This window comes from Triticum dicoccoides, chromosome 7A, assembly GCF_002162155.2.
Source record: "Triticum dicoccoides isolate Atlit2015 ecotype Zavitan chromosome 7A, WEW_v2.0, whole genome shotgun sequence".
NCBI lineage: Eukaryota > Viridiplantae > Streptophyta > Magnoliopsida > Poales > Poaceae > Triticum > Triticum dicoccoides.
In genome coordinates this window covers 308,899,917-308,972,005 of record NC_041392.1, presented here as the reverse complement: position 1 = coordinate 308,972,005, position 72,089 = coordinate 308,899,917, and the positions used below count along the sequence as shown (strand labels likewise).

The 72,089-nt window shown below is 43.2% G+C and overlaps 2 long non-coding RNA genes across 4 annotated transcripts; one reads left to right on the top strand and one right to left on the bottom strand.

Annotated features, from left to right (window-relative positions):
* Positions 1-21,483: 21,483 nt before the first annotated feature.
* Positions 21,484-24,235, top strand: LOC119334675. Of its 3 annotated transcripts, none has more exons than XR_005161483.1 (3): positions 21,484-21,896; positions 22,011-22,074; positions 22,153-24,235. It is a non-coding gene; the product is annotated as an uncharacterized LOC119334675 (long non-coding RNA). The 3 variants fall into 3 exon arrangements; XR_005161484.1 differs by having other exon boundaries at positions 22,011-22,365; positions 22,444-24,235; XR_005161485.1 differs by having other exon boundaries at positions 22,011-22,688; positions 22,773-24,235.
* Positions 24,236-34,383: 10,148 nt separating this feature from the next.
* LOC119333977 lies at positions 34,384-40,976 on the bottom strand. Its single transcript, XR_005161238.1, has 3 exons — positions 40,406-40,976; positions 38,119-40,293; positions 34,384-35,256 (listed from the first exon to the last, which is right to left on the bottom strand). It is a non-coding gene; the product is annotated as an uncharacterized LOC119333977 (long non-coding RNA).
* Between the last annotated feature and the right edge of the window lie 31,113 nt (positions 40,977-72,089).

Here is a 72,089-nt window from a genome sequence, read left to right as displayed (position 1 = left end):
CAACACTAATATTCTGTGCAACCACACAACACATTTTTGTGCAACTAACTGGTTGTTGTGTGCAGTTAAGTTGGAAAAAACACCTGTAGTAGCACGACCCGTCATGGTACTTGGATTGTGTAAGTGCATCTAGTGCCACCCCTAGTTGGTTTTCGAGTATTAACGACAAATCTAGTTGAGGGACTAATGTGTTTGTGAGAATTGCAGGATAACACAGGTAGAAGTCCCTCATTGATTCGGTTTTACTACCAGAGATGATCCCTAAAAATGTATGAAGACATTGAAGTCAAAGGTGGTATATGAAGATATTCACATTGAAGACTATGATAAAAGAAGACACGTTATGAAGCCTATGGAGCTCGAAGACTTAGATCTTTCGTAGTTCTTTTTCTTTTTGTGTTGAGTCATAGGAACCACCGTACTGTTAAGTGGGGTCCAGGAGAACCAGTCAGAATGACTGAAGTGATGCCTAAACCAAAACCCTATGTCTTCGAGTGAAGACAATGAGAGCGAATCTTGTCCAGAGCCGGTCAAGTCAGCTTTGCTTGTAGCCCAAGTAAAGTTGCCATGAGAGTTTGAAATCTGACCGTTGAGACACGTGTCAGTTCCTTAGTGACCCAGGGTCATTTCGGACAAATCAGGTCGGGTTGCGAAGTGGCTATAAATAGCCCACCCCCTACAACCATAAACGGTTGGCTGCTCAGATTTCAGTGCACGACTTTTGTCGTTTGAGAGCAACCCACCTCGAAGCCTTTGAGAGAAAATTCCTAGCGAGGAGAAAGCCCTAACCACTCAGAGCCAGAGTAAATTGGGCATCACTTAAGTCTTCTTGTCTGTGTGATTTGAAGACTTATTACACTTGAGGACTATGCATCCTCCAGACGGTTAGGCGTCGCGTTCTGAGCATCCAAGAGACATTGTGGATTGCCAGTGAACGAAGTCTGTGAAGGTTTGGGAGTCTACCTTGAAGACTTACCTGAGTGATTGGGCGAGGACTATGTGACCTTAGCTCAAGGAGAATACGGTGAGGACTTGGTGTCCTGAGCTGCGTGTTCAGGACTGGGTGTCCGGGACTGAGTGTCCTAAGGTTTAAATACCTAGCCGCTCCAACCAGACGTACAGTTGTCACAGCAACTGGAACTGGTCCAACACATCATTGTCTTCAACGAGTCACTGGTTTCATCTTCACTTTTTTTTACTTACTGTTACTCATTGTGAAGCCATTGCATGCTTGCTATATCTTTTGTCTTCACAACGTAACTGTATAATTTGTTTGGCTTCATAGTATCTTCCTACCTGATCCTAATTACACTATAGCTATTTGTCACTGTGCTTTCACTCCGTTGATACTTGACCATGGCTTGCCTAGTGTAGTCTAACTTCCGCTGCATAGTAATAGGCATATCTCTACTGTTTGTCTTCATAACTTCCACATTTTGAAGACTTTCATAAAAATCGCCTATTCACCCCCCCTCTAGTCGATATAACGCACTTTTAATTGGTATCAGAGCAAGGTGCTCCCTTATTCTGTGTGATTCGGTTTAACCACCTGGAGTTTTAGCTATGTCGACTGCAGGGATAATTAAAGTCTCCGCTGCGTGCCCCGTCTTCGATGGAACTGAATATCCCTACTAGAAGAATAAGATGCGTATGCATCTTGAAGCCATTGACGTCGACCTATGGTATGTCGTCGAGAACGGCGTTCCCAAGGCTGGAGAAGGTGTCACTGCTGCTGATGTCAAGAAATTCGTTCAACTGGACTCTACTGCCAAGAATATCATCTGTGGACATCTGACCAAAGGACAGTATGGCCGTGTGAGTGCTTTGAAGACATCCAAGCTGGTCTGGGACTGGCTCTCCAAGGTCAATGAAGGCATCTCAACGCAGAGAGATCAGAGAATCAGTGTCCTTCGCAACCTCTTCAACCGCTTCAAGCGAAATGACAATGAGAATGTCCAGCACACATTTGATCGACTCACTGACATCACAAATGAGCTTCAAGCCCTCGGCGCTACTGAGATCACCAAACATGAAGTCGTCAAGACGCTGCTGAGATCACTTGATAGTTCATTTGACATCCTAGCCCTGATGATTCAAGAACGCCCTGATTTCAAGACACTCGATCCATTTGACATACTTGAGAGGCTCAACACACATGAGTTTCAACTTTCTGAGAAAAGAGATATCTACGGTCCAAACTATGGGCGAACTCGTGCCTTGAAGGCAAAAGCTGTTTCCTCATCTGAAGAAGAATCTGACGGCAGTTCTGATGATCCTGAAGACATTGGAAGGGAACTTGCAATGCTAGTGAAGAAGTTCCAAAAATTCACCAAGAAGAAAGGCTTCAGAAAGTCTTCACGATCAAGCTCAAGAAATGATGAAGCTTCTGCTCATGACTACAAGAAGAAAACATGCCACAAGTGCAAGAAAACTGGACACTTCATCTCTGAGTGTCCACAGTGGGACAATGAGAACAGAAAGAAGAAGAAGAGCAAGGAATATGACTCTGACGACAAGAAGAAGAAGAAATACACAAAGTCTTCTTCCAAGTCTTCCTCAAAGTCTTCATCACACAAAAAGAGCTCATCTGGCAAGGCACGTGCGTTTGTTGGCAAGGAAATGGATTCAGAGGAGGAGTCCGCTTCTGAGGAGGCAGAGGCGGAGTCTGAGGAGGAGTCTGATTCTGGCATTGCAAGTCTGGCTACAGCATACGTCGCCAAGTCCATCTTCAACACTGAAGACAATGACTTCATCACCGACACCGATGCAAATGACAAGGACTACTCCATTCCTACCTACTGCTTCATGGCACGCAGTGCCAAGGTAAACAAACACACTACTCACTATCAAACATCTAGTGACGATGACTCTGATTGTGATTCAAAACCCAGTTACAAAACACTTGCTAAAATTGTAACTGAACAACAGAAAGCCATGGAACATATTCAAAAACTGTTAGACAGAAGCGATGATCTGTTGGGTGCTGAAATGACTCGATCTGAATCCTTAATTGAAGACACAAGAAATCTTCATGTTAAGTATCAGGAACTTGAAGATCGTGATGATACTCTCTCAACAACTCATGAAAAGCTTTCCTGTGATTATCTTCAAAGGAAGCAAGAACTTGAGAAATTGAGAGCGGCTCATGAAGATCTTCAAAAGGAAAACGAGTCACTTCGCGTCGAACAGATCAGTTCCGCTCAGAAAGGATTTGAACCACCATGTCTTAAATGCATTGAGCGTGATAATGCTACTTCTGTTGCTGAATGTTCCACTGCTACTGCTGTTGCAATATCTTCAACTGTTGATGTGGTAACTAACCCCTCTGCTGAGGATACCACTGCTATTGCTGATGAGAATGCTAGGTTGAAGACATTACTTGAAACAGGGATGTACAAAAGTCTTAAAGGACATCAGACATTATGTGATGTCCTCAAGAAGCAGATTCTGAACCGAAACCCTAGGAAAGAGGGTGTTGGGTTCGTAAGGAAAATAAATGCAGATGGCTCTTACTGGAAACCTGAGCAGTACCCCAAAACCAAGTGGGTTGCTGCAAAGGAACCTTCAGCAGATTCATTCAATTTATCTGGCTTCACTTGTGCTAACCCCATTATTATTGATGAATCCTTTGATGCAAACTACATACTGTTTAAGAATCAGAATGGTGAAGTGTTTGCCAGGTACATTGGTACTAACTGCAGGAATGGACCGCCTATGAAGAAGATCTGGGTTCCGAAAAAGTGTCTGGAAAATCTTTCTGTGAATGTCTTCATGACACCTTACTTGAAGAAGAAAAACCTCAGACCAAAGGCTTCATACGATCCAAAGGCTTCATACAAACAAAGGACTCACCTGAGTCACACTAACGCAAATGTTTTGCAGGGAAACCATACTCAGGCATATGAATATGAGAGTGGTTCATCAAACCGTCATGTTCATATGACCAAAAATTATTCTGCTTATTCTTATGAGTACTATTGTCCACCTGCAAGACTGTTTGCTAAGGCTTCAAAGCCAAAATTCTCAGATACCGCACATAGACTTATTGCTTCTAAGCCACCCTTGAAGATGTGAGTGGTTAAGAAGGCTTAACTCTCTTTTGCAGGGAAAGGTCTCCAGCAGAAAACCAAAATCTTCTGACGCTATTGCTGGGGACCTTAAAAAACTTGTAGGGCGCAAGATAAAATGCCCGAATGGCATCATTATGTACTTCGTTCCTGAATCGCATGCTACTCTCCCTATTAGTCCTAATCTGGATCTAAGTTTTCATAACCCAATGGTTCTTCAAATGTTTTTGCTTCACAATTCTCTTTGTGAAGCCTATCCCCCTAACTGCACTGTAGGGTACGACACCAGCGTCTTCAAAGTCTTCAGAATGGATTATTGACAGTGGGTGTACAAATCACATGACTGGCAAAAGAAGCCTTCTTATGGACTCAACCTTACGTCCATCCGACAAGAGCCACATCACATTTGCTGACACTGGCAAAAGTAAGGTATTGGGTTTAGGTAGAGTTGCAATCTCAAAGGATCAACACATGGATAAAGTCATGCTTGTTGAATCCTTGGTTTCAACTTAATGTCTGTCTCAATGCTTTGCGATTTGAACATGGTCGTAATAATTGGAAAATATCGTTGCCTTGTACTAATGGAATCTGACAAGTCTCTAGTGTTTGAAGGGTATCGGAAAGATGATTTGTATGTGGTAGATTTCTCAGCAGGGCCACAACTTGCAGTATGTCTTCTTGCAAATGCTTCAGAATGCTGGCTTTGGCATCGGAGGCTTGGGCATGCTGGCATGAGGAATCTCCACACCCTTGCGAAGAAGAAGCATGTCATAGGCATCGAGGGCGTCAAGTTCAAGAAAGATCACTTATGCGGTGTCTGTGAAGCAGGGAAGATGACGAGGGCAAAGCATCCCTCGAAGACAATCATGACCACTACTCGACCCTTCGAACTGCTTCACATGGATCTTTTCGGTCCCACTCACTACTCAACTTTTACTACTACTGCTTGCCTCTATGGCTTTGTCATTGTTGATGATTACTCTAGATATACTTGGGTGCATATAATTCTTTACAAGACTGAAGTGCAGGATGTCTTCAGACGCTTCGCCAATCGAGCTATGAACAATTTTGGCACCAAGATAAAGCACATCAGAAGTGACAATGGCACTGAATTCAAGAGCACTGGCCTTGATACATATCTTGATACCTTGGGCATCACACATGAATTCTCAGCTCCGTACACGCCACAGCAGAATGGCGTCGTCGAACGCAAGAACAGAACACTCATTGAGATGGCCAGAACGATGCTAGATGAATACAAGACTCCAAGAAAATTCTGGACTGAAGCCATTGACACTGCATGCCATACAATCAATCGTGTTTGTCTTCACAAGCTTCTGAACAAAACATCTTATGAGCTCCTTACTGGCAAAAAGCCAAATGTTAGTTACTTCAGAGTATTTGGCGCAAGGTGCTGGATCAAGGACCCACATCACACCTCAAAATTTGCACCAAAAGCACATGAGGATTTTATACTTGGATATGGAAAGGATTCGCACTCCTACAGAGTCTTCAATCTCTTTTATTACAAAGTGGTTGAAACAATGGATGTGCGGTTCGATGAGACCAACGGATCACAAAGAGAGCAGCTGCCAAGTGTGCTAGATGAAGTTCCATCCAGTGAATCAATCAAGCTAATGGGAACTGGAGAGATTATACCTTCTGAAGCTCATCCTGAAGAAGAACTTATCATTTCAGCACCTGATCAACATGAAGACAATGCTCAGCCTGAAGATATTCCTCCCAGCAACAACACAGATCAGCAAGAGCAAAGTCTTCGCCCTGTACATCCTCGTGTTGCCAATGAAGTGCAGATTGATAGAATAATTGACAGCATCAATACACCTGGTCCACTCACTCGTTCAAGGGCAACTCAGCTAGCAAATTTTTGTGGGCACTTCACATTCGTCTCAATATTAGAACCCAAGAAAGTTGAAGAAGCCTTCTTGAAACCTGAATGGATTCAAGCTATGCAAGAAGAGCTTCAACAGTTTGAGCTAAATAATGTATGGGAACTGGTTAAGCGTCCTGATCCATGGAAGCACAACATAATAGGCACCAAATGGATATACCGCAACAAGCAAGATGAGCATGGTCAAGTTGTCAGAAACAAAGCTCGTCTCGTTGCTCAAGGATATACTCAAGTGGAAGGCATTGACTTTGATGAAACATTTGCTCCCGTGGCTAGGCTTGAAGCCATCCGCATACTGCTGGCCTATGCAAATCATCATAACATACTTCTATATCAAATGGATGTGAAGAGTGCCTTTCTCAATGGCAAGATTAAAGAAGAAGTGTATGTTGCACAACCGCCTGGCTTTGAAAATCCAAAACATCCTGACATGATATACAAGCTCAACAAGGCACTGTATGGCCTCAAACAAGCCCCTAGGGCCTGGTATGACACACTCAAATACTTTCTGAAGAGCAAAGGCTTCATACCTGGTTTCCTAGATCCCACTCTTTTCACGAAGACATATGACGGTGAACTATTTGTGTGCCAAATATATGTGGATGATATTATCTTCGGCTGCACCAATCAGAAGTACAGTGAAGAGTTTGGCTATATGATGCAAGAGCAATATCAGATGTCTATGATGGGGGAGCTGAAGTTCTTCCTTGGTCTTCAAATACGACAACAACGCAATGGCATCTTCATATCTCAAGAGAAGTATCTCAAAGATTGCCTGAAGAAGTTCGGTATGCAGGACTGCAAAGGCTTCACAACACCAATGCCAGCCAAACATCATCTGGGTCCTGACGACAATGGTAAAGAGTTCAATCAAAAGGTATACCGCTCCATGATTGATTCTTTACTTTATTTATGTGCATCTAGGCCAGATATTATGCTTAGTGTTTGCATGTGTGCTCGATTTCAAGCGGCACCAAAGGAATCGCATCACTTAGCTGTGAAGCGAATTCTTTGATATTTGGCTCACACCCCAACTCTAGGATTATGATATCCAAAGGGCTCAGAGTTTGATTTGGTTGGATTTTCGTATGCTGATTATGCTGGTGACAAAGTTGATCGCAAGTCTACATCAGGCACATGTCACTTTCTGGGACGATCACTTGTATGTTGGTTTTCAAAGAAGCAGAACTGTGTATCTCTCTCCACTGCTAAATCTGAATACATTGCTGCTAGATCTTGCTGCGCTCAGCTTCTGTGGATGAAGCAAACACTCAAGGACTATGGCATACATCTGAAGCAAGTGCCACTTTACTGCGACAACGAAAGCACCATCAAGATTGCCAACAACCCAGTTCAGCACTCGAAGACAAAGCACATTGAAATTCATCATCACTTTCTCAGAGATCATGTTGTGAAGGAAGACATTGATATCATACACGTCAACACTGAAGAGCAATTGGCAGATATCTTCACCAAGCCCTTGGATGAGAAGAGGTTTTGCAAGTTACGGTGTGAGCTAAATATCTTAGAATCCTCAAATGTCCTGTGATCAGGCACACATCCTAACTCTTATGCATATTGATGACTTAGATGTACAACACACGAAGTAAAGTGTATCTTCAATCAATGAAGATATACATTCTAAGTGTGAATACATTGATGTGGAATTTGACTTCGGAGCGCCACTATAATTGTGCGCCGTGTCTGGGTCTAATACTTCCTATACGGTGGGTAACGCCACCATCAAACGTTCTATTTTGAAGTGTTTCACTCATGGCGTTACCTTGCAATGTCTTCACATTTGGTTTGGCTTCAATCTCAACATGTCTTCATGATTATCTTCACTATGTTGATTATATATATATATATATATATATATATATATATATATATATACTGGTGTTCTGTCCTCTACAGCATTCACTTATAGTTATGTCTTCTTGTTGAATCTTTTGAACTAAGTGAATGTGATCGGACTCTAACCTCTCTATGCTCTCTATCTCAAAATTCTATCTCTCCAAGTCATATGCATTCTATTGAAACTGTCAAATGTCTTCTCTGCGTCCTTGTCAGCAGAAGACACAGAGACAACATTTAAGTCTGTTTTCAATGCTCATTTATCCACATGAAATCCGGAGAAGTAGGAATGACCACCCGACAATCCAGGCGTGCGTGGGACGTGGAACTGCCCCCAAAATACCGCATGATGGCCACGTATTACTCTAATGCGAATCGCCAGGGGCACCTGTGTAATAGCACAGTGCCGCCCCTGTGCCTATAAATACACACTTACAGCGGTAACTATCTCTTCTTCCACCCTCGCACGAACCCTAGCGCCACCGCTAGCTCTCGACGATGCCGGCGACGAAGCGCTTCGCTGCCGCAACCTCTCCGACACCGTCTTCACGCCGACCGCGGACATCGTCCTCTCCGCCGTCGCCGTAGGTCTCCTCCGTCGCCAAGTTAGGGCACGGACGAGTGAACTGCTCGGCCTCATCTCTCGCTCCGTCTAGCAGTTCTCAGTGTGGTAAATAAAACTGCCTTTTTACAGCAACGTTGATCCTATTGATCTGTCACTTTCTACCACAAGCAGTTTCTGCTCACACAAACTAGATCTCTCTCAAACTGCATCTCATAACATGCCTGGAATATTCACTTGTGCTCCAAAAGTAGTTAGATTCCTCACTTGTACTGATCAGTGGATTCATACAAATTTGGAACCAACTTCTTATCTATGAGTGAATGTCTTCGCACGATGAGGTCAATGTCTTCTAAACTGATTTATCTTCAAAATCTTCTGAGAATGCATATGACCTCTTCCCCTTCCCTCGCACCTTAATGTTGTCACAGGTACATGTACGTGGGAGAATCCTTTGGTTCTCATAGTCTGCATTCATTTGCAGAATTCCTAAAGCATCACATAAATTCTCCTGAAGCCAGTTCCTATTGGTTCAGCAAGAAAAAGCCTTTGAAGCCTTTGAACGTCTTGAAGCCTTTCAAGTTAAAGTTTATGGCTTCAGAAACAGCAGCAAGGAAGGGGGGCAGACAGCGACGTGGAGGAACATCCAAAGATCTGCCTGATGAACTGGCAGAAATGTATAAAACAGATCCTGAAGAGAATAATGGGCAGCGCAAGACCCGAATCCAATGGATTCAACGCTATTGGGCAGAACAATGGTTCAAATACCGCTTCACAACCCAAGAATATGCTGAGAAAAGTGCCATCAAAAGACCGTGGGGAGACATCTTATACAAGAACCTTGTACCCAGGTCTAGATATGAAGCTATTGCCCAAAGCTTCTATCCATGCATGGTTCGTGGGCCACAGCCTGATGATGCACATCCGTCGTCACTACTCTGGTGTCGTGACGACAATCTGTTCAAGCGCAACTTCCAGTTTGCCCAACAATCAGCGAAGCAGAACAAGAAGAAGTTGGGGTTAGACTTCAACCCTGGTCCCTCCGCACCAAGGGCAGATGGCACACGCGACACAGAACCCAATATCATCGGTCCGTATGCCAACCTTGAGGACCTCATCACCCGCATCTTAGTCCAAGGGACTGCCGTGAATGACCCTCCAGCTGACTCTGAGTCTAATGAAGCTCCTGCTGTGCCGAAGCCAAAGCAGTCGAAGAAGCCAAAATCTTCAAAGCCGGCCCCTTCACCAAAAATCTCAAGGGCGAAGCCATTGGCAACTGCACCTCCTGAAGACAGTGTGCAGTCTGAAGACGTATCCCGCGTCTCCAAGCCCCAGAAGGCCAAGATGCCTCTGTCTCACACTGGCAAAGAGCTCACAGCTGCTGCCATCCTGCGCAGCGAAGCCATTAATCTGTCGAGTGATGAAGATCTTGGAGATGACACTCTTGATCAACTCATCAAGAGCAAAGAGGAAGCAGAAATCTTCAACAATCTGCCTCTCTTTGATGTCGCCATCATCCACAACTTCATTGACGATTGGTTTGCCACACCAAACATCAGCTTTGACGATCTACAGTTGCCCGTTGGCCTCAGCGTCGCCTTCCAAGGCGCTATTGCTTCAGAACTTGCCATTGCCCAGCGCATAGTTGAGCTGAAGCAGAAAATTGATCATGAAAAGGCTCAGTTCAAGAAGCATATGGCCAAGCTCAGCGTGCAAGAAGTAAAGAGCTTCAAGATCATGTTGCATGAGCTTAAGGAAAACTTTCTGAAGAAGCGTGCAGAAGCTCAGGGTTCACGTGAGCGGATGAAGTCTCTGGCTGACAGATGTGTGCAAGCCTACAATGAGGCTGAGAAGCGCAAGGCACTTGGGCGTCCTGGCATCGACCCCAAGATGGCCGCAAAGAAAAAGAAGAAGACTGTTCCAGCTGAACCAGAGGCACCAAGGCAGGACGCAGTTCCGCTTGTCTTCCCAACTGCAACGACTGGCTCAAAGCCAAAGAGCCGGTTAACAGCTTCAGAGCTCAAGAAGACAAGAATTGCCGAGGCTGAAGCCAGGAAGAGAAAAAGCTCTGAAGCCTCTCCTACTGCCCCCAGCAAGAAAAAGAGAAAGACCAAGAAATCTCGGGCTGCTCCCACAGAGCCCTTGATAGTTGAACCTATTTCTATGATTCACCCTGACGCAGAACGTCAACTGACGGTGCATGAGCCTGCTTCCATAGAGGCTCCTGTTCCTGAAGACATTCTAGCAGCTGATCCCATCGCTGCTGAAGACATTGGTCATCGTGACAATGTAGAAGATGATGCAGCCCTTCCTCAATTAGAACACAGCGAACTCATCAGCATTGGTCGTCCACTGACGCCAATTGCACAGGATGCTTCATGGGCGGATCACCCTCAAGAGGAAGAAGACAATGAGGCCCAGCCCACTCCAACCCCACAGGCGTCGTCTGCATTCCGCAGGCTTCGCAAAGGTCCAAGGCCTCAAGTCTATGCTGAAGACATTCCGGCTGCATCAGCCGCAGAAGAAGCACCACAAGAGCCCACTCCTATGCTCCACCAAGAAGCAGTTCTCCAGGAGAACGTGCGTGTGACCGACCCTCCAGCTAGTCAAGCGGAGGCTGAAAATATTGAGGCTGCCACAACCAACACTGAAGCCAATGTGGAGCCCTCCCCACCAAAAGCTTCAGAAGACAGCGAAGCTACTGATCAAGACACTTCTGTTCCTGAGTTTGCTGCAGGTCCTCAATTTGATTACCATGTTGAGCACAGGCCTCATGTCCAGAAGCCAGTCCCAAGGCTGCCGAGGTTCCCAGGTCCTGCATCAGCACCTGGCTCCTTTAACATCAATAGCTTCAAGGCAGATAATACGTTCTTCAACAACTCCAAGAACCCCTATTCAAGGGAAAGGATTTCATTAGATCGGTTCTGGAGCTATCCTCAGCGCAGCTACTATTCATGCATCCTATACAACCAAGGTCGCATCTTCCCGCACAAGCGCCTTGATGTTGAAGCCATTGCTGGTCTACCCTGTTTAGAGGAAGCGTTGGATAGCTTCAAGCAAGTGGGTCTGCTGCAGTTTGTAACTGATGAAGAGCACTGGAATGAAGAGTTTCTGCTGCAATTCTATGCCACCCTCCACATCAAAGGATACAACAGAGATTCGAAGACTTGGGCCCTGCAGTGGATGACCGGCAATGTCCATCACGAAGCCAATGCATTTGATATCATTGAGCTCACCGGCCTGCCCACTCCTGGCGAATTCTTTGAGGAAGGATGTCCACTACACACTGAAGCTCTTGAGAGCATATTCCAGAGGCCTGAACCAAATATGAGTCAGATGCTCTCCATGATGAAGCCATTGCCCCACGATGCTCCTTATCCAACAGAGTTCTTCATTGAAGACTTTGAGTACCTGCCCAGAACCATCTATCACATTATCCGGCGGACTCTCTGGCCTATCAAAGGGCACTCTCCAAATGCCAAGATCGAGGGTGCAATGAAGACTCTGATATTTTGTATACTTCATGGCAAATGCTTCAACGCACAGGACTTCTTCATACACCAACTTGCTGCATCAGGCTCAGATTTACTTGGTTTGAAATTCTATGCTCCTTGGGTAATGAGACTGATCAAGCTTCACTCTGCGATCTCATATTAGCCCTCAGCCCGCAACCATCAGACTTCTTGCCAGATGTGGATACCTCTGCTGAAGCTATATATCCTGAGCCTGCCAAGCAACCTTTGAGTCTTCAGAATGCAGAACACCAGAGCTTCACTCAAAACGTTGAAGGTGTTGAAGCCATCTCCAGGGTGTATCCTTTGGCTGGCACTACACGTGCACCACACCCTGCTTCAACTGAAACCACTGACAGTGCAACTGCTTCCAGACCCAAGAAGCGCACTCGTGTTCTCAACGACCGAGAGCTTCTTGTGGCCCTTCATCAAAAGCAGGATAGGCATCATGACTGGTTGAAGAGACAGATGAAAAACCTCTTGGTGGATGTAAATCGCATCCGAAATCTTGCCACCAAGAACGCTTTCATTGCCCATGAAACCTGTCGCCGCACATGGAAAGGGCTAACGATGATGCTTTCTGAAGCTGATCTTCAAGAGGATGGCTTCACTGAGAGATTCAAATTTGACTCCACACCTCCTCGAAGAGCTGTGCTGATGGGGACTCCATCTCTTGAAGACTCTGAGTTTTCTTCCTCTGCTGCCACAGTCACTGCCAGAATTATTGAGGAAGAAGACGATGCTACTTCACCACCACCTGCTTCAGCACCTCCAAGCTCTTCTGCACCGCCAAACAATGCCAACAACCATGCTACTTCACCTACTCCTCATGGGAACGAGTAGAGACTCTATGTCTTCAACCCTTTTTGGTCATTACTGACAAAAGGGGGAGAAGCATATGAGATATTGATAGTCTTCAAGCGGGTTCATATGGGCGGGTGCCTTATATTTTGCTTCGTGCTTACAACTCTCTCTTTTTGCTACATTTGGTTCTTATGAGTTGTAACACTTAAACCAGATGGTCGTCTGCTACTTGTTTGCCACCCTGTTATGCGAAGATAAATTCCGCACTTAGCTCATTCTGCAGACGTTCATTTTCCATTATGCATGTCATTATCTTCATATACTTTCACATGCATAGTGGATTGTCATCATAAGCTGAAGTGGATCTCCACAAGTACAACCTGCCATATGCATTTGCATTCCAAAAGCAAACTAACTTATATGCACATCTTCAGGGGGAACCCTTACAACTTATGAAGACAATTCCTTATTCTTTACAATTCCACAGACTATATTCCCCGTTGAAAACTTCAACTAGTTTGTCATCAATCACCAAAAAGGGGGAGATTATAAGTGCATCTAGTGCCACCCCTAGTTGGTTTTGGAGTATTGACGACAAACCTAGTTGAGGGACTAATGTGTTTGTGAGAATTGCAGGATAACACAGGTAGAAGTCCCTCATTGATTCGGTTTTACTACCAGAGGTGACCTCTAAAAATGTATGAAGACATTGAAGTCAAAGGTGGTATATGAAGATATTCACATTGAAGACTATGATAAAAGAAGACACGTTATGAAGCCTATGGAGCTCGAAGACTTAGATCTTTCGTAGTTCTTCTTCTTTTTGTGTTGAGTCATAGGAACCACCGTACTGTTAAGTGGGGTCCAGGAGAACCAGTCAGAATGACTGAAGTGATGCCTAAACCAAAAACCTATGTCTTCGAGTGAAGACAATGAGAGCGCTTTGTCCAGAGCCGGACAAGTCAGCTTTGCTTGTAGCCCAAGTACAGTTGCCATGAGAGTTTGAAATCTGACCGTTGAGACACGTGTCAGTTCCTTAGTGACCCAGGGTCATTTCGGACAAATCAGGTCGGGTTGCCAAGTAGCTATAAATAGCCCACCCCCTACAACCATAAACGGTTGGCTGCTCAGATTTCAGTGCACGACTTTTGTCGTTTGAGAGCAACCCACCTCGAAGCCTTTGAGAGAAAATTCCTAGCGAGGAGAAATCCCTAACCACCTAGAGCCAGAGTAAATTGGGCATCACTTAAGTCTTCTTGTCTGTGTGATCTGAAGACTTATTACACTTGAGGACTGTGCATCATCCAGACGGTTAGGCGTCGCATTCTGAGCATCCAAGATACATTGTGGATTGCTAGTGAACGAAGTCTGTGAAGGTTTGGGAGTCTACCTTGAAGACTTACCTGAGTGATTGGGCGAGGACTATGTGACCTTAGCTCAAGGAGAATACGGTGAGGACTTGGTGTCCTGAGCTGCGTGTTCAGGACTGGGTGTCCGGGACTGTGTGTCCTAAGGTTTAAATACCTAGCCGCTCCAACCAGACGTACAGTTGTCACAGCAAATGGAACTGGTCCAACACATCATTGTCTTCAATGAGTCACTGGTTTCATCTTCACTTCCTTTTACTTACTGTTACTCATTGTGAAGCCATTGCATGCTTGCTATATCTTTTGTCTTCACAACGTAACTGTATGATTTGTTTGGCTTCATAGTATCTTCCTACCTGATCCTAATTACACTACAACTATTTGTCACTGTGCTTTCACTTTGTTGATACTTGACCATGGCTTGCCTAGTGTAGTCTAACTTCCGCTGCATAGTAATAGGCATATCTCTACTGTTTGTCTTCATAACTTCCACGTTTTGAAGACTTTCATAAAAATCGCCTATTCACCCCCCTCTAGTCGATATAATGCACTTTCAGATTGTAATCGCCTATGGGCAAAACATGAAAAACAAGTTAGTTTTTTAGCTTGATCCTCAAACTAAAACAGCGCACGCAACTAGGCAGCATGTTTTGTTCAACTGGGCACTATGATATGTGCAACTAAAGTCACACACCCTAGTTTTTGTTTGGAGTCGGTGAAGGTACTTACCTGGGTGATGAGCCCCCTGAGTCCTGCCTGTAGGTCCATTGGGAGTAGCACGCAGGGCACTGCTAGTTGGGCCTGGCGGGAGAGGAGGTCTTTGAGGGTTGGCATCACCTATAGGCAGAATAGGACAAACAAGTTAGTTGTGTTTATCTTTTGATGCTCGAACTAACACAGCGTGCACAACTAGGTAGCCTGTTTGGTGCAACTGAGCACCATGAGGGGTGCAACTGGAGTTACAGAACTAGTTTGATGGGGAGTTGGGGGCAGGTAATTACCTGGACGATGAGCCCCCTGAGTGCTGCCTGTAGGGCCATTGGGAGGAGCACGCGGGGGAGGAGGTGGTGGAGGATGCCGTGTACAGCCAGGAGGGGGGGGAGGTCTTTGAGGGTTGACATAACCTATATCCAGAACAGGAAAATAAGTTAGTTGTGTTATCTTGATGCTTGAACTAACACAATGTGCGCAACTAGGCAGCCTGTTCTGTCCAACTGGCTACCATGGTGTGTGCAACTGGGCACGATGATGTGTGCAACTGAAGTTACACACCTAGTTAGATCAGGAGTTGGAGCAGGCAATTACCTGGATGATGAGCCCCCTGATTGCTGCCTGGAGGTGGAGGAGGTCCTCGAGGGTTGCCATCATCTGATGGCCCCGTGGCAGCAGTCGGTTTTTTCTTTTTCTTGGACTTGTTCAGGTGGCCGATCTCGGTACGTGCTGCACGCATATGCTTGTATACAATAGCTTGTGCTGGATTAGAACCACTCGTAAACTTTGCTAGTTTCCGAAAATCGTATATCATGTTCCTCTCCCTTATCTGCTTCTTTGATTGAGGAGGCATTTCATCTAGTTGCTCATAACCAGTCCCTGGCGCACTAGGTACAGCAGTAGGTGTCCACCGTTTTAGCAGGTACCTTTCTGGTATGACATCAACTCCAATATGGGTGAACACCTTGAGGATGTGGCACCAGAGGACGCCATCCTTGTCCATTTTACAGCACTCACACAAATAGGAACCCTCCTCCACCCTTGCCTGCACCAAGTAGTTTCGAGAACCATATTTGGCAACAAATTCCTGGTTCGGTCTGAGCTCAAATATATCAGCACCAACTTGGAATGCATTATAACGTCCAATCAGCTCAAACTCTTCTTTGAACTTGCGGTAAAGGTCCCTAGTATAGGTTTTGTAAGCTTGCTTCTCTATTGGGAAGTTGGACTACAACTCAATCTCAAGGTGTTCTGTCCTGTAATCATTGCAGCCTTCCTTGGCAAGGATGTGGTTCTGGTTTTTTTCATATTGCTTGATGAAGTTCAGCATTGAGTTGTGTGTGTTCACATATCTTTTCAGGACGGTGTTGAACCCCTCACTACGCTGTGTAGACTGGAGGAAGGGGAATAACCTGTGTTTGAAGTAGCACGGCACCCAAGTGGACCTGTATTCGTACAACTTCTCAAAGTGTATGTGTGTGTGTGTGTGTCATAGCCTCGTACTTCATCATTAACCCAGCCCAATTCTGCTCAAACTCGTCTATAGTGAAGCTGAAGTCAACACACTTGTTGAAATCATCAGAGAGTCTTGGATTCCGGCACAGCAGCCAACCAACTTTTTCCTGAGCCTTTTTCATGATGTGCCATCGACAACAGCGGTGCACGGTGGTTGGAAAGATGCTCTGTATTAACTGCCTCATCGCACCATCCTGATCGGTGATGAAGTTGTCAGGAGGTTTGCCATCCATAGCCTCTAGGAATGCTCTAAAGACCCAATCAAAGCTCGATGCCAACTCCTGCCTCACAAAAGCGCAACCCAGCATGAAAGATTGGCCATGTCGGTTTATTCCTATAAAGGGCGCGAATGACATATTGTACATGTTGGTCATGTAGGTGGTGTCAAATGATATGCAATCGTGGTACGCCTCCGCATAAGCTTTTCGAGCTAAGCCATCCACCCAAAATATGTTGACAACTCTGTCTCCTTCATCATATTTCACCTTATAGAAGAAGTCTGGATCGGTTTTTTGTATATCCTTGAAGTGCGCAATTATCTCAATCAGATCACCCTCCTTTGTGTCATCTCTACGGAAACTTGCACAAAGATTTGTTATTGCCTTTGGTCCGAATGGCACCATCATCTCAGATCCATAGAACTCTGCCATTACATGCATCATTCGTCCTGCATAATACAAAAACAAACAGTATATCCTTTTTTAGTTGCACGAATGTGCACATTCAGCTGCACAGTAATAGGACATGTGTTGTCACAGAAGATAATCGCAGGAAATGGACACCTAGCTGCACCTTTTTAAAAACACTTTGCAGTTTTTGCATACAGGACATTGTGTAGTTGCACAGTAAAGACAATGTAGTTGCACAACAAGCACCAAAAGTGATATACAAACAACATGGGAAGTTGGATAGCAGTTGCAAAGTTAAGCCATTTTAGTTGCACAGTAGTACCATAACAGTTGCACACTGAACTACCTAGAGGGAAACTTAATTCTTTAAGGGATATAGAAAAACACCACACCTGTAGTCAAGTTGTAGTTATACAAGATGCGCAGAAACTCCTTTTCATCAGGTGAGATGCCTTGGTGGGATCTCAAATATTTGTACAATGAATTTTTGTTCATGAGCGGATGACTGTGGTCACGAACAAAGTGTGTCACCTCCCATCGCTTATCTATTAGCTTCACCAACATTTTCGCCTTGCATTCAGTCTGCTTTATTGTCTCGCGTTTGCGCTTCTTCTTCTTCTTCTTACTAGTACCAGCCTCCTCTTCAGCAAATATTGGAGGTTCTTCTTCCATCTCCTCATCACTGTCAACAGATTTTGGATCTGGAATAGGGTCCAGGACAGGAGGAGCCTCAGCTCCTCCATCATCATCTTTGGACTTCTTGAACTTGTTGCAGCAAAACTCTTGTTTTATCAATTCATTGGTGCGGGGTGCCCGTCTAGAGGTGTTCATCTTGATAGAGAAACCCATCTGTAGTGCATAGCTGTTGTAGTGATCCTTAGCAATTTGAAGGCTGTCAAACCTCATGCCAACATAAGGTTCCATAGATTGAGAACTAGCCTCATCCTCTCCTTCTTCTCCTTGCACAACTCCGTCAACAGCCCCAGCTCCTAGCTCAGTCCTTGTTGGACCAGGAACATTTGCCTCGGTTCCCGTGTCATCAAGAGTATGGCTCTCTGACTGCAAAGACACCACTATAGGGGCACCACGGGCTAATGACTGGCCTGCCACATTGTCATGGCTCGTAGGGTTACCATCACGACTTGCCTGCGTGTAGCAAACAGATCGACCATTTTCTGTCCAATTTCCTTGTTGTATGCTGGGTTGCTGCTGATCCATATCATGAGGAAGCTCATTGAGATCAGGGGGCAACTCATTGAGATCAAGCATTTTTTTTTCCTTTTTTTGGATGCTGCCACACACTCCCTGCACATATATAAAAGAAGAAATTGATGTCATCAGTTGGTAACCACAGAAAAGAGTATTTCAAACAACCTAAAAACTTAGTAAATAGGCAGCTGCACACCATTTTGTGATATTCTTAGTTCCAAAAGCAACATGACTGTAGCATAATCTTTATTATAACAATTATGAATTTTTTTGTTTGCACAGAGTTGTTATATTAGTTGCACGGTTTGCAGTAAATAACTAGCAAGAGCATGACTTTTTTTTACTACAGAGTTTTCTGACTTTTTCCCTTTTGTTTTGTTGCAATGATCTGCAGGTTTCCGTTTCGCAAGGAGCTCTTTTTAGATTTTTCTGCACATAATTGGATGTTACATTTGAGAAGGAAAATCCAGGTGAAAGAAGAAAGAAGAATTGGAGGACAGATTATAGTTATATGTTTTTCATCGCCGTTTATGTTTCTAGTTCTGGTATATTTGAACACATTAATATGGTTTGCAATAGGTGTGGGACCAGAATATATGTGTGGGACAAGATTATATGTGTGAATATGTTAATATGGTTTGTGGCTTCATTAGCCATGGACAAAAGTTCTTGTGTTTTTACTGTTGCACTACAGATTTTTGGTTTTCGCTAGAATAGACGTCTCAATTGCCAGGATGCATTTTTCCACTTGGCCAGCATACATATTCAGTTGGACATTCAATGTTTTTAGTTAGCTAGAATAGATGTCTCAGCTGGCCAGATTGCATTTATTTCAGTTTTTGGCCAACATGCATGTTCAGTTGGACAGTTAATGCATTTAATTGGCTAGAATAGATGTCTCAATTGGCCAGGATACATTTTCTCAGTTTTTGGCCAATATGCATGTTTAGTTGGCAAGAAAACATGTTTTTTATTTGCACATATACTACAGTTTTTCTAAAGTGTTCACTCACAAACATCTATTGCCAAATATACTGGCCAATTTGCAGAGAAGCCCCTGTATTTTAGACAACTAGTAAGTATGCATGTGCAACGCACGTATCATAGAGTTATGAAATAGAGAGAAAATTGAATCACGGGAAGGGGAGTGGTGGCATAAGTGTCGAGGGAGGAGGATTGATTATTGTGGCGGCCATGCCTATAGGTTCCCTTGGTATTTCTAGGTTAATTTTAGTGACTCCTTTGATTATGTTGGACTATTGTAGAAAAGATTATTGGGAACTTTTTTGTGTGTAAAATAGGTAATCAATAATTGGAAAGCATGTCCGTGCTGGATGGAAGAGGTAAAAGAAATTTCCAAGGTAAGACCTGAAGCTTCCTTGAACTAAATGTTGGTTATACAAGCAGTCGATGTTAGTATCTAGCGTGTCAGTTATGCACTCTGAAGAATGTAAATCTTTGAACTTGTCTATCAAGTCAAGGATACATGATTCAACTATCGACATACTTTATAAAATCTGTCAGGACACTATCTATAGTAAATATAGCGAAAGCAAGCACATGTAAGCACAATGTCTGAAAATGTCAAACTGTGTATAAGTCAATTTTACACTAAAAGTAGAAATAGATTTTATGACAGAATCTACCAACAAAGCTTAAAGGCATTGACTGGCAATATATATTTGTGAACCGAACATGACATAAACTAGCAATATAACCTCACGCCAAAGTTTGGATATAAATATGATGGTACATGACATTAACATTAAAAGTAATGTTAAAGAAATTTCAAGCCATCTGACAAAAATAGAATATCACATTAACCAACAGTCTACCCTGTTTTTCACTCTAATTCAAGGGAAATAAAACATATTTTTTACATGATAGGGAAGACAAATGACACATGCTCCTTTTCAGTGGCAAAATAATTTCACTTCTTAAGATAAGTGTTGGAAACATGCACATCTTATTTGACACCTGAACAAGCGATTGGATTGCTTCCAGTATTACAAGGACCAAAGGTCATGAAACATCAGTGTGAATCCCATATCACATCAATTTGGATTTTTCCTTTCATATCTGCATTGTGTAAAGTTGGATCAAATTGTAATATTTATATGTGATTTAGCAAAAGTTTTACCAAGCCATTAACTATAGAATCCATATTTAGGTGTGAAAGACATATGCTAAGTATGGGGCGCTGCTCGTACCACAGTACCACGTACGAACCAGCTGCACCGAGCTTAATTACTATTGTTCCGCTTGCTGCGAAGGGATTCCCATCTTAACTGGATGGAGATTACGTGTGTGGCATACGAATTCGCTGGCCCGGATTAATCGGGTGGATCCGCTACTTAGTGGGAGGTACGTCCAATCTCCCCACAACGAGCATGCAATTAAATGGAGCTGCGATGAGATCAGGCTTTAATTATTTGCCTGGCGCTGATCAGGAATTTTGTTCCTCAAAAATGGATTTGATCCAGGATGAATTAATGGTCGATCTCTGAACCCCAGTTTCAGACAAGTTTGAGTAATTAATAGTACATGTGAAGGCATAGGAGACGTGCTCGTACCTGTCCTAGCCACGTAGTGCTGCATGCCCACGTCACTATCGTTCCTCGGGACGAGAAGACCGGGAAGTCAAACCAAGAGCCGAGCCGTCGAAGACGACGAACACTCAAACTGGTGAACAAAAAAAGAAGTGACGGAAGTCAAGAACGATCAAAATCAAGGCCAGGGTCTGATCGATCCTCTGATCCAAACAAACAGAGAAACGAGTGCTTTGGTTTGCCCGTTATTCTCTGCCTACATGCGAACATGGGCCAGACCTTTTTCTTTTTTCCTTCTATGTACGCAGTACACAAGGCTGAGTTTCAAAAAAAACATGATAGACGTAGATCATGGTAATTATTGCTAATTGATATTATTTTTCTTCTATGTACGCAGCATACAATGCCGAGTTTCAAAAAAAATATGATGGCGTAGATCATGGCAATTCTTGCTAATTGATATGATTAAAATAGGCCTAGGTTGGAGCGAAATCGTGGTAATTATTGCGTAATTATGATGGCGTAAATCATGATAATTATTGCTAATTGATTATGATAAATGATGTGATACAATATTAAGGCAATCTGATCCATTGAGAGATGATAAAAATATGGCTGAGATGTAATGTTTCTGTCACAACTCGATTGTTTAATAGTAATATAGATCGAACCCGCAGTCGTCGTGTAAGTCAACCGAACCGGTACAGAGGAGAGAAAAGAAAACCCACCCACGACCCTGCCTTCCCATCTCCGCCTCCATCGCGCCACCACCTCCCGCCCACGCCCCACCGTGCGCCGCCGGCCCCTGGCCCCCATCGCCGCGCGGTGCCCCCCGTCGCCCCCCGTCGCCGGCCCTCCGCCCCTCGGCGTCGCCCATCACCCAATCTTTCTCGTGACCCCTCAGGATTCTAACTCCGCATCTCTCATCGCCTGTCTAACTCCTCCCATAAATTGGCTCGGGAGAGAGGATGTGAGGGGCAGATCCTATAGAGACGGAGGAGCACCAAACGTCTAGAATCTTTCTTGCTTGTGGCGCACCCATGAGGTCCAATTCCTGCAGGACGCACAACGAAGGAATCCGGCGAGGCGAGGGGGAGGGAACGATGTGGGAGTGGGAGAACGACGACAAGCCACGCGGCTGAGTGAAGAGGTTGTCGTCGATTTCGACACGGATATCCTTTGTCTTCGGCTCCAAGACCAAGGTGAAGTCGACATCCATGCCTTTGCCTCTTCTATTCATCCACCGTGAGTACTGTAGCCTGTGGCTTGGTAGATTAATTGTGAGTAAGTTTCTCATGGGAAATCTGCGTGTGTAGGATTACTATGAGTTACCGCAAGTTGATTGGAAAAATCGGGATGAGTTTCATCCGTCTTCCACTGGTCAGTGTTTGCTCCAGACCTCCAGTACAGTAATCGACATGTTTCCTAAAGTTTGTAATCTGAATCCTACAATGGAAGTTGCTTATATGAAATTGTATACACGCTGCTGTCCAACTGCGGCGCGGCACGACACCATTGCTGGAGCTACGACTGCTTGCGCCTCTTGCCACGCTGGTCATGATGGTGTACATGCTGATCAACATGATGGCCACCAGCCATCCAGATCTTCCGCAGTTAGCTCGGCAACTTCCAGCTCCCCGCCGCAGCAGTGACAACAGTCACAACACCCAGGTGCTCATCTACCCTGACTGGATACACTTCCATCGTGTATAATGTTACATCTACATACAACACGTACGTGACCTCCAGGCAAGCACGGATTGGATGTTCGTCTCTTTGTCGTCGTTGCGGTGTTTGGGTCATTCTACCAGTTTTGTCAGATGCTGGGGCGCTCCCCTCCTGGTGTAGCGCACGAGGGAAGGAGGAGGTAAGCACGGATTGTACGTTCGTCTTCGTCTCTTTGTCGTTGTTGCGGTGTTTGGGTCATTCTACCAGTTTTGTCCACGGTCATCACCAAGCTCGCGCCAATTGATCCACAAGCAGGGCATCAAGAGGTGATCAGGTTATATGGTTTTCTTTGTTTTGATTTTGGGATATTCAGGTTCCACGGTCATGATGGTTGTTTTACCCTAATAAAGTTCTCCCTGGCGTGTTCATGACATCTCCGCCCGGCCATCTTCAAGGTCAACACGGAACTACAAGACTTCCACAGGCCTGATACTCCTCGATCACTAGCAATGCATGCCACGAACCGGATTTAATATCCAATTTCACGCTACTGTGGTTAGTCGTTCTCAACCTCCCCTTAATCTGAGAACCTACAACACAGTCCTTTGCAGTTTTCCGATCCCAGAAGCAAAAGTATGATTGGAGCAGGGTAATACAATCTTTTGTATGAAAAGGCAAATATGATCTTCCTCTTCTCACCGCATTCAAGATCTTCAATGCTTTTTGTATGGTTTAGGGAGAGCATGCGGAAGAATGGTATTATTATACATATTGGCTATGAGGACGAGGCCTTCAGTTTGAAATACGCGTGGATGTATCACATTTCTATTCTGGGCAGATAAGTTTTTTATAGATACCTTGCCTGCAGCTAATTTGGTTTGTTCAAGTATGTGATATGTTCATTCTATTTTTTTCCTCATTCCCTGCTGCAGAATAGCATCAATTACTCATGAAATCATCTCCTGAATTAATTTGCTTCTAGCATTCTTAGTTTTCTGATCTAAGAAAATTTCTTTATTTTTTGGTATCACATAATTTGGTACTTAAAAAAGTTCCAAAAATTAAAAAAGAGAATTTTTAAATAAAATTCTCAATAAATCATAAAATGTTTGTGAATTCAAAATCAGTTCATATTCTTTTAAAGATGTTCGCATATTCAAAAAATATTCGCGTTTTTTAAAACAAATGTTTGGGAAATAAAAAAATCATCATTTTAAAAAAAAGTTGGTGTATAGAAAAATGTTAAGAAAATTGAACAAAATGTTCGCCAAAATGTTATTGGTGGTGCAGCAAAATGTTTTCATGGACTTTGAAGATTATGTTTTTTTCTTCCGTTGCAATGCGCGGGTCCTTTTCACTCTCGATGACACCGACGTGCAGACTGTAAGTTCCCCCTCTCAGTCCCGATATATGATGCAAGACACGCTGCATTTAAACGATATTGCTAGGAACGCATGCAAATTGCATAATTTGTAATACATGTTGTTCATTGGACCTCAAGAATAGATTTGACACCTTACCATAGGTAGCTCTTGATTCCTTGAGTAAACTTGTAACTTTGATTAGTCTGTGGTAGATAACTGAGTGTGTTTAACTTATGATTTTGTACAAACAGCTTGTAGTATGGCTCTTGGTATCCTTTTTGCTAGCTTCGTTCATGCCAAGATTTGCATCTTTGATTTTTTTTCCAGGTCCTTAAGATGAGTGATGAACATCCGTCGAGCCGTCCAATGTCGCATGTGGTGGCTACATGGAAGCACAAGTGCTCCCTGGGTGGTTTTGGTAATTAATATCAACATATTTCTTGTTGGACTAATACTTTTATCTAATATGTTTCAGATAAGTTCAACAATGGAGTGGCATGGACTGGACGATGTGGAACCCTTTCAAGATGCTAAGGACAAATGATTGGCTCAAGTTTCAAGATCAAGACTATATTTTCTATTTTAGTGATCCAAGATCACATTGAGTCTATAGGAAAAGCCAATACTATCAAGAGGGGATGAGGTGTTGCTTAATGGCTTGCTTACTCAAAGTGCTTAGTGATATGCTCCAAAACCCTCAACTACCTTTCCACATCCACATATGACCTAAATCAAAAGTCAAACTCGGCCCCACCGATTCTATTTATCCGGCGCCACCGAGTTTCAGATGTCATAGCCACTGCCACAAACCCTAGCAAATCGGTTTCACCGATAGGAATCTCGGTCTCACCGAGATGGGATTGTAATCTCTCTGTGTATGTCCATTACCAAAATCGGTCTCACCGAGTTTGAGCAATCGGTACTATCGAGATTACAATGCAAACCCTCTAGTTAGCTTATTACCAAAATCGGTCCCACCGAGTTTGAGCAATCGGTACTATCGAGATTACAATGCAAACCCTCTAGTTAGCTTATTACCAAAATCGGTCCCACCGAGTTTGTGTAATCGGTCTCACCGAATTTGCTTGACCAACTTTCTGGTTAGCTTATTACCAAAACCGGTCCCACCGAGTTTGTGTAATCGGTCACACCAAGATTACGTTATGCCCTAACCCTAATCATATCGGTCCTACCGAGTTGCATCTCAGTCCCACCGAAAATCCTAACGGTCACTAAGTTTACTGAATCGGTCCGACCGAGTTTAACCATTCGGTCCCATCGAGTTTGGCAAATTGTGTGTAACGGTTAGATTTTGTGTGGAGGCTATATATACCCCTCCACTCACTCTTCATTCGTGGAGAGAGCCATCAGAACATATCTACACTTTCAATACACATTTTCTGATAGAGAACCACCTACACTTATGTTGAGGTCAAGATATTCCATTCCAACCATATGAATCTTGATCTCTAGCCTTTTCCAAGTTGCTTTCCACTCAAATATTCTTTCCACCAAATCCAAATCCTGTGAGAGAGAGTTGAGTGTTAGGGAGACAATCATTTGAAGCACAAGAGCAAGGGGTTCATCATCAAGACACCATTTGTTACTTCTTGGAGAGTGGTGTCTCCTAGATTGACTAGGTGTCACTTGGGAGTCTCCAACAAGATTGTGGATTTGAACCAAGGAGTTTGTAAGGGCAAGGAGATCGCCTACTTCGTGAAGATCTACCGCTAGTGAGGCAAGTCCTTCGTGGGTGACAGCCGTGATGGAATAGACAAGGTTGCTTCTTCATGGACCCTTCGTGGGTGGAGCCCTCCGTGGACTCGCACAACCGTTACCCTCCATGGATTGAAGTCTCCATCAACGTGGATGTACGATAGCACCACCTATCGGAACCACGACAAAAAATCCGTGTCTCCAATTGCGTTTGAATACTCCAAACCCTTCTCTTTACATTCTTGGAAGTTGCATGCTTTACTTTCCGCTGCTCATATACTCATTGCATGCTTGCTTGATATGTATTGTGTTTGTTAAACTTGTGCTTAAACTCCATTTAAATTTAAGAATATTAAAAACTGCAACTTTTGGCACTTAGTGTCTAATCACCCCCCTCTAGACACCTCTTCTCGATCCTTCCAATTGGTATCAGAGCTTTGGTCTCCATTGCCTTGGTTTAAACACCATTGAAGGAAGATGGATGTGTCTATTTTGGGGAGTCTTAGACATAGAGTGCCTATTCTTGATGGAGAGTATTTTCATGAGTAGAAAAATGAAATGCTTGAGATTTTTAATGAATATCATTTGAACAAGTACATTACTAGCCCTTGTGCATCTCATGTTGATCTTTTGCACCCTACCCTAGATGAAGATATTGACATGATTCACAATCTTAGAACTGTTGAGCTCATCATTAGAGGCTTGCCTAGAAACTTGATTAGATGTTTGCCTACTCTCAAGTATGCCTACACCATATGGAGATTTCTTGAGGAACGATTTCCAGATTATTCCTTGAAAAATTTAGACAAAATTCTTCATAAGTCTATTGCCTTGAGTAAGATGAACTCTAGTGATCCTAGTTTTGGTGATTATCTATTTGAGCTTACCAATCTCGTGCGTGCTAAAAGAAATGTTGGAATCATTAGGGATATCATATCCAAAGCTATTAGAATTCATAAAGATAACCATTGTGATGATCATTTATCTAATGAATTACCCTCTTTAGGAATTGATCAATCACAAGATGATGTTGAACATGGATACTATGATGAAGATGATGATAGTGACTATGATCTTGATGATGCAATGAGGCATTTTGGTCTTATGGCAAATCTTCGCGACTACATGGCTGGAGGAAAGGAATGGGTCCTTGATAGTGGATGTACTGATCATATGACCGGAGATAAAGATATGTTCCGTGAGCTTGCTGAAAACGACGGCCCTAAAAAATATGTCACTTTTGGTGATAATTTAAAGGGTAAGGTGGTTGGCCTTGGTAAGGTGGCCATCTCACATGATAGCTCCATACAAAATGTCATGCTCGTTGAATCCCTTGGATACAATTTACTTTCAGTTTCTAGACTTGCGGATTTCAGTTTCAATGTCTTATTCATTGAAGTAGATTGCCAAGTGTTTCGTAGAGACAATCATAAAATGGTCTTTTACCGGTATACGTAGAGGAGATCTTTACATTGTTGATTTCACTAAAGAGGCTCAACCTAGAACTTGCTTAATTACCAAATCTTCTAAAGGTTGGTTGTGGCATAGAAGACTAGGTCATGTTGGTATGCGAAATCTTGATAAGCTTATTAAAGGTGATCATATCCTTGGAATAAAAGATGTCATATTTGACAAGGATAGACTTTGTAGTGCTTGTCAAGCAGGGAAACAAGTTGGAGAAAGTCATCGCCCGAAGAACATCATGACCACAAGAAGACCACTCGAGCTACTTCACATGGATCTCTTTGGTCCAAATGCCTACAAGAGTCTCGGTGGTAACTCATTTGGTCTAGTCATAGTTGATGATTTTTCAAGATTTACGTGGGTGTTCTTTCTTGATGACAAATCGCAGGTCCAAAAGATCTTCAAAAACTTTGCTAGGAAGGCCCAAAATCAGTTTGACATAAAGATCAAGAAGGTTCGGAGCGACAACGGAACGGAGTTCAAGAACGCAAATGTGGACACCTTTCTTGATGAAGAAGGGATTTCACACGAGTTCTCGGCTACGTACACACCTCAACAAAATGGAGTTGTTGAAAGGAAGAATCGGACTCTTATCGAGATGGCAAGAACGATGCTTGATGAGTACAAAACGCCAAAGCACTTTTGGGCGGAAGCGGTTGAGACAGCTTGTCATACAACAAATCGCTTGTATCTTCACAAGTTACTCGGCAAGACGGCAGACGAGCTCCTCACCGGTAACAAACCCCAAGTTGGATACTTTCAAGTATTCGGCTCAAAGTGCTACATTCTTGATAAGCATCGTCGTTCTAAATTTGCTCCTAAATCTCATGAAGGTTTCCTACTTGGTTATGGCTCAAACTCTCACACTACCGAGTCTACAACAATTTCACCCGAAAGGTTGAAGAGACGGTAGATGTGAAGTTTGATGAATCTAACGGCTCGCAAGTAGAGCAATTGCCAATTGATGTAGGAGACAAAGACCATTCGGAAGCAATTCAAGACTTGTCCATTGGCAAGATTCGTCCAACGGAAGTGAAGGAGAGTACCTCGTCCGTCCAAGTGGAAGCTTCTACCTCACGACAAGGTGAACCAAGAGTTGATACGAAAGCATCCACAAGTGGGACACGCCAAGATGAAGAAAACGAGGAAGCGCACCAAGATGAACATCAACAACCTCCTTCTACACCACGACAAGAGAACGACAACGTCAACAATGAAGAAGGCCAAGAAGAAGCACAAGATGAAGAGGATGTTCCACCCCGACCCAAGCAAAATATTTCACGAGTTCGAGCAAGAATTGCTAAGGATCATCCCGTCGAGCAAATCTACAATGATATCCAAACCGGGAGAATCACTCGCTCTAAAACTCGTTTAGCTAACTTTTGTGAACATTACTCATTCATCTCTAGCATTGAACTTATGAAGGTTGAAGAAGCATTGGAGGATTCGGACTGGATAAACGCTATGCATGAAGAGCTACACAATTTTGAGAGAATCAAGTGTGGACATTGGTCGAGAAGCCCGACAACAACCACAACATCATTGGTACCAAATGGGTGTTTCGCAACAAACAAGATGAAGATGGACAAGTGGTTCGCAACAAAGCACGTCTCGTCGCCCAAGGCTACACACAAGTTGAAGGTATGGACTATGGTGAGACATATGCTCCCGTTGCTAGACTTGAGTCCATTCGCGTCTTACTTTCTTATGCTAATCACCATGATATCACCTTGTACCAAATGGACATTAAAAGTGCTTTTCTAAATGGCAAAATTGAGGAAGTTTATGTTAAGCAACCTCCCGGCTTCGTCAATCCTAAGAAACCTAATCATGTTTATAAAGTTCACAAAGCCCTTTATGGTCTTAAACAAGCTCCTAGAGCATGGTATAAATGCTTGACCAAGTTCCTTATTGAAAAAGGCTTTGAAATTGGTAAAATTGATTCTACTCTTTTTACTAAAAGGGTTAATGAAGAACTATTTGTGTGCCAAATTTATGTTGACGATATCATATTTGGTTCAACTAACCCTCATTTTAGTGAGAAGTTTGGAAAACTAATGTCGGAGAAGTTTGAGATGTCTATGATGAGTGAACTCAAATTCTTTCTCGGTTTGCAAATCAAGCAAACTAAGGAAGGTACCTTTGTCTCTCAAACGAAGTACACTAAGGACTTATTTAAGAAGTTCAATATGCAAGAATGCAAAGGTATGACTACACTCATGTCTACTAGTGGACATCTTATTTTGACCAAAGATGGTGAACCGGTTGATCAAAAAGTTTATCGCTCTATGATTAATTCATTGTTATATCTATGTGCCTCTCGTCCCGATATTATGCTAAGTGTGTGTATGTGTGCACGATATCAAGCTGCTCCTAAAGAGTGTTATCTTAAGGCTGTGAAAAGGATAGTGAGATACCTAATCCATACACCAAATTTTGGCATTTGGTATCCTAAGAGGTCCTCTTTTGATCTTGTTGGCTACTCTGATTCGGACTATGCCGGAGACAAGGTTGATAGAAAATCCACTTCGGATACTTGTCAATTCCTTGGTAGATCTCTTGTGTCTTGGTCTTCCAAAAAATAAAACTCGGTATCCTTATGCACCGTCGAAGCGGAATACATTGCCGCTGGTTCATGTTGCGCTCAATTACTTTGGATGACCCAAACTCTTAAATATTATGGGATATATGTGAAACATGTTCCATTGCTATGTGACAATGAAAGTGCTATTAATATTGCTCACAATCCCGTGCAACATTCTCGAACTAAGCATATTGAAGTTCATCATCATTTCATTCGAGATCATGTTACAAAAAGGGACATTAACCTTAAGCATGTTCACATTGATAAGCAATTGGCGGATATATTCATTAAACCACTTGATGAGAAAGTGTTTTGCAGGTTGAGAGGTGAATTGAACATCATTGATGCTTCAAACTTGGAGTGCTACTCCATTTGATACATGCGGGGCATGAGCCTATGACTAATCCTCGATATTTCTCTTATGATGCTATTCATATGTCTTGGATATATTTGTACCTTGCATGTTATCTAACCCGTGTAGGTACTTGGTTGAATCTAAATCTATGAGATTGCAACTCACTCACATCTTGAGCAATCTCTACATCACCAAGTCTCTACACAATGGTGGTTGAAGACAAGGAAGCACGAAACTATTCAAACATATCCTTTGGCAAATTCTATGTTGAGTCTCATGATTGTCATTTTGGATACACAAGTGCTCTTCCTTACAAAGCTAACCCATATAGGTAGATGAACTCAAACTCCAAGTGGTGCTCCCAACCCTTGATGAACTACATCAACCTTGAGCAACCCGCACAAGTTCAACTACATGAGCAAGATCAACACCACCACCCAAGGTATGTTATTCCATCTTAGAGAAGTTTTACTCCAAGTCATGAGTCAAAGCAACTCGACAAGATGTGAATACATCAAAAGGCTTAAACGAAAAATGGTAACCCCATTTTGAGCTTAAACAATGAGTATGACCTATGATCAAGTGCTCTCACTTGACTCCTAAGTCAAATACTCTAACACGGGTAACTTTATCGCTGACCATCTCTAGATAAAGTTCTAAAAAAAACTTCATCTAAAACTTTTAGTTTCTTTTCTTTCCTTTTTGTTCTGCATTTTCTGCATCCAATTCATTGCAAATCTTTCAGTAAATTCCTTGCATATCCTTATGAGATCTTACTTGTCTAGTGAGCTGAGGTGACAAGTGGTTTCACTCTAATGAACTCGGCCACACCGGTTTGTTCTCTTGGGCCCAACCGAAATCTTTCGGTGCAATCGAAGCACACAACTCGGAGTCACCGATTCCACCACAGGGAAACCAACTTGCCACTTATTCCTGATTTCTGTTTGCTCCAGCTCCACTCAATGATTCTTGTCCTCTACCAGCATCACATTAGACATGCTGCTTTGCTCTGTGACTCGAGGACCAACCCATTTGTATCACATGTCCAGAAGAGCCCTTCTTGGAAATTGATGTCAAAGGGGGAGAGAGAGATCACATCAAAGCTTAATCCTTCCTATAGGGGGAGAAAGAGAGAATACTCAGGGGGAGAGAGTTTCTCAACTAGGAGAAAGTAATATCATCAAAGACCTCTGATGCTTGGTGTTCAAGAGGAGAGATGTCACATGTCTTTAAGAGGGGAAAGACATATTTGGTTGCTTGCTTTAGCTCAAGCTTTGTTGTTTCCTTTTTTGTTGCTCTGATTTTCTGTTCCCTATCTTCTCCCAATATCCCATGCAGATTCAGGGGGAGCAAGACATCTAAGGGAAGGAAATATCTGATTTTATTGCATATCTTTACCTTTGAGGACATGTCTATATCCAATGTGATACTTAGTACTCACTCTACATGTCATCCCAGTCTTGGTTCTCTTGTGGTTTCTCTTGCTTGCTCTGGTCAGTAGGTGTATCTATGTTATTTAACCTTGTTTGCGCAGGTTCATCCCATCCTAAGTCAACTCAATACCACAAGGTAAGTATATGCATCACAGTCATGTGAATGAGAAGTTTTGCTGATGTACATACTGTTGGCAAGAAGGACTCATGAGCATGAAAGTACATTTCTCACATTCACATCATTTGCTCTGATGCATATAGAAAAGATACATGTAACACATTGTTTACTCTGTCATGTTTACGCATTCACATGCTTCTATATTCAATATTCACATGATTGCATACATGTAGGGGGAGTCTATGCATGTTACATGTCTTTCCAAAGCTCTACTTGCTATTCTCTATATCTTTATCTAAAGCTTTGATGTATGTTGTCATCAATTACCAAAAATGGGAAGATTGAAAGCACAAGTGCTTCCTGGGTGGTTTTGGTAATTAATGTCAACATATATCTTGTTGGACTAACACTTTTACCTAGTATGTTTCAGATAAGTTCAACAATGGAGTGGCATGGACTAGAGGATGTGGAACCCCTTCAAGATGCTAAGGACAAAGGATTGGCTCAAGCTTCAGATCAAGACTATATTTTCTATTTTAGTGATCCAAGATCACATTGAGTCTATAGGAAAAGCCAATACTATCAAGAGGGGATGAGGTGTTGCTTAATGGCTTGCTTACTCAAAGTGCTTAGTGATATGCTCCAAAACCCTCAACTACCTTCCCACATCCACATATGACCTAAACCAAAAGTCAAACTCGGCCCCGCCGATTCTATCTATCCGGCGCCACCGAGTTTTAGATGTCACAGCCACTGCCATAAACCCTAGCAAATCGGTTTCACCGATAGGGATCTCGGTCTCACCGAGATGGGATTGTAATCTCTCTGTGTATGTCCATTACCAAAATCGGTCTCACCGAGTTTGAGCAATCGGTACTACCGAGATTACAATGCAAACCCTCTGGTTAGCTTATTACCAAAACCGGTCCCACCGAGTTTGTGTAATCGGTCTCACCGAGTTTGCCTGACCAACTCTCTGGTTAGCTTATTACCAAAACTGGTCCCACCGAGTTTGTGTAATCGGTCACATCGAGATTACGTTATGCCCTAACCCTAACCATATCGGTCCTACCGAGTTGCATCTCAGTCCCACCGAAAATCCTAACGGTCACTAAGTTTACTGAATCGGTCCGACCGAGTTTAACCATTCGGTCCCACCGAGTTTGGCAAATTATGTGTAACGGTTAGATTTTGTGTGGAGGCTATATATACCCCTCCACTCACTCTTCATTCGTGGAGAGAGCCATCAGAACATACCTACACTTCCAATACACATTTTCTGAGAGAGAACCACCTACACTTGTGTTGAGGTCAAGATATTCCATTCCAACCATATGAATCTTGATCTCTAGCCTTTCTCAAGTTGCTTTCCACTCAAATGTTATTTCCACCAAATCCAAATCCTGTGAGAGAGAGTTGAGTGTTGGGGAGACAATCATTTGAAGCACAAGAGCAAGGGGTTCATCATGAACACACCATTTGTTACTTCTTGGAGAGTGGTGTCTCCTAGATTGCCTAGGTGTCACTTGGGAGCCTCCAACAAGATTGTGGATTTGAACCAAGGAGTTTGTAAGGGCAAGGAGATCGCCTACTTCGTGAAGATCTACCGCTAGTGAGGCAAGTCCTTCGTGGGCGACGGCCGTGATGGAATAGACAAGGTTGCTTCTTCGTGGACCCTTCGTGGGTGGAGCCCTCCATGGACTCGTGCAACCGTTACCCTCCGTGGGTTGAAGTCTCCATCAACGTGGATGTACGATAGCACCACCTATCGGAACCACGACAAAAACATCCGTGTCTCCAATTGCGTTTGAATACTCCAAACCCTTCTCTTTACATTCTTGCAAGTTGCATGCTTTACTTTCCGCTGCTCATATACTCATTGTATGCTTGCTTGATATGTATTGTGTTTGTTAAACTTGTGCTTAAACTCCACTTAAATTTAGGAATATTAAAAACTGTAACTTTTGGCACTTAGTGTCTAATCACCCCCCTCTAGACACCTCTTCTCGATCCTTTCACTACACCAGAGGTGTGTATCCTCTTTGAACGCTAATCAGCTCATAGAAGCCCCTGTTTAAGTTTATTGTTTCTTAATGGGTGCCTCTGTTTCATGTTCACAAGAGCAACAAAAGGGTTACAGATTCATCTAATTTCATGGTGATGAGTGAGCATCAGATGTTATGCAGAAATATGTTTGCTTGATTGTAAAATTGTAGGTTTCCGTATACCCTGTTGTGTTTGCTTCCTTAGGTTCATGTTCCGTATACTTTGTTTTTTCTGATCCATTCCTTGTATAGGCGCTCTTGTTGGCAGCACAGGTTGAGCCCATATTTAATTATCAACTAATTATCAAGTGGAGTTACAGAATAGGGGAATGATCATAAATGGCATCACCTACAGTATGATTTATCTTGATGAAGAGGCACTTGATCCGCAAGTAGTTTTAGTGTTTTTTCTAGATAGCTCAAGTGCTTCAGCTTTTGCAATCACTAGATGACCAGTTGCGCCAAATGGCGCAAAGACCCGTTTAAAACCATATTCGTGTTGAAAATATTTACATTTTTTCAATAACCGTATATTTGAGTACATTTGGTAAGAACTTATACCCCTATATATAAAGGAAATTAAATGCAAATATTTTCTTAAGGTAATAATGCCACAAATTAGATCATCGGTAGGTTAAGATAGTTGAGTTTGCAATTAGGAACACCGAGTAGCTGTAAACTTGCATTAAAAAAAGAGTAAACACAAGTGCCACAATAAAATGTACTTAATACATGTACTCGTGAACATTGTGTACATGAGAAGTTAATAGAAATAGTGGTCAATTATATTATATAATTTGGTTCTATACTCTTTTGTGCATATATCCTGAATGCTACCTCTTTGTGATCAACTCCCGTTGCGCCCATGCCGTAAAAAGCGAGAGAAAACCATGTATTCAAACTATACAAATAAGATATGTTATAAGATCGATAAGAAAGTCATTTAAGCATAAGGAAATATATACTTGGGTAGCATATGTTCATACATAGCAATATATATTACAATGCGAGGTAGCATGATAGCCGAAAACAACTTATTTACATTGGTTTTAAAAATCAATCTATATAGCCCTAGTCTTCTAGTCTATGGGTACGGAGGAGCAAAACATGAAGCCGGTGACACCAGGCAGAGTCATCACTTTCTTGTGGTAGAGCTTTCTCGACATCGTTGATAGATGGACCTGTTTAAGATTGGTGTCACGTAAGGATTTAAATAATGTATTAAAAAAGGCAATAATAATGGCACATGAAACATAATTTGGCCCTAAAGCATATGCTAAATAATGAGGTGTTTACTGATAAGCAACCTTGGTTTGGTATATGTGACAAAAGTTGTTGTTTCATATTAGTTTTCACCATATTCCTACTGTGTAGTTAGGCTTGGTTAATTTCGAAAGATGATTTGCCATATAAAATAAATATGATATAGATGAAGTGAACACTGCATATAGACACAGAATTAGTGGTTTTATGATTAAACATTGCCAAGATATAGACAAAGTGAACACTGCATATAGACACAAAAATAGTGGTCTTAGGATTAAACATTGTCAACGCCACTGTTGTGGCATGGCGAGGCACACGTGAAGCGCCGCTTGCCTCTATCCCGAGGTGGGCTACTGATCCACCCAGCACGCAGATAGTCGCCTAGATCTCCAAACCAGTGTCCTCCCCACAGCACAACTCCACCATGCTGACCGATTTTGCGTACACCATGGATCGAACCAACCACCACCTCAGCATAGCCATCCAGAAGAATATCCTGCCTCCATTCCCACTCAGGTCCATAGTCCTCTTTCTTTTCGGGACTGTTACCTGGAATACAAATGCCAATTTATTTGCTGGTGGTAATTGCATTTTCCATACATTTTAGGGGTTCTTCACTCAGGTGCTTGCTAATTTGTGAATAAATGCATCTATGTTCGCACAGTCTGATTTTAGATTACACTGAAATTAGAAAACAATGAATAGCTCATCATGTTATATTGGAATAAAAAATAGAAAGGAAACCAGGGGATGGGTAATCATATATTGGTCTTTGTCTCAAAAGAGGGGAATTGCTTGGTCAACAAATATATATATCTATCTGCACCTTGTACATAGTATAGATACTACAGATATGTGTTTGATGGAAGATGGTTTCAGGGTCTTATTATGACAGCAAAAAAAATAAAAAAACTGATTGTTTGTATATTCAGGGTAGAATTAAGCTCGCAAAATAACATTATGCCAAATGATAAGCATGTATGAGGAAAACTAAAATGTTCAGTAAAGATTTATCTAGGACATATGATGTAGTGACTTTTCCTGGACGAACACATTTCGCAACAATTCGAATTATCCCAAATACAGGCCGCAAAATTTGTTCATCGTGAGGTTATCAAGATTCACAATATAGCTAAGATAATCTGTGCATCACTGATTTATGAAGATAAGAAATATGTCTGGCCCTATAGAAACACCATTCATCTTGGTAACCTTAATTATCATAGCACACACATTTGGTTGAGAGCACAAAAATATGTGTTGAGGATTTGGGCAAGTGTCATTCCTGCAGTAGAAAAGAAATTTCCAGCATGTCTGCCACTACTTTTTCCTGAAGATGCCACTACCTATTGTTTAGTTTAATATCAATAGACCAATATTCATTTCAAACTACGAAAATAGAATGCCGACAGAGACCAATGATATTCGGGCAAGTCTAGCGAGCGGCCGGCTGCTCGGTAGCCGTACCGAGCGGCCGGCCTAAATTCTAAATTGTGTGCACGTATTATTTCTGTCTATGCTACAGATTTGGTTTAATAGTCCATTTTCCTGCTACGTATTAAATGCTAGCATATGCATCTCCTCTTGTGCATGCATATGCATGTGCATGTGTTTGTTCGTATTTATTTTGTGATTTTAAAATTTTAAAAAGGCATAACTTTCAATCCGTGTATCAAAATTTAGATCCGTTTTCATCGTTGAAACCCTCGCGACGTGTTCTTCAAAAGTAGATCCCATATGGGGTTGTTTTGACGAACTAGTCTTCCTGCCAACAAAATGTCAATGTGTGTGCAACTAGACTACATTGCCGCGCTAACTGAGCATATATGTGTGTAACTAGTCCTGTCAACTAAATATCAATGTGTGTGCAACTAAACTACATTGCCGCGTCAATTGCGCATATGTGTGTGTGCAACTAGTGTCCTGCCAACTAAACATCAATGTGTGTGCAACTAGACTAAATTACAAGCCAACTGAGCATATGTGTGTGCAACTAGTCCTTCTGGCAACTAAACATCAATGTGTGTGCAACTAGACTACATTATAAGCCAACTAAACATCAATATGTGTGCAACTAGACTAAATTACAAGCCATGTAGTACTAAAGTTGGTTTAAAAAAAAGTTGCATCATGTAGTACTAAAGTTGCACAATGCAGTACTTTAGTTGCATCATATAGCATCAAAGTTGGCATCAAAATTTTTTTGTCAAAACATACTCATGCGGGATCTAGTTTCGAAGATCTCGTCGCGATGAATCCAACAGTGAAAACGGATCTGAATTCCGACGTGTGGTTTAAAAGATATGACTTTTAAAAAATTTAAGAGGCCAAAATAAATGTGCCTGAATCTGTTTCTCAGACTAGTCTATACGCATTTAATACTAACAAAAAACATTCACTAACTGACAAAAAAGATACTCCCTCCATCACAGTTTACAAGTCCTACGCGTATACCTAGGTTACCAATTTTATCACCCTAATATAAACTATATAACACAAAAATTATACCTTTTGAAAATAGAACATCTGAAGTTTATATTGGTATATTTTTTGTAATATATGACTTGTATTAGGTTAGTCAAATTGACGACCTAGGGGTACGCGCACGCCCTGTAAACTGAGAGAGAGGAAGTACACATGTGAGTAACAAGCCGGCCGCCCGTTCCTACGAAGAAGTGTGCGTGCACTTTTAAGATTTTAGGATGATATTCAACTATCTAGTAATCTCATGAGTTAAAAAGAGGAAGGCAAGACTATGGAAACATATGGGTGATTTGAGTACAGTTCAAACAAAACCTACATAGGTATACATAGGTTGCCATATGGAGCTGTAAACCAAGACAGAGGCTACCCAAGGCAGAACATCAAACAGTGACAAAAGAACATCAAAGCATTATATAGAACACTTGGCAATACACAGAGCAGAGAGCCTAATGCTTGAACTCTGATAGAGTTATCAATTTAAGCTTTAAACACTATTGTGAAGGAGTTTTACGTAGGCTGCAGCACCAGAGTACATGAATCCAAAAAAACTAACCATTAGAATTAAGTCCCATGAGCCTAGTATTTAGAAACCTATAAGTCTGGGTGAACATAAGATCATTCAGGGCACGGTGTAGGAGAATCAAACACTATATGCAGTCCATCAAAATTCAATCTTGTTCGAAACAGGGAATATCATCTGTAGCTAACAAGATCAACCATCATTGAGTCTACAAACATTCAAGAAATCAAAATCAGATTGTCAAAGAACCTATGCAATCAAGAGGAAATAAATGGGAGGAAGATGGCACAAAAGTACAGCTGCAGAAATTGTACAAATAGATGGCTAGGCAAGAACTTGATAAACTATTCTTGCCTGCGATTGAAGCAGCAAGTAAGAGGCGGTGGAAGAGGACGAAGAAAGCTTACCTGGTGGCCGGCAGATTCAATGCTCGGCGAGGGCGGACACGGGAAAGGTGAGGCCGGGGGCGGAGGGGCTGGGGCCCCGGAGGTCGGTGTATCTGTGCCGGAGGTCAGCGGTAGATACACCACCAACCCATGAGAAAATCCAGCGCCGCCGCCGTCGCCAGGAAGCTCGCCTCCGACCTCGTAGGGAAGAAGATACTGGGAGTAAGTGCGGTTTATGATTCTATATGTGCCTGTATGTGTATTAATTTCTAGCGAGACACACAATGATCATAGTAACTAAATGATATGTGTTGTGTAGCTATTTCTAAATAGAATAGCACCTGAACTTGCTTTGCTTGTACTATTTGTCAAACAGCAAGAAAACAGGGGATCAACAGGTGTGTGTATTTATTAGGCAGTATGCATAGTGTCAGCAGAAAACAAATTTCGTTCTCTGCAGGCAGCAAAAAAAATTCTTAAAATAGAGAAGAGGGAAATAGAGCGGACACATTACATGTATACTATACCATTATTCAACATTTCATGTCTATGATCGAACAATGAGCACTAATTCGGTAATTAGAAGGTCATGTCACGCACAACAGATACAAGCAATGACAGATCCTTAAACTGTCAGAACTCTTGAGCAAAATTGAACACGACAAAGCATTTAAGGTGCCAGGTTTGAGAGGTGCAACAGTGAAAATTGAACACGACAAAGCATTTAAGGTGCCAGGTTTGAGAGGTGCAATAGTGTCACCTCAGAAGAATGTGGGCCTTGACGTCCAGGATGGTGCAGTACATGAAGCGCTCTAGGTTGGACGTCTGCCACCCGCCCTCAACCCTCTACGAGTGAAGTTTGGAACAGGGCTAGAACGGCCCAAGTTATTTTTTGTCGTCATCCAACAAATACCGGTAGGAACTCTTCGCGTTCAATGGATGAATCATTTTATCCTATTTCAAAATACTAATCAAAAGCTGATTCTTCTTACAATGACATGCCACATTTAAGTTATGCTTCAGTTAATCCTACCGCAATAAAACTAACCCAGTAGTATATATTCAAAAATTTCAGATTTCAACACATGGACCATGGCAATCTGTGGTAAAACAGGAAAAAATGCTCATAACTATGTATTAATCATAGTTTAGGATATGAAAATTTTGCTTTGCAGTCATCTATATGGCTGCATTGAGTAATGACTAATTTTGATATCCTGCAATATGGATCCTTATAAACAGGATAGATACTTCTTTCTGGAACAAAAATTAATCAAACACTGTCGTATATTTAGGAACCATACAAATCTACAAAGTATGCAGCATAGTATATATATATGCATCAAATGAAGTCTCTTTCCCTACAGGATGATATTCCTATCTACGAACCGAAGGAGGCCTAAACAACAACTCAGTTTTAGGCATCACTGCAGAGCGCCGGCGGCCGGAGATGGCGCCGTCTCTGCTAGCTAAATAAGCATCCAACACAAAAATGAGCTGATCACAAACACAGATAGTTTCAATACCCAAATATGTATCGCCATAACTCTAGTTCTCCAAACTGAGGAACCAACAAAGCCTATCTTTCATTTCAAGAATACTTCAAGGTGAATATGAAACTCCAAGGCTTACATTTGCAGTAAATTTCACAACTATATTCTTTCTGCTAAGATGTCATCTATAATCGTAAAGGAAAACTGCATGAAAAGGTAAAAACAATGATAAGTTTATACGAGTTAGATAATGTGCCTCGTTGATTTGCATTCCTTAAATCCATTGCCATGGAAGTAGCTGATGCACTCAACCTGTTTTTCAGGATGATCCATCACCTAAAGAAAAGTGAGAACACATTAATAATTTGAAGGTGTTAAGCTACATCTGCGTAATAAAGTGTAGACTTAAACCAATGTTTTTCTTTGAAAGGATAGCAGGGATATGCCCCAAAGCTAGTTATCCACGATACATTTATTCTGTAAAAACTAACAAATAAAGACCAGTGTATCAGCAAACAATATATCTTTGGTTAGGAACGTAATATAGAATGGTGCAGTTTACTATCCGGCCCTGATTCAGAAATCAAAGCATATGTGTGCGTGAAAAACAATGGCATGTTTATCTTGCAAGATGCGTGGGAATCCCACAAGAATCAAATGCCTAAAGGATCTCCTCCCCACTGGATCCAGTGTCAGCAAGCCCCTGAGATGATGAACACGGTGAAAACAAAATTGAGCACCATAGAAAAATTGGGAATAAGGCAACAGGGAAAAATGCTAGACCGGAGCATTGGACCTAGGCGATGACTACGAACCTGACGGTTGTGATGGATGACGAGGACCTCCTCCTCCTACTTGATGTGGTGATGTAGGAGAAGGGCCACCCCTGCTCCTCCACAAGCACCACAAGACCAGGCCACCCTTTCTCTTCGGCGGCGACGACCTGCGCCAATCCGGAACCACGACACACCTCTCCCACGGCGGTGACCTGCGCTGATCCGCAACCACGCCCACGGCGGCTGCAACGGGCCGTACGCTCCTCACGCCTCACGACCAGCGCACTGGCGCCGGCGGGGAGAGGAGAGGAGCCAACGGGGAGAGGCACGACCAGCGTGCTGGCGCCGACGGGGAGAGGAGCCGACGGCCGTGGCCTCCTCTTCCTCACGCGTCTGTCCTCTCCTCCTCGCTCTCCGCACGCCGCGACCCACGCACTCGCGCCGACGGGGAGAGGAGAGGACTCGGCGGCGGTAAGAAGGGATGAGGGTAGCGGGAGGAAGAAGAGGACAGGAGGTAGGGTCCGGCATGGGGCAGAGGAGAGCGGCGGCGGTGGCGGCGGCAGGCGGATCCGGCACGGGGCAGAAGGAAGGGGTGGTGGCGGCAAGGGGGGCTCGGGGGGACGCGGGGGCGGGCGACGGCTAGGTTTCTCCATTGCAGCGGACACAATTTTATACACCTGGCGGTGGCAGCAGCACGTTTATAGAGCGACGTGGAGGCAACGGTTCTGCTTGTGATGGATGACGAGGACCTCCTCCTCCTACTTGATGTGGTGATGTAGGAGAAGGGCCACCCCTGCTCCTCCACAAGCACCACAAGACCAGGCCACCCTTGCTCTTCGGCGGCGGTGACCTGCGCCAATCCGGAACCACGACACACCTCTCCCACGGCGGTGACCTGCGCTGATCCGCAACCACGCCCCACGGCGGCTGCAATGGGCCGTACGCTCCTCACGCCTCACGACCAGCGCACTGGCGCCGACGGGGAGAGGAGAGGAGCCAACGGGGAGAGGCACGACCAGCGTGCTGGCGCCGACGGGGAGAGGAGAGGAGCCAACGGGGAGAGGAGAGGAGCCGACGGCCATGGTCTCCTCTTCCTCACGCGTCTGTCCTCTCCTCCTCGCTCTCCGCACGCCGCGACCCACGCACTCGCGCCGACGGGGAGAGGAGAGGACTCAGTGGCGGCAAGAGGGGATGAGGGTAGCGGGAGGAAGAAGAGGCCAGGAGGTAGGGTCCGGCATGGGGCAGAGGAGAGCGGCGGCGGCGGCAGGCGGATCCGGCACGGGGCAGAGGGAAGGGGTGGCGGCGGCAAGGGGGGCTCGGGGGTACGCGGGGGCGGGCGATGGCTAGGTTTCTCCATTGCAGCGGACACAGTTTTATACACCTATACTTGCCTGTACGTGAAATTACGAAAAATGCCCTTGACGGGGCACGAAAATTACAGGCGGTGGCAGCAGCACGTTTATAGAGCGACGTGGAGGCAACGGTTCTGCCTACAGGTTCTTCAAGGTTTATATGTTCAATGATAATCAAAAGAAGGGACCATTAGTCAGGTTCCATTAACCAAATGCTTCACATACATTAACCTATATATGTTGATAGAGATGCACGGGATTCGCAAGTAGATTTAGCATTTTAGTCTCATGACATTCATGATTTTGAGATCCAACCTTTGACTAGATTATATATCACACCCACTAATGGTAGAGCCCTAGAACTATTTGAATGCCAAATATCCTGGACGATCAGCCTTTAGTTTGAACTTCGGATCCATTTAATATCTCCAGTTAGCATGTTTTATAAATAATATCCAATTCTGTAGCGCTAGCCCGAGCCTTGAACACCATTCTTTTTTCTAAAACCGACATCAACATTCATTCAAATTCATCTCTTGTTTCTGTAATACATGCTTTCATGGAAAAAATATATAGGGGATAAGTGCTATGCATGTTAGCTAGCAGAAATCTTATGTGTTTGAGTTTGTAATCCATATGAAACTAATAATTTTGTCACGAGCAGTCTGAATTTTGATAGGACCCTTGCCCAGATCATATAGTTCTAGCTGTCTCTATATTGGTCCAAGGTTTGGCAGTCCGTGTTTAATTCCCTGTTTGCTCCCTGTTTGATTAAAATCCATGAGCAAACAAGTTCTGTTTCTCCTTGTTTGGTTCAAGTTTGAAAGTCTGAATTTGCATAGGACCCTTGCGCAGATCACATAGTTCTAGTTGTTCATATTATTTTATTTTATATTGGCTGTAAATGACTTTCAGTTGGTAGCTTTCATAAAATTTAGTCATGTACTCTTTAGTAGTATGATATGGTGATGGTGGTCCTATGTCCTGGTTGATATTACCATGTTTGATAATATTTCTCTTATTATTTTATTTCCACAAATATCATCATGTTTTGCCATTGATGTAATACTACATTCCTTCACGGAAAGCAAACATTTCAGTTGCTGTTGTGGTCCTCTTATTATTGTTATTCAGAGTTCAAAAACCATCAATCTCAGGAATACCGTGACCATGTATTTGATTCTATTGAAGACCCAATATATGATAAGGTGCTATTTTCATTTGCTATGCCGGGCAACCATTTAAAACTCTATCCAATTCATAATTTGAATTACTGATGTGTGTTCTTTATGGCTGTACTCCCTTTTATGGGAGAGGGGTGTTTTTTGTCATGTTTCTAATGCGGAATTTAAAGTCATGCTCGCATATTTAAGTGTATTGTTTTTCTTAATTCCAGAATGTGGTGATAATTAGCTAAACTGGAGTAGTCTTGATCTATTCCTATTTTGCACATCGAAACATTCGAAACATTGCCTTTTGAGTTTGTTGATATGAACTTTTGTTGGCTGTCATATTATAACTGAAAAGTTCATATAACTAATCTGGCCTTAAATCATACATGAGAAGTCCATTGTTGAGTACAAATGCTATATATTTGGAGAGGTAATGCACCACTCAAACAGTACTCTCTGCCATATTTAGTACAATCAACAACAAAGTTGACATCTCAGGTCTGAGTTATGTTGAACTTTTTGATCTTTTTATTAACCACGTCGGTGGCTAAAAGAATTCATGAGTAGTAACACGGACTAAGAAATTGCTATTTATCTTATCTATCCTAAGAAACCAGAGACTGAATTTTCCGACACGGAAGAATTCCTTGAGAGCACATCAGCACCTGAAGCTGCTGCTCTCACAACTCTACATTTTTTCTTCTTCTTTCCGGACACCCGACAGCCCAAGCATGCAGGAGCAGCAACATGAGGTCGTGATGTGCAACCTCAACAAAGCACTCTCACTGCAACGAAACTACCCGAGCATCTCTGACGACAGCGTGCTTGATATTGAAGTTGAAGAGAGTAGCACGGTTAATGAGCTGAAGCCGTATGAAAACATTAACTTTTATTAAAAATAAAGATATTTCCATGTTGCACAATGACACAAGGATATTAAAACTGGATATAAAAAAGGTGCACAATAACACATGAAGCAGGTTGTGCCCCTTTTATCGCCCGGTGCAACGAACGAGCATTTGTACTAGTATCTCCCTAATAATAAAGCACGGATTGACTCTGTGGGTTCACCGTCACAATGCACTTTTTCATGTGATTTTACGCTTTCACTTTGAATTTGAAAACTTATTCGAGGTGGTACTAAAACCGTTTCGTTCGCTTCTTACCCCCGATTTTATGAAACAGCCCATCGAGAAAAAGGCCAAGCGAACGGAACGGCCCATGAGCCGTCCCCTGTCACCTATGTGGGGCCCTGGTGCTCACCTTTTCTTAAAAAAAAGATGATTTAGGCCGTGTTATGGTAATAATAGTCCCACCTCGCTACTTCGCACCCAATACCATCAACGTTTATACGTCGCCCGCGTTGCAAGTCAACAAGCAGAGGACGTGATGGGACAGAGGAATTAATCACAGAAGTGGGAAGATGAAGCAAAGGAATACAAAAAATCCCCAATAATCTAGGAGGTTACAATCCACGCAGCATTGGGGTGCTTCCATGAAGAAATTGGATTAGCACAACCAGTAGCGTCCGGGCGCCCGTCCGTCGTATCATCAGATCCTTCTGGCCAGCGGCGGCGCGACACCAGACGACGTCCCCGTGGTGACGCTCGCGGCATGCGGCGAGGCTCCCGCTCATGGCCAAGGGAGAAAGGAGAGAGGAGAGCGATTGGAGAGAAGGGGGTGCACACGTAGGCCGGGCACGACTGAATCATCGGCTCCGAGAGAGGAGGTTGGTCAGGTCGGCAAGATCAGGGGCGGGACGGAGGAGGTGTGATCGCGCGCGTGCTCGATCCATTCTTCTTGGTGTGGAGGAGGGCGAAGGAGGAGCAGCGCTCCTGGGTGGGTTGTTGTTGGGTGCTGGTGATGAGGAGCGGCGCTGTGCAAGAGGATAGCTCGGTGGGGATTTTTTGTGCTCTATTGCTTATTTAAATGGCTGCACCGACTAGAAAAGCTACTGGATATTGCTATGTGTGCTACCCACTGCAAATTGTTTCCTGAAGGAAGACCTATTATAATTACAGTGTTGCTAGGTAGACGGCATTTCTTGGCCGACTCTTGGACGACACAGGTCATCAAACCGTCCATGACAAGATCAAGCTGCAGCACAGTCGTTTGATTATCTGTTGTTTTCACATTGTGCGTGTGAATATCATGTGTAGAGTAGTTTCGTTATAATTACCTGCTGTTGTTTGTTTGCAACTATCATAGTTTAATGTTCATGCCTACCACATTTTATGAACACATTATCAGATACAATCATTAAAACTGAGTGAAATGCTTCACGGAGCGTACACGTGATGGATGGTGTACGTGGCCTCCATATGAAATTTACCAAAATATATTTGCCTTTTTCATGGTGACGATGGGGAGTGAGTGCGGTTCGGTCTTTGGGCCAAGTTCAAGTAGTGCAGAAGAAAATGAACTTTATATAATCTAGCAAACCAAGCAACCAAATTTTCTTAAAAAAAAAGGGCAACTTGGTGCATGTAGCTCCCGCTTGCGCAGGGTCCAGGAAAGGGTCCGACCACTTTGGGTCTATAGTACGCAGCCTTTCCCTACATTTCTGTAAGAGGCTGTTTCCAAGACTTGAACCCATGACCTCATGGTCACAAGGCAGCAGCTTTACCACTGCGCCAAGGCTAAAAAAATATATTAACATAGTAAAAACCTGTTTGCTTTCGAATATTAACAAAAAAAAGTATATAAACAATCCGACTTCAATGCACCACTACTCTTTCATTCAAAATAAATTTGATTGCATTTAAATCTTTTGAAAATTCTAAGTAAAAACTTTTGATTAGTTATTAAACTATCAAATAGTATACAACAATTTCACTGTCTGTATATCTCGCTAGAAACAATTACACAATTGCTCTTCCACCAGATGATAGTGCTAAGATGAAGGAGGAGCCATCAAAGGACATGCCAATGACTTTCTCAACTTTACACTACATGGTCTGGACACCAACAATTCTTTTTTTAATTCCGGACACCAAGCGTGTGTCTGTTTTGATAAATAGTGTTTCAAATTCTTCTTATTTAAAAAAAATCATGCTGTTAAATATGGTCACACTTGTTTTAAAATGCACAAAACTCTCAAAAATGTTCCAGTTTATTTTAACTAAACCATTTTAAATTGATCACAAAATTTTCAAAATTCATATCTAAAAAACATGTGTTCAAAAGAAATGTTTATCTTCAAAAGATGTTTTTGTTCTAATAAAAAGATTAAAAATTTCAAAATTGTCTAATTTTTTTATAATAAAGAAATATTTGTGTTGTTCAGAAAGTAAAAAAATAAATTTCTCAACTTTAATGCACCACTACTCTTCTTATTTAAGATTTCAAATTCTTCTTATTTTAAAAAGTCATGCTGTTAAATATGTTCACGCTTGTTTAAAAATGCACAAAACTCCCAAAAAAATGTTCCAATTTATTTTAACTCAACCATTTTAAATTTATCACAAAATTTTAAAAATTCATATCTAAAAAACATGTGTTCAAAAAAAGTTTATCTTCAAAAGATGTTTCTGTTCTAATAAAAAGATTAAAAATTTCAAAATTGTCTATTTATAGAAAATAAAGAAATATTTGTGTTGTTCGGAAAGTAAAAAATAGAACCGATTACTAGACTATTACATGCACCACTACTCTTTCATAGATGAAAGTTGTTAGGGTGACTTATTTACATCCACGCGTCATACTTTGAAAATCGATAACATTATAAATTTGTACCGATGTTTATCAGAAATGGATATAAAAAATGACGCGCACTGTTACACAACACATGTTTTTATGAATTTTTGGCCCGTTGCAACGCACGGGCATTTGTACTAATACTAATAATAATAATCTATACCTACTAATAAAAAAAATAGGTATTCTTGGTCCGTCATGCTATTTCATAGACAACTCCCTGATGTTTTTGACATTAAACCCGTAGTACATTTTTTTAAAAATATTGATATCTTCTAAACCGTAACTCCAAATTTAACATGTCATATATTGGATTTGATTAGAAAAATATATGGAATCTGAATATGATGTCATTTTACCTATTAACCATTAAAAAAATATTACCTATGGTGCAATGTTAATCAACAGTGCATTATTCGTCTTTCTTTCATATCTGTACTAATCCGGATTGTGGATGAACATCTCAGCAAAGTCGGGATTTGAGATGAAATTCATATCGGTACTGATCCGGATTGTGGATGAACATCTCAGCAAAGTCAGGATTTGAGATGAAATTGAAAATCATTTGCCCATTTCTGTACATGTATTAAATCTACATGCAAGACGTGTTTAAATAGAAGACATGTGGAATCTTGAACTTTTACTTTTATAGGAAAAGACCATCTTTGTTTGGGCTGTAACTACAAATACTCAGATTATAGACTTTTTGTAAATGAAGAGCGCGTGGTATTTTTTTTTCCCATTGCAACGTACGGGTCCTTTTGCTAATCTATCCCTAATAATAAAGCACGGATTGACTCCGTGGATTCACCTGCATAATACTATTATCTATACGTACGTGAGGGTTGCGATCTTTTTCTCGCACATTGTTCCGTTGGGCCTCGACTGGCTGCATCCTGGGCTGCGTCCGTGGCCCAGAAGAAGGCCGACAAAAGCCAACGGTGCGTTAAAAAAGATTTTAATGGGTATATGACTCGAACCTGGGTTGGGAGGAAAGCGCATGCGTATTAGAAACCAACTAAGCTAGCCAACATTATTGAGCAAAAACAAACTTCTATATCTTTGTACCTTCTGTTCGTCTGTTCTCCACTGAGTTTGCCCGTCCGTTTCTTCGTCCGTCTACCAGATTTCGTTGCCCGCGAAGCCTCTGTCACCCACGAATCAGAATACAAATACAAATCTCAGTTCAAAAAAAAGAATACAAATACAACTCAATTCGAGATCCTATTCTTGCTCGGACGGTTGTCATCGGGAACCTTCTCCCCCTCATATAATTGTTGTCCCTTGGACGTTCCACGATTAAGTTAGACCATCGATTCGATGATGATGATCTTGAGTGCTTCACATAATCGATCGCAAGTCAGGTCCCCCACATCCGACCAATCGGAGGAGCGAGGCCGGCGAGGAAGGAAGGGCAATGCAGTGTTCTCGGCTTGCCGCATCAAGGAGGCGCCGGGCCACTTCTGCGATGCCATCGTGCTTGCCTATGCCTCACTCCACTGGTACAACAAGGTGCTCGCAACGAAGACCGTCTCGCTCAAGTTCGACTGGGCCAATGGCTACTACCGCCTCGAAAGCAATCGAAGGAGAAGCAGGGGTTTGACCTTGAGGCTGGTCGATGATACATGCCGCCACATGTTGGCGAATGGGCCAATAGCAGCACCGACTGCAAAGGAGGGCCATGGGGATGGCGCCTCCTTCTCTCCAGCCTCCATAGCAGCGGCGCCTGCAGTCCTGCACTAAACCTCGCGTGTCGCGGGAAACTGAGCAGCAGCTGGCCACTGAAGTTGTCAAGGTCGCAGGCTCGTGGAGACTACGCCCCACCAGGTCGTCTTGGCCGCTTTGGAAAGAAGAAGAGGCTCGACAACGTGGTCGAAGGGGAGGGAGATGTGGCTGGAGACAGAATAAGGTAGATGAGAGCTGATCCATGGCTGCTGAAGGAGTTGGTCATGGCGGCGTCGACGGCGACGCAAGTGTGGTGAGTTTCACTGGTCATCAAGTCTAGAAGCTTCCCTGCAAGTCGGGACTCGGGACATGTGTGGTTTTTGTCCGTCGCTAATTTTTGAATCCACCTTCAGTTCAGGATTAGCCATGGAAGTCGAGACATGCTGGATCCTAAGAGACTCACCGGAACATATCTATACAAAGTCCTTCTAGCTGACTAAATCCGGCCATATATCATACTATACCTGAACATGATCATGCAGTGATTAATAATCCAACAAAGAATCTTATATCAGGGAGCTCGTTCACAAGAGAAGCTTGAAAACATCAAACGAGCCCTTGAGAGATGAGATGTGCAGACCAAATTACCTAATTTTGAGGCAGACCATGGGGCACAGGTTGCTGAAATCTGAGATGGGCTCTAGCCCATATTGCAATTTCTGAAAAATCTCTAAGGGCCCATGTGGGTTATATGGCACTAGGTGTGGTGGGAAGTTTAGTCTCACCCCGGAAGTGGAAGGAGAGTTGGAGTGGTTTATAAGGGTTTCTCTTCTACATGCTATTGGAGCTTGAGAAGAGAAGAGGCCCTCGCGCACTCCTCCTCCGCCGCCCGCCTCGCCACGTCACGACGCGCCGCGGGTCTCGGGATTGAGCCGAGCCGAGCTCACACCTACGCGCTTATTTTTGCCAGTCACTAACGGAGAGTTTTCTGACAGCTGGGCCACGATCTGAGACGTCGGATCGTGGGCTGTCACGGACTCGAACGTGGGTCGAGCCCACGTCTCTCCACGCGGCTGCGTCTATAAGTATGCGGTGTCTCCTAACCCTAGCCGCCACGAACAGATCACATCTGCTCACGCGCACGCCCACCATCGTTCCTTTGCTGCTGCTGCCGCCGGTGACTCCATCCCGTCCGCCACGTACACGGTCGACGGGAGAGCAGGTCTCCGAAACCACGCCCTTCTGGTTCCTGTACGGGGTGAGGGGCGAATAGGTTTTTGGGCAGCGATTACGCGACTGCTCGCTTCCGATCGTCTACTTCCTCTACGTCCGCGTCGCCTTCGTCATCACCATGTCCACCGACGCCGACCGTGCCGCCGCCGAGAAAGCTGAAGCCGACAAGAAGGTCGCCGAGGACGCCGCTGCTGCCACCAAAGCCGCGGCCTCTGCGTGGCCTACTGGAGGGTATAACTCGTTTATCCCGCTCCTGTTTATTTTCATATTAGCAGTACTAGCAGTATGTGTAGATTTGTCTACTGTTTGCTTAGTACGTGCATGTTTAGATCAGAGTCAGTACGTCATCAACTTAGTCAATGCCATGCTAGTGATTTACTCATGGATTAATTTAATCGAGAAATTGCCTATTTACTCAACAATCCAAAAACCTATTATGTGTAGGAATTTCTCGGCAAGTGGCTTTGCAGCTGCACTGAAACCGGATAAGTTTACCGGTACATACTTCAAGTGTTGGCAGACTAAGACCACGTTATGGCTCACGGCTATGAACGTGTTCTGGGTCACCGGTGTCTCCACGGGAACGATTGCTCCTGAACAGGAGAAGGCGTTCAAGGAGGCTACCGTTGTGTTTCTCGGAGCAGTTCTTAGCGTGATCGGAGATAAACTGGTCGACGCATATTTACATGTGCATGTCGCCAAGGACTTGTGGGAGGCGCTCGAATCTAAATTCGGGGCCGCCGATGCAGGGAGCGAGATGTATATTATAGAGCAGTTCCACGATTACAAGATGGTTGAAAACCGTCCTGTATTGGAGCAGGCTCATGAGATAATATGCATTGTTAAGGAACTTGAGCTTCTCAAGTGCGAGTTACCGGGCAAGTTTGTCGCGGGCTGCATAATCGCTAAGCTCCCTAATTCCTGGAGGAACTTTGCCATCACTCTGAAACATCAGAGGCGTGAATTCTCTGTGGAGGATGTCATTGGCCATCTGAGTGTTGAGCAGAATTCGAGGGCAAAAGACTCGCACGGAAAAGGGGCCGAAGGGACTTCTGTTGCCAACATGGTGAACCAGAAGAACTTCAACTCCCACAAGCCCAAGGGAAAGAACGGTGTCCAACACAATACCGACTTTAAGAAGAAGGGTAAGAAGACCTTCAAGAAGAACAAGAAGGACGAGGGCTGCTTTACTTGTGGTTCGGTTGAACATTGGGCAACAAGTGCCCAAACAAGTACAAGAAGTCAGGACAGGACTCCAAGTCTGTCAACATGATTGTGGGCAACAATGAGAATGGTGCATCTGGGTACGGTAATTTATTTACTGTTTTTTCAGTGTTTCAACCCAACGATTGGTGGGTGGACACAGGTGCAGGTGTTCATGTGTGTGCTGACATTTCATTGTTCACTTCTTACCAGGTCACAGGTCACGGGTCCGTATTGATGGGGAATGGCGCGAGTGCTTCTGTTCATGGTGTTGGCACGGTCGATCTGAAGTTTACTTCGGGAAGGATCGTGCAGCTGAAGAACGTGCAGCATGTCCCCGCCATCAAGAAGAACCTCGTTAGTGGCTCCCTTCTATGTAGAGAAGGGTTTAAGTTGGTTTTCGAGTCTAATAAATTAGTTGTTAAAAAATATGGACTCTTTGTTGGAAAAGGTTATGAGAGCGGAGGGATGTTCCGCCTTTCCCTCGCAGATTTTTGTAATAAAGTCGTGAACCATATTCATTCGAATGTTAATGAATCTGAAGTTTGGCATTCACGTCTTTGTCACATTAGTTTTGGTGTTATGACGCGGCTAGCCAAGTTGGATTTAATCCCGAGTTTCACTTTAGCCAAAGGTTCTAAGTGCCTTTCATGTGTGCAAGCTAAGCAACCTCGCAAGCCTCATAAGGCCGCGGAGGAGAGACACCTGGCACCATTAGAACTCATACATTCTGATCTTTGTGAGATGAATGGTGTGTTGACTAAAGGTGGAAAGAGATACTTCATGACATTGATAGATGATTCCACTAGATATTGCTATGTGTATCTGTTAAATACTAAAGATGAGGCTCTACACTACTTTAAAATCTATAAGGCAGAAGTTGAAAATCAACTTGAAAAGAAAATTAAACGAGTCCGGTCAGATCGTGGTGGAGAGTACTTCTCGAGTGAGTTTGATTCCTTCTGTGCGGAACACGGCATTATTCATGAGAGGACGCCTCCCTATTCACCCCAGTCAAACGGGGTTGCCAAGCGGAAAAACCGTACTCTAACTGATTTGGTTAACGCCATGTTAGATACATCGGGTTTATCCAAGGCATGGTGGGGGGAGGCTATATTGACGGCATGCCATGTCCTGAATAAAGTTCCGACAAAGGATAGTGAGATCACTCCCTATGAGAAATGGGCAAAGAGAAGGACGACACTCTCGTACTTGCGCACTTGGGGCTGTTTGGCGAAAGTCAACGTGCCGATCCCCAAAAAGCGTAAGCTTGGACATAAGACCGTGGACTGCATTAATTTGGGCTACGCTAAGAACAGCGTTGGCTATAGATTTCTAGTAGTGAAATCTGAGGTACCTGACCAGAAGATCGATACAATTATGGAGTCTAAGGATGCTACATTCTTTGAGGATATTTTTCCTATGAGAGATATGCAAAGCACTTCTAGACAGGAATCTGAGGAGACTCCTGAACCTGCCATCCCTATGGAATATTATGAACAAACACATGATGAAAATCCCGAGGAGGATGACGAGGAAACCCTTGGTAGGGGCAAGAGACAAAGGACTGCAAAGACCTTTGGTGATGATTTCTTCGTGTACCTCGTGGATGATACTCCCACTTCTATTTCAGAAGCGTATGCCTCTCCAGAAGCTGACTACTGGAAGGATGCGGTCCGTAGCGAGATGGATTCCATCATGGCTAACGGGACATGGGAGATCACTGACCGTCCCTATGGTTGCAAACCACTGGGATGTAAGTGGGTGTTCAAAAAGAAGCTTAGGCCCGATGGTACGATTGAAAAGTACAAGGCTAGGCTTGTGGCCAAGGGCTATGACCAGCAAGAAGAGGAAGATTTCTTTGATACTTATTCACCTGTGGCTAGACTGACCACCATTCGAGTATTACTCTCGCTGGCGGCCTCACATGGTCTTCTCGTCCATCAGATGGATGTTAAGACGACTTTTCTAAATGGAGAGCTAAAGGAGGAAATCTACATGCAACAGCCTGATGGCTTTGTGATAGATGGTCAGGAAAGAAAGGTGTGTAGGTTGATAAAATCTTTATATGGCCTGAAACAAGCACCTAAGCAATGGCATGATAAGTTTAATACAACCCTGACATCTGTTGGTTTCGTTGTTAATGAGGCTGACAAATGTGTATACTATCGCCATGGTGGGGGCGAAGGAGTTATACTGTGCTTGTATGTTGATGACATACTGATATTCGGAACAAACCTCAAAGTCATTGAGGAGGTCAAATCGTTTCTATCTCAGAACTTTGAGATGAAAGACCTTGGTGTGGCTGATGTTATCTTGAACATCAAGCTACTGAGAGATAATGAGGGTGGGATCACACTTCTGCAATCCCATTACGTTGAGAAGGTGTTGAGTCGTTTTGGATATTCGGACTGCACACCATCTCAAACACCATATGATCCTAGCGTATTGATTCGAAAGTCCAAAGGCATGGCTAAAGATCAATTGAGATACTCTCAAATCATTGGTTCACTGATGTACCTAGCAAGCGCAACGAGGCCTGACATCGCGTTTGCTGTGAGCAAACTGAGCCGGTTTGTTTCCAAACCGGGTGATGTACATTGGCATGCTATTGAGAGAGTTATGCGCTATCTGAAAGGTACTATGAACTATGGACTTCACTATACCGGATACCCGTCGGTACTTGAAGGGTATAGTGATGCGAATTGGATCTCTGATGCTGATGAGATGAAGGCCACAACTGGGTATATGTTTACTCTTGGAGGTGGCGCTGTTTCCTGGAAGTCTTGCAAGCAAACGATCTTAACGAGATCGACAATGGAAGCAGAATTAACGGCATTAGACACATCTGGTGTTGAAGCGAGATGGCTTCGAGATCTTTTGATGGACTTGCCATTGGTTGATAAACCGGTTCCGGCTATCCTTATGAACTGTGACAATCAGACTGTCATCACCAAGGTGAAGAGTTCAAAGGACAACATGAAGTCCACCAAACACATAAGAATGAGATTAGAAGCTGTCAGAAAATTAAGAAACTCCGGAGTGATAGCGTTGGACTATGTCCATACGGCTAAGAATCTGGCAGATCCCTTTACAAAAGGGCTATCACGTGTTGTGATAGATAATGCATCGAGGGAGATGGGTATGAGACCCACATGAGTTGCCATGGTGGTAACCCAACCTATATGATCGGAGATCCCGTGAACTAGGACCTGGGAAAACAAGCCAGTGGTGAACTGAGGAGAGTAACTATACTAACCCACTCCGTTGGAGATGCAATACTCTCGATACTGTATGGTAGGATGACTACGGTCTCAATGTGTTCCAAAGCTCATAAAAGCAAGATGCTATCCTACAGAGCGATCTTTGGAGGAACACACCTATATGAGCCCGACTGCTGGTCACAGTCTATGAGATTGGGGTGATCTCTAGTAAGCTCATGAATAGGCCAGGAGTGTGACTTATATGCTCCACCCGAGGGGTCAGCCTTCGGCAGCCTAGTACTAGTAAGACATGTAGTGAAACTTCTTTACGCCAAACTGACAATTCAAGGCATAGTCCATTGTTCAGTTGTGAAGGAGTGTAGCCACTTGTTCTAGGTGAAGTTCAACCTTAACAGGTCTTTACTGAAACACTGGTATATCGAAACAGCAATTGGAACAGAGGACACAATGGGCCCTCGAGATCTGGTGGGGGATTGCTGAAATCTGAGATGGGCTCTAGGCCCATATTGCAATTTCTGAAAAATCTCTAAGGGCCCATGTGGGTTATATGGCACTAGGTGTGGTGGGAAGTTTAGTCCCACCCCGGAAGTGGAAGGAGAGTTGGAGTGGTTTATAAGGGTTTCTCTTCTACATGCTATTGGAGCTTGAGAAGAGAAGAGGCCCTCGCGCACTCCTTCTCCGCCGCCCGCCTCGCCACGCCACGCCTCGTCACGACGCGCCGCGGGTTGCGGGATTAAGCCGAGCCGAGCTCACACCTACGCGCTTATTTTTGCCAGTCACTAACAGAGAGTTTTCTGACAGCTGGGCCACGATCTGAGACGTCGGATCGTGGGCTGTCACGGACTCGGACGTGGGTCGAGCCCACGTCTCTCCACGCGGCTGCGTCTATAAGTATGCGGTGTATCCTAACCCTAGCTGCCACGAACAGATCACATCTGCTCACGCGCACGCCCACCATCGTTCCTTTGCTGCTGCTGCCGCCGGTGACTCCATCCCGTCCGCCACGTACACGGTCGACGGGAGAGCAGGTCTCCGAAACCACGCCCTTCTGGTTCCTGTACGGGGTGAGGGGCGAATAGGTTTTTGGGCAGCGATTACGCGACCGCTCGCTTCCGATCGTCTACTTCCTCCACGTCCGCGTCGCCTTCGTCATCACCATGTCCACCGCCGCCGATCGTGCCGCCGCCGAGAAAGCTGAAGCCGACAAGAAGGTCGCCGAGGACGCCGTTGCTGCCACCAAAGCTGCGGCCTCTGCGTGGCCTACTATAGGGTATAACTCGTTTATCCCGCTCCTGTTTATTTTCATATTAGCAGTACTAGCAGTATGTGTAGATTTGTCTACTGTTTGCTTAGTACGTGCATGTTTAGATCAGAGTCAGTACGTCATCAACTTAGTCAATGCCATGCTAGTGATTTACTCATGGATTAATTTAATCGAGAAATTGCCTATTTACTCAACAATCCAAAAACCTATTATGTGTAGGAATTTCTCGGCAAATGGATTTGCCGCTGCACTGAAACCGGATAAGTTTACCGGTACATACTTCAAGCGTTGGCAGACTAAGACCACGTTATGGCTCACGGCTATGAACGTGTTCTGGGTCACCGGTGTCTCCACGGGAACGATTGCTCCTGAACAGGAGAAGGCGTTCAAGGAGGCTACCGTTGTGTTTCTCGGAGCAGTTCTTAGCGTGATCGGAGATAAACTGGTCGACGCATATTTACATGTGCATGTCGCCAAGGACTTGTGGGAGGCGCTCGAATCTAAATTCGGGGCCGCCGATGCAGGGAGCGAGATGTATATTATAGAGCAGTTCCACGATTACAAGATGGTTGAAAACCGTCCTGTATTGGAGCAGGCTCATGAGATAATATGCATTGTTAAGGAACTTGAGCTTCTCAAGTGCGAGTTACCGGGCAAGTTTGTCGCGGGCTGCATAATCGCTAAGCTCCCTAATTCCTGGAGGAACTTTGCCACCACTCTGAAACATCAGAGGCGTGAATTCTCTGTGGAGGATGTCATTGGCCATCTGAGTGTTGAGCAGAATTCAAGGGCAAAAGACTCGCACGGAAAAGGGGCCAAAGGGACTTCTGTTGCCAACATGGTGAACCAGAAGAACTTCAACTCCCACAAGCCCAAGGGAAATAACGGTGTCCAACACAATACCGACTTTAAGAAGAAGGGTAAGAAGACCTTCAAGAAGAACAAGAAGGACGAGGGCTGCTTTACTTGTGGTTCGGTTGAACATTGGGCCAACAAGTGCCTAAACAAGTACAAGAAGTCAGGACAGGACTCCAAGTCTGTCAACATGATTGTGGGCAACAATGAGAATGGTGCATCTGGGTACGGTAATTTATTTACTGTTTTTTCAGTGTTTCAACCCAACGATTGGTGGGTGGACACAGGTGCAGGTGTTCATGTGTGTGCTGACATTTCATTGTTCACTTCTTACCAGGTCACAGGTCACGGGTCCGTATTGATGGGGAATGGCGCGAGTGCTTCTGTTCATGGTGTTGGCACGGTCGATCTGAAGTTTACTTCGGGAAGGATCGTGCAGCTGAAGAACGTGCAGCATGTCCCCGCCATCAAGAAGAACCTCGTTAGTGGCTCCCTTCTATGTAGAGAAGGGTTTAAGTTGGTTTTCGAGTCTAATAAATTAGTTGTTACAAAATATGGACTCTTTGTTGGAAAAGGTTATGAGAGCGGAGGGATGTTCCGCCTTTCCCTCGCAGATTTTTGTAATAAAGTCGTGAACCATATTCATTCGAATGTTAATGAATCTGAAGTTTGGCATTCACGTCTTTGTCACATTAGTTTTGGTGTTATGACGCAGCTAGCCAAGTTGGATTTAATCCCGAGTTTCACTTTAGCCAAAGGTTCTAAGTGCCTTTCATGTGTGCAAGCTAAGCAACCTCGCAAGCCTCATAAGGCCGCGGAGGAGAGACACCTGGCACCATTAGAACTCATACATTCTGATCTTTGTGAGATGAATGGTGTGTTGACTAAAGGTGGAAAGAGATACTTCATGACATTGATAGATGATTCCACTAGATATTGCTATGTGTATCTGTTATACTAAAGATGAGGCTCTACACTACTTTAAAATCTATAAGGCAGAAGTTGAAAATCAACTTGAAAAGAAAATTAAACGAGTCCGGTCAGATCGTGGTGGAGAGTACTTCTCGAGTGAGTTTGATTCCTTCTGTGCGGAACACGGCATTATTCATGAGAGGACGCCTCCCTATTCACCCCAGTCAAACGGGGTTGCCGAGCGGAAAAACCGTACTCTAACTGATTTGGTTAACGCCATGTTAGATACATCGGGTTTATCCAAGGCATGGTGGGGGGAGGCTATATTGACAGCATGTCATGTCCTGAATAAAGTTCCGACAAAGGATAGTGAGATCACTCCCTATGAGAAATGGGCAAAGAGAAGGACGACACTCTCGTACTTGCGCACTTGGGGCTGTTTGGCGAAAGTCAACGTGCCGATCCCCAAAAAGCGTAAGCTTGGACATAAGACCGTGGACTGCATTAATTTGGGCTACGCTAAGAACAGCGTTGGCTATAGATTTCTAGTAGTGAAATCTGAGGTACCTGACCAGAAGATCGGTACAATTATGGAGTCTAAGGATGCTACATTCTTTGAGGATATTTTTCCTATGAGAGATATGCAAAGCACTTCTAGACAGGAATCTGAGGAGACTCCTGAACCTGCCATCCCTATGGAATATTATGAACAAACACATGATGAAAATCCCGAGGAGGATGACGAGGAAACCCTTGGTAGGGGCAAGAGACAAAGGACTGCAAAGACCTTTAGTGATGATTTCTTCGTGTACCTCGTGGATGATACTCCCACTTCTATTTCAGAAGCGTATGCCTCTCCAGAAGCTGACTACTGGAAGGATGCGGTCCGTAGCGAGATGGATTCCATCATGGCTAACGGGACATGGGAGATCACTGACTGTCCCTATGGTTGCAAACCACTGGGATGTAAGTGGGTGTTCAAAAAGAAGCTTAGGCCCGATGGTACGATTGAAAAGTACAAGGCTAGGCTTGTGGCCAAGGGCTATGACCAGCAAGAAGAGGAAGATTTCTTTGATACTTATTCACCTGTGGCTAGACTGACCACCATTCGAGTATTACTCTCGTTGGCGGCCTCACATGGTCTTCTCGTCCATCAGATGGATGTTAAGACGGCTTTTCTAAATGGAGAGCTAAAGGAGGAAATCTACATGCAACAGCCTGATGGCTTTGTGATAGATGGTCAGGAAAGAAAGGTGTGTAGGTTGATAAAATCTTTATATGGCCTGAAACATGCACCTAAGCAATGGCATGATAAGTTTAATACAACTCTGACATCTGTTGGTTTCGTTGTTAATGAGGCTGACAAATGTGTATACTATCGCCATGGTGGGGGCGAAGGAGTTATACTGTGCTTGTATGTTGATGACATACTGATATTCGGAACAAACCTCAAAGTCATTGAGGAGGTCAAATCGTTTCTATCTCAGAACTTTGAGATGAAAGACCTTGGTGTGGCTGATGTTATCTTGAACATCAAGCTACTGAGAGATAATGAGGGTGGGATCACACTTCTGCAATCCCATTACGTTGAGAAGGTGTTGAGTCGTTTTGGATATTCGGACTGCACACCATCTCAAACACCATATGATCCTAGCGTATTGATTCGAAAGTCCAAAGGCATGGCTAAAGATCAATTGAGATACTCTCAAATCATTGGTTCACTGATGTACCTAGCAAGCGCAACGAGGCCTGACATCGCGTTTGCTGTGAGCAAACTGAGCCGGTTTGTTTCCAAACCGGGTGATGTACATTGGCATGCTGTTGAGAGAGTTATGCGCTATCTGAAAGGTACTATGAACTATGGACTTCACTATACCGGATACCCGTCGGTACTTGAAGGGTATAGTGATGCGAATTGGATCTCTGATGCTGGTGAGATGAAGGCCACAACTGGGTATATGTTTACTCTTGGAGGTGGCGCTGTTTCCTGGAAGTCTTGCAAGCAAACGATCTTAACGAGATCGACAATGGAAGCAGAATTAACGGCATTAGACACATCTGGTGTTGAAGCGAGATGGCTTCGAGATCTTTTGATGGACTTGCCATTGGTTGATAAACCGGTTCCGGCTATCCTTATGAACTGTGACAATCAGACTGTCATCACCAAGGTGAAGAGTTCAAAGGACAACATGAAGTCCACCAAACACATAAGAATGAGATTAAAAGCTGTCAGAAAATTAAGAAACTCCGGAGTGATAGCGTTGGACTATGTCCATACGGCTAAGAATCTGGCAGATCCCTTTACAAAAGGGCTATCACGTGTTGTGATAGATAATGCATCGAGGGAGATGGGTATGAGACCCACATGAGTTGCCATGGTGGTAACCCAACCTATATGATCGGAGATCCCGTGAACTAGGACCTGGGAAAACAAGCCAGTGGTGAACTGAGGAGAGTAACTATACTAACCCACTCCGTTGGAGATGCAATACTCTCGATACTGTATGGTAGGATGACTATGGTCTCAATGTGTTCCAAAGCTTATAAAAGCAAGATGCTATCCTACAGAGCGATCTTTGGAGGAACACACCTATATGAGCCCGACTGCTGGTCACAGTCTATGAGATTGGGGTGATCTCTAGTAAGCTTATGAATAGGCCAGGAGTGTGACTTATATGCTCCACCCAAGGGGTCAGCCTTCGGCAGCCTAGTACTAGTAAGACATGTAGTGAAACTTCTTTACGCCAAACTGACAATTCAAGGCATAGTCCATTGTTCAGTTGTGAAGGAGTGTAGCCACTTGTTCTAGGTGAAGTTCAACCTTAACAGGTCTTTACTGAAACACTGGTATATCGAAATAGCAATTGGAACAGAGGACACAATGGGCCCTCGAGATCTGGTGGGGGATTGCTGAAATCTGAGATGGGCTCTAGGCCCATATTGCAATTTCTGAAAAATCTCTAAGGGCCCATGTGGGTTATATGGCACTAGGTGTGGTGGGAAGTTTAGTCCCACCCCGGAAGTGGAAGGAGAGTTGGAGTGGTTTATAAGGGTTTCTCTTCTACATGCTATTGGAGCTTGAGAAGAGAAGAGGCCCTCGCGCACTCCTCCTCCGCCACCCGCCTCGCCACGCCACGCCTCGTCACGACGCGCCGCGGGTTGCGGGATTGAGCCGAGCCGAGCTCACACCTACGCGCTTATTTTTGCCAGTCACTAACCGAGAGTTTTCTGACAGCTGGGCCACGATCTGAGACGTCGGATCGTGGGCTGTCATGGACTCGGACGTGGGTCGAGCCCACGTCTCTCCACGCGGCTGTGTCTATAAGTATGCGGTGTCTCCTAACCCTAGCCGCCACGAACAGATCACATCTGCTCACGCGCACGCCCACCATCGTTCCTTTGCTGCTGCTGCCGCCGGTGACTCCATCCCGTCCGCCACGTACACGGTCGACGGGAGAGCAGGTCTCCGAAACCACGCCCTTCTGGTTCCTGTACGGGGTGAGGGGCGAATAGGTTTTTGGGCAGCGATTACGCGACTGCTCGCTTCCGATCGTCTACTTCCTCTACGTCCGCGTCGCCTTCGTCATCACCATGTCCACCGACGCCGACCGTGCCGCCGCCGAGAAAGCTGAAGCCGACAAGAAGGTCGCCGAGGACGCCGCTGCTGCCACCAAAGCCGCGGCCTCTGCGTGGCCTACTGGAGGGTATAACTCGTTTATCCCGCTCATGTTTATTTTCATATTAGCAGTACTAGCAGTATGTGTAGATTTGTCTACTGTTTGCTTAGTACGTGCATGTTTAGATCAGAGTCAGTACGTCATCAACTTAGTCAATGCCATGCTAGTGATTTACTCATGGATTAATTTAATCGAGAAATTGCCTATTTACTCAACACAGGTATGTTATGGGGATCGACTACAGTGTTTGTAAATTTCAGTTATCATTCCTACATTTATTTTCCTTTTTTTACTGACATATTTTGTCTTAATTTGAAGTTGTACATGCACAATATGGTATATCACCCAACACTTTGCATGGATTTCTAACTTTCTTTGAAACAGGAGACATCAGGCAATCAATTCTTTTGTCTGTTTCTGCTAATGAACATGTTCACTACTCCTAGCCTAATATTGACGGGTCTAATATTTTGGTAGGCAAAGTCAGCAGATGACAACACATATGTCAATGGATGAGGAATTTTCGTTACTTGATAATCTATCCAGATTTGCATACCCATCTGATACTAATGGTTGAAACACATTTTTTTGGTATGTTATATTCATAGTATCATAACTTTTTTTATAGTTATAGTTTAGTGCCATTTCTTGTTCTTTGATAAATGGAGATTGTCGTTATCTTGTATTTTGCTTCTTTGCTTTATGATGTTTTAGTTCAAGAATGCACATGGGTAACCTATCTAAGGACAATGGCACACTGTGAAGAAAGGGCTCAGAGATATGCAACTGAATCAATTGATGGATTTAGCTGCCATCATACTTTGTGCCTATTTGGGTTATTCTGCAAAAGAGATTCTACACACAGCCTAACATTTTTTGCGAGAATAAAGACATGACAAATTTGGGTTGTTCTTTGTAAAAATAATAATCAAGTTTGATGTCAATTTAAATGTGTTGTGTTTTTTAGGAGCAGGGTGCGGCATACTTTTATCTCCCGTTACAACGCAGGGGCATATGTGCTAGTCTCTTCCTAATCTATCCATCTCTACCTACTAATAAACCACGCATCGCTTCTGGTCGTACGTCGCTGGTGTTTTTGCAAAAAAACCCCGCTGTTTCTTTGAAATCAACCCGCGGTCCTTGTTTAAGTGGTACTCAGGAAAAACGATTCATTTTTGCGTAAAACCCCCTGTCGTTTGGACTATTCAACGCACGGTCCAAGCAGTTCTGTAAAGAAAAAAGGAAACACAACCACACACAGAGCACACGGGCTCGCCTCCTCTCCCTCTCGCCTATGAAGTCATCGCCGCCGCCGCCGCCCATGCCGGCTGCTTCCGGCGCCTCCGGCGCAGCGCGGCACGCCCCAAGCTGCCGACGGTCCGCGCCTCCCTCCCCTCCACCCAGACTCTCTGCTCCCGGCCTCTACAGCCCGCTCGCAACCACACACCCAGGGCTAGGGTTTCGGGCATGGCTTCGCCGGCGTGTCTCCGGTGGTCCCAGGTTCGTCCTTCCTTCCTTCTTGGCCAAGATTCTCTGCCCATACACCTCACCTTCTCTTCATATTCTCTGCTGGAGATGCAGTTGGGGCACGCCATGGGAGTTCCCCATCCATCACGGTTGCCGTTGTCAAGGGATTCTTCAAGGAGATGTCAAGGACGCCATGGACATGCAGCTCCTCAAGGTTTTATCCCTCCTTTCCTCTGACATCAAGTTGTAACAGTACATTAATCCAAGCAACTGTTTTCAGATCAATTAAGGAATCAATCTCATGATGGTTGATGCTTGATGCAGCGGAGGATTGGGCCTCGCATTATTTTTTCCAGAATTGGGTGTGGGTACTCTCTAAACTAGATTGAGTGAGCTAAATCTGTGCATCAAAATTGTAGTCTGTAGCTTTATGTGTTACGTCTTAAGATTGAACTTGAAAATTGCTTTTGGGAGTAGTTTTAGTTGGTAGATGTTTCAGGCTCCAAATACGCACACATTATGTGCTTAATGTGTGGCATAAACATGATCAGTTTTATGCTTAGAAACCAAACCACTGTCCACCCATTTTATTTCTTCATGAGTATTTTGTGTTGAAATCAGATCACCGTTCACCTGTTCTCGTACTGTTGTCTTTAACTTATTTTGCCGATTCTCAATAAAATGCTCAGTTCAGGATGTGATTTTCAGTTTTAGGCATTTGATACTTTTGGCACTGAGCAAAAAAAATTCCTCTGAGCGTGTACCTTCAAATGCAAAGTTCTGACTATGATTTCGCATGCGATCACACTGCCGTCGGTCGCTCTGCCTACCGAGTGCCACCCCGCCGCCTCCCCCACTCCCCCCACCTGGGACCTCACCGCCCGCTCTATCTAATATATTTTCCAGTTTTCTTATAGTCGCCAATACAAATGTCCGCTTGAGTGTCAAAAGGCAGCAGGGATAATGAAAAAAGTGTATGGGTTCGTTGCTACATTGTAGTAGTTATGTACATCTCAAATTTTCAGCCCAGGATTTTTATTTTGACTGATGTGAGTATTTCTTAGTCAGTCTTCATCTTCCAGCTTTGACTGAAAATAACTCTCCTGAAAACTGTTGGCAATACTCACAATGTGATCTACAAAGAAACATTTGATGATCTTGCTTGATAACTTACCGGCGGGCAGAAAATATATCATGTTAGTACCATTCGTAAGCAAACATGTACCTTATTTCTGCTTAGATGTTCTCTGTTTCTTATTTCATAAGTGTTTTGCATTCCCTATAGAAGCTGACCGGCCAAATTTATGTTTACTACACTAGCATAGTCTCTCAAGTACTTCACTCTAGCAGGCCACCCAACCCATATTTAAAATCAGGTACTTTTAGTTCTGACTGCAGTCATATAGATATTCATGTATAAAATTGTTTGCCTTTTGTTCTGGTTAAATCCAGTGATGGCGCTCTAGGTGATCATGCCTCTTAGCCGCTATTAGCGGGCGAAGGCGCAACATGTACAAGTATATCTTTCCACATAGAAAATAATTCATCTACACAAGCCTTCAGAACAGGGTAGATTTCCTAGAAGGCGACACCAAATAGACCATTTTTGTACCCAGGTCTCCTTTCAAGCTTAGAATTATCAAATTCTACTACAGTTTATATTTGATGCATGAAATTGACCTCTTAGCAATCACCGGTTCAACAATCTTTGTATTATATGCAACCATCAGGCTTATGCATATAATCGTTCAGGTCCTGATTTTTTAAATTAAATATTCTTAATGTTGAGCATTTTTTTTACAGATTCAGTTCATTATCCAGGATCACAAGAGTCCAATTCTTATGTGGTTCAGGAAGCACCAATGATAATATGAGTTAGACGGCTATACAACTCGACTTATCTACTGAAACAAGATGCTTAGCGGATGAACAAGATGCTTACAGATATAGAATAGCAGGAGGGTGAGGTGTGCGTATAACATGGCAAATGATAGACCCGGTGAAGAAGGAATGACAGTTGTGCAGAGGGTTAAGGGGTGTGGTTACAACGTGGCAATAAGAGAAAGACCCGGTAAAGAAGGATTGAACGTTGTGTGGGCTTTCCATGTATGAATACTACTGGCAGTGTTACAGTGTGCTGATATGTGCTTTGTAAACAGCAGGCCAAGTGGTCCATTAGAAAAGGGCTAGATAGATTATCAAACAATGAGGGAAGCAAGGAAGAGCTCGGGACGACGGCGTAATGATTAGCCGTCTTCAAGTAGAAGATCCGGACAACCATAAGGGCGTGTGATTTTTTTTCTGATGCAATGCATGGGCGCCACGACCGACCTCAACCTTCGGATTTTACAGTACTGTAGTATTCATAGAAGTCTACTTTTTTGTTTGTATTCGTAGTAAATTATAGTTAATTGATGACTAACCTGATGAAGGATTTACTGTCCTATAGCTTCTATAATTTACCGCACTATAATTTGTTTGATTGTTTGAATTTACAGCGACCTTATGTTTGAATTTACACTACCCTGTAACTTCTGTAATTTATAGTAGTAGCCTAAAGGTTGTGATTTTTGTATTTTACAGTGATAGATTTTACACTATACAGTTACCTGAATTTATAGTGCTACACTTTTTACTGGAAGAACTATTTGAAGGATATTGTGAGAGTACTGACCTACAGTTTGTCTTCTTGGTGTGACTGTAGTTTCCTGATTGTGTAGCTATTCTGTCCCCTTCTTCCTCCATCCTCTTTCTCGTTCTTATCTGATCAGAAAGCACACATTGTTACTGGTTGTTTCTCCTTATTTTTACTGAAGTTCCAGTATCTTTGTTGTGATCTGGTTGTTACTGACTGGAATTTTAGTAAAATGAAACACTGTAAAATTCATCAAAGCTGAATATGTGATACACTTTAAAAGTTACTCTTTATTCGTAGTGAGATGACTGTAAATTTCAACTGAAGCCACTGTATTTAAAGCTTCATGACGATGAAATGTTTAGTATGTGATTAGTTCATCTTGTGTTGGTCATTGTACAGCAGGTTGATGATGACTTTACGGCAGCCTAATTATGAATTTATACTATGTTTGTGTTCAGGAGTTTCTTCCACAAGTATCAACTTCAGATCCTTGAGAATGCCATGAGAATTTCAGGTTTTCTTCCAATAGTATTATGAAGAAAACAAAACTGTCAATAACCTGGAGAAGCTCGTGAGAGTACTGTCCTGGCAGTGTTGCTTTTTGGGCCCTTTCATTGCTTGCTCATGGATCATAGAGTGCATAGGTCATACACGTGCCATGTTTGTAATGCCTGAAAAAATTGGTTGAATGCCCCTTTATTTTCAGTCAAGTTTTTTTTTCAGTTGGTGTCAGATTTTTACTAGTTGGTATATTTGATTGAAGGCCAATTCAATTTCAGTCGATTGTAATATAGACACTCCTTTTTTTTCAATACCAAAGTGTTCTCTATGGGGGAAGCCTATACGGCGCTTCCGCGCGCTGGGCGTTCTCATGCGCAAGCCCATTTTTTGTTTTTTATTCGTATTTTCTTTTTCTTTCTTTTTTTCCTTTCATTTTCTTTTCTGTTTTCCTTTTTCTCTCTTCTTTTCTCATCTTTATTTTTCACTTTTTTTGTGAAATTTCTTTTCAAATTCGCAAAGATTTTTTTGTTCATTGAATTTCAAAAAATGTTCATGATGTAAAAAAAGGGTTAATCGAATTCAATTTTTTCATCGGATTTAAAAAACGTTCATCAAAATTTGTTCACCGACCTCAAAAAAATTCATTAAATTAAAATTGTGTTCATCATTTTCGAAAAATGTTCAACAAATTCATTTTTTACCAAATTAAAAGTTTTTATTCAAGTTTAAAAAACGTTCATCATTATTAAAGAATGCTTATAATTTTTTCCAAAAAATAAAAAATTGTTCATATTTTTTGAAATCATGGACGTTTTTTGAATTAAAGAACTGTTTTTGAGAAGTCAAAACGAACAATGTTTTTTGCAATTTTAGAACCTTTTTGTAATCACAAATCATTTTAACATAAAATAAAAATGAAAAGTACAACAAACGTATATATCTAAAAATACCCAACATAGTAAAAATCGTTTTATAATAAGCACACAGTTATATGTATATATTCACACTTTTTAAAAACTGGTCAAAATTCCCAAGAGTTGTTACATTTAAAAAATGCATTTAGAAATGTTCAGAAAAATGCTTTTTTTATAAACCATTTTGTTTTATTAAAAAAGTTCATGTTTGCCGAAAAGAAAAGAAAAAGATTTAGAGACTATTCCATGAATTATTCTTCAATTAGCCGAAGAATGTCGAGGTGGCTTCTTAATGACCAGTATTCAGCCGAGAAACAATAATCATGTTTATTAGAACGGAATATAAGAAATGGTGCGCAATGATAAAGAACTTCAGGACTTCATGGAGTCCAAGGTATGCTGGGTGCGACGTTTGGCGAATAAAGTTGCCCATGTTTTATTTTCGAGCCTACCGGCGTGATAACTTCAATAAGTCACAATGATTCCAACCCAAAAGTTGTACCTATTGACACATTGAGTAGATTTTGCAAGATTCCATGCCCGTTACAACGCACGGGCATTTGTACTAGTAATAATAAAACACGGATTGACTCCGTGGGTTCACCGTCACAATACGCTTATTTCTCTGATTTTACGCTTTCAGTTTGAAAAATACGGTACGGTCGATGTGGTACTAAACAAACGGATCGTTTTGACTCCGTACTTAGCACATCCACTCGCGCTGCATTGGGCCTGCTTTGGCCTGGTCCATCCGTGTGCAACTTCCCGGCCCATCACTTGTGCCGCAATCAATTGTGCTAGCCTATACTTGCTCTAGAGGAGGGTCCTTTCTACAGTCAAAATAATCCCATCTTACTCCTTCAAATCTAATCTCGGCGGTTTATATACGTATGGCCTAGAGAATCATCAAGCGTCCCTGAAATCATGAAGGGAACGAAGGAAGGGGCAAAGGAATCAGCAAACGGCCCCTGAAGAAATTAACTCAGCAACAACACAGAGGAAGCGGCATCGGAAATCAGAAAAATGAGGGAGGCCATGTCTGAGTAGGAAGGTGCCGGGGTAGGGGCGGTGGATGCCGACCCATAGCCAGCAGGAAGTGGCAGACGTCCATGGCACTCGGTGGGGCGCGGACCAGAGAGAAGAGAAAGGAGGATTAGAGAGAGGAGAGAAAACGAGGCGCGGCTGCGGAGCTCTCTCACCTCGCCGGTCTGACTCTGCTGGGCGACAAACTAGCAAGGAAGGGGAGGCGCAGGAGACTAAGGGCACACACGGACGAGGAGGATTCAGGTAGTAGAAGGGGCAGACTGCAGAGCAGACGTGGGCGCAGGGCAGGTCGTAGGCGATGGAGAAAAGAGGCGGAGTGATGGCGAGCTTGTGGATAAGATAACGCACGCACTGCTCGCTGGGCTAGATGGCTACTGCTTTTTAAAATCAAACTTAAATGTTGTGGCCGCACCGATTAGAAGCTGCTGGATGTCGCTCTACGTGCTAGCATCGAGTACAATTGCCTTTTTTTATGGACCGAGTACTATTACGAATACATTAGTAGTTACAGTAATTAAAATACATGTGACTGGATTTAAATAATTTGGTACTTCAAAAAGTTCCAAAAATTTAAAAAGAAAGCTTTAAATCAAAATTATAATAAATCATAAAATATATGTGGATTCAAAAAATGTTCTTAATTTTTATATAAATGTTCACATATTCATAAAATCTTCGCAATTTTGGAAACACATGTTTGGAAAATAAAAATATATTCATAATTTTTCTAAAAAGTTCATGTATTAAAACTGTTAATGAAATTGACCAAAATGTTATCGGTGATACATCATTATGTTTTTATTGCCTTTGGAGATTAAAGGGGGTTTGCTTCTGGTCATACGTCATATAATTTATCCTATTAGTTGACAAAAATTACCCACCAATGCCACCTGTAAGTCAAAAAATGATTTATTTTTTTCTAAGTCTCCGCCATGCTAAGTTGTTTTATAGAGAAGATGCCAAATATAATTTGCAAACAAGCGAGTAGTGCATTGGCTAGAGCCTGTCCGTTCCACTGCCGACACCACTGTTCGCTCCCCAGGACCTGCTGATTTTCCTTCTCCTTTTTGTTGCCCACCTCCTCCCCGGTGCGCGTTCATTTCGTCTTTTCTTTTCTTTTCTTATTTCTTATTTTGTTTTTCCTTCTTTAAATTAATTCGAGATTTCCAAATTTCAAAACGTTACGAATTTTGGAAAACATGTTCAACAAACTATAAAATGTTTGTGAATTCAAAAATGTGTGAGAAATCATAAAATTTTCGTAGTTTCAAAAATATTAGTGATTTTACAAAACTGTTCACAAATTATTAAAAGTACAATTTGAAAAAAAATATTGGGAAATAAAATCTCTTCATGATTTTGAAAAATAATCATGTATTCAAAGCAAATTTGTGAATCTGACAAAAATGTCCATGAAATTTTAGAAAATATTATAAAAAACTAAAGAATGCAAGTTTGTGGTCGATGAGATTTGTTTTTAAAGTTTTTAAAGTGTGTCACGCAGTGACAAACTCATTGCCTTGGGACTCACCATATCGAATACATTGTGATTACGTCGACATCGCATCCATCATAAGCGAGGGTGGGAAGAAAGATAAGTGCCAACATGACGAGTCACTATGTTAAAATAGATGGCACTCATATGTTAGGGTATTGTGTCATACTTATTTGGCTAGCGTGCATTTTTTCTCTCTCCCGTTGCAACGCACGGGCATGTTTGCTATAAAACAAATAGATATTCTTAGTCCGGCATACTATTTTATAGAAAACGACCTGATTTTTCTAACATTAAACCCGTAGTAGATATCAAATTAAATGTTTTTTAAATACTCATATCTTCTAAACCGTAACTCCAAACTTAACATGTTATATATGAATTTTGATTAGAAAAATATATAGAATCTGAATATAATTTTTTTACCTGTTAACAAATTAAAAAAACTATCTAGGGTGCAATCATAATCAATAATGCATTATCCGTCTTTCTTTCATACCGGTAGTGATTCAGATTGGGGATGAATACCTCAGGAAAATCAGGATTGGACACGAATTGAAGATAAATTTGCTAGAGACAACCAATAAATAAGGACATGCATGACAAGAAATAAAAGAAGGACCCAATAAAAATGGGATGTCCGTTGTAAAAGAAATTAAAGAGAAAATGCAGAGAAGATCCAGTAAAGATGAGATATCGCGCTATTCTCCTATATATAAGAAGAAGAAAGAGAGGACATGCATGACAAAAAGTAAAAAGAAGACATGCACGACAAAAAATAAAATAAAAGACATGTTTGACAAGATATATAAAATGATGAAACAGGGACCAATACCTATGACATGTATGGCAAGAAATAGTGATGAAATATAGACGCAAGTACCTGCGTCCACATGAGACCATATAAAAATGTTCTTTTCCAAACAAAAAAATATCTCTCTTTATGCTTAAAAAATCATGTATCTTTTTAAGAACTCTTCATGTATTTAAGAAATATGCATGTGAAAAAAAGTGTTCAAAAGTTACCTTAAGTTGGTGATGCTTGAACTGAAAACCGCCCTTAATGCTTACATGTCCCTGTAGTGTGCTAATGTGTCATTGTCTATTTTTGTCATTTTCCTTTACCGACCCGTAACAATACCCCATTTCACACATGACATGAATAAATGCATGATCACTTGCCCGTTCCTTTGTACGGATTAAATCTATATGCAAGCTGTGCTGAAATAGAATACCTGTGGAATCTTGAATTGCGCTTTTGTGGGCTAAGACCATCTTTATTTGGGCCGTAACTACAAATTCTCAATTTATAGACCATTTTCTGTAAATTAAGAGCGTGTGGTATTTTTTTCCCTGTTGCAACGCACATGCTTTTTTGCTAGTCTATCTCTAATAATAAAGCACGGATTGACTCCGTGGGTTCACCGTCACAATACGCTTTCTTTTCATGAATTTACGCTTTCAGTTTTTTTTCTGTAACACATCTATATTTATTTACCATATCCAAAGTGGAACTAATCTATCTGTATATATCCCGGCTGCGTTGTTGTTTTCCCTCGCCGACCCGGGAGCCCCTTGCCGCCCCGCCGCCTTCGCGCTCGGCCTCGCCACCGGCTGCCGCGCCGCCGGACCTCCACGCCTCGCACCCCTCTCCCTGCTCTCCCTCTTCTTCGTTTCCTTCCCCTCTGTTTCTCTCTCTCACACAAGGACTGCCTCTCACTTCTTCTACAGGAGCAGCCATGGCCAATGACTAACGCCGCCTCGCCCAGATCAGGCCGGAATCGACCTCCTGCAGCCGGATCCGCGCCATCCCGACCTCGCCGGCCTTCCTCCCCGTCTTCATCGCGATCCATCACCGGGATCGAAGACAATCCCATTATGTAGCAGCAACCGCTGCTGCCGCCAGCAGCAGCAGCAGCAACAGGCGCGGCCGAGATCGGCGGAGACGGGGGAGCATGCACGCGCTCCCCGACTCACCCCATCTGCGCGCACGTTCGCCATCGCAGGCGCCGGTGGCTACCGCGCCCCGGAGGTGCTGGACACATGGCAGCCCACGCTGAAGGCGGACGTCTACTCCCTGGGAGTGCTCCTACTGGAGCTCCTTACCTGCAAGTCCCCGACACACGCATCCATGCAGGACGATGTCGGCGGCGCGCTCGACCTGCCGTACGTCGTTGGTATAGTCGGTGGTGCGCGAGGAGTGGATGGCTGAGGTGTTTGACGTGGAGCTCGTGCGGCTGGGCGCCATCACCGATTAGGAGATGGCTGCGCTGCTGCAGGCACCTGTAGAGCTATGGGCATAGAGGCAGCAACTCGAAACTCCATGGTTTGCACACAGCAGCACAACGCCACGGTCTACATGCGGCATGACCAACTCCACTCAGATTAAAATTATGTAGTTGTATACGATCCTCCCTTTTGTTCAGGTTTCCATGATTTTTTCAGTTGAATTCAGTTGCAGATTCATTCAACTCATCTCCATTGCCACACATAGAAAGGCTCTGATTTTTATTTTTCTCTGCAAATTGTAACCATTTTTCATATCACACTAAGCAGGCACCACTTGTCAATTTTAGTAGAGTCTGTACATTGGGTCGGTGAGTATGACAGCTGAGCGGCCTCTGCTGATATGAAAATTCTTCTAGAATCTGGTAAGAAATTTTCATCGGACGTATATTCAGCTCCTGAGAAGTACTTAAACATCAAAGGATTGCATACTTTATATGTAAATATCTTACTCAGAAAAGTAGATCATGGAAGAGTCATCTGTACAGTCATTTTGAAGATTATGTTACCCAAATTACAACTCACATTAGAAAAAAAACTGAACATCTGCAGCTTTCGTCCCGAGATTGCAAAAGAAAATTAAGACAACATGCATGCTGGTGTCCTGCAATTAGTAAGTCATATCTAGAAAACCCAAAGTAAAACTGATATATGTCAAATGACCCATATTTAGGGTGATTTTACCAGAGAGAGTATCGTGTATGGTTCACACAGACTCCAGATGTGGCACCTCTTGGAAAATTCCATTGTATGAATGAGGATCCTACATTTCCTTTGATCCGAACCTTTGGTACATAATTTTAAAGGTTTCATCATAATAAATACTGACAGTCTTTATACAGTAATCTGAACATTTTATGGGTTGCCGGACAACTTTGTTCTCCAGTATAGGTGGCGTATGTTTGTGCAAAATGATCATGTAAGGACATTTGGTAACTTTATTCTTTTGTGAAGGTTGATTTACTTGATGGAGAAAACTTACATTTCCTCTAAACAAGTGAACATGACATGTGTGATGTTCAGAAAAAGGAGCTTTCGTGTGTTGGCTGGCAGCCCTAATGAACTTTAGACATGTATTCGAGGTTTCGTTGGCTGTAAACCAGTACGGTCAACAATTTGAGTTTT